Here is a 64,962-nt window from a genome sequence, read left to right on the forward strand (position 1 = left end):
TATCAAAATAATTATCAACCGCCAAGGCTAAACTTAAATCGAAATCAAAACATTCTTTACAATCCAAAAGGACCCGAAAATAACTGGTATAACCAACAAGGTCCGAATAACCAACCAACTCAAAACAACACTTTCAATCAACAAAGACCTAGCTTGTATAAACCACCACAACAACCCGAAGAGAAAAAGCCAAATCTAGAAGAAATGATGGCAAAGCTGATTGAATCTCAAACACAATTCATTACATCTCAAACCCAAACGAACGAGAGGTTTGATCAGTCATTAAGAACTCAACAAGCTTCCATTTTGAATCTAGAAAAACACGTAGGTACTCTTGCTAGCATGATGAGTGAGAGGGAACAAGGAAAGCTACCGAGTAATACTGAAGTAAATCCTCGGAATGAGAATGTTAATATGGTGTCAACGAATTCTGAAAAACCAGCATCAGAAGATGGGAAGGTTTTAGATGAGAGTAACAATGAAGAAGTTACACCACCACCACCCGAGTATGTAAAGCCAGTGGTGGCACCATACAAACCACCCATCCCGTTTCCAAGAAAAGGAGTTGAGTATGAGCAAGTGATAGGTAATAAAGATTGTGATACCTCTGGAAAGAAAAAGAAGAAAAAGAATAAGAAAGTGCAAGAAACAAAAGCCGTAAATATAAACCCGGTGAAGACAGTTCCACCAAAACCTCCACCTAGGGTAGGTGATCCGGGTGAATTTATTGTTCCTTGTCTACTTAGTGATTGTGTCATGTATGATGCACTAGCAGATTTAGGTGCGAGTGTGAGTGTTATGCCTCTTTCCTTATATAAGAGATTAGGTGTAGGTGAGTTAAGTCCAACGGATATGAGTGTTCGACTCTTTGATCAAACCATTAAGCACCCAGTTGGAATTGCTGACAACCTACCCGTTCAAGTAGGCAATTTAACCTTTCTAGTCGAATTTATTGTCATTGACATAGAAGAGGACCCAAACGTTCCTCTAATTTTAGGTCGACCATTCTTTGCGTCCACCGGGGCGTTATTTGATGTAGGAAATGGAAGAATGACACTTAGTAGTGGTGACAAATCGATCACCTTTATGATTCGAAAGTCTAAATCTCCACCAGCCAAAACCGTTGAACCAGTAAAAACAATTGGTAAGAACCATGTGGTTTTACCAACTCCAACGGTAATACTTAGCAATAATGAAACGCCTAAGTGTGGGGAAAATGAAGTAACACCTAATGATGACATGATAACAAAGAACCCCGTTGTTGATACGAAATTAAATGATCCCGTTATTAATAGTTCAATGAAGAAACTTATTAAACGGATTCGCGATGCTAAAACCAAGGGGAACTTTAAGTTATGTAACCGGTTAGTATCCAATCTATCACCTAAAGAAAAGGAGAAACTAGTTGAAATTGTGGATATTACACAGGAATCCGACCAATGGCTTAAAGAAAAAGTCACGGATATGCAAGTTGATTATGGACCAAGAGAAATTAACGATGAAGTTAATCACAATTTCGACACCACAGCTACCTAAGTGTGGGGAGATTCAAATGTTCTAAAAGGAAAATGTTGTCGAGAGTTAGTTGTTCTGTTCTCGTGTAGTTCCGAGAATGGAATCCGATTGGTCTTTTCCGCTAGCAGACACTAAAGAACTAGTTTTCTCCCTCCATTCTGAATCTTTTTATTTAGTAGGTTTTATAAAAAATTAATATGCTTTTTAAATTTATGTTTTGAATGATTTTAAAAACAAAAATTTACTTTATTTCATTAAGTTTAAAAAATGATTTCTAAAATTCGTCGTGAGTTAAAGACTAGGTCGTTGAGACGAAATTACTTTACCCGAGGGCGGGGCGACAAATTTTGTTATCATTATTTTTAATTTTATTGATCTAAAGGATGCCAAAAATATTATATATTATAAATTTTTGAACGTGGGGTTATGTACCAAACTTCAAAAATATGTATATATATGTTTGTATTTTATGTTATGTACACAACAGGGTAAAACAGCGCACTTTCAAAGACTGTCATGAAGTTCAGCAAAAGCTACTGATTTTGACAAGAAAAAAAAAAAAAAAAAAAATCAAATGTGAAATAACAATATGTTTGCAAACTCGGTATTTTTAATCACTTTTCTACGCTAATCACCCTCATGAATTTATAATTGTAGTCTGATTTCATGCAAATGAGGGCATTGCATGATCTCAAGTGTGGGGAAGGGTTATAAATTCTCTCGGGTTTATACTTAGTTTATTTGCCAAATTTTGTGAAAATTTGAAAAATTTTCAATTAAATGAACTCAAAATTATGTTTATACATATTTATGAACGATGAAAACTAGGTGATAATACCGAAATTATCGTTACCTCGAAAAGGACATAAATTGAGAAACACCCTAAAACGCTTGAATTCATTTAAAATGAAATAGAAGAAAATAAAAAGGCAAAGAAAGAAACTAAGTGTGGGAAGAATGTACCAAGTTATTCAATTTAAAACATATATCACATATTTTTGTACAAGATTATTGCAGGTACTTTTGCTTTGGACGATTTTAATCAGTTTTACCCGATTTACTGTAAGAAAGATGGATCTACACGATGAATCAATTCCATCATTAAAAGGAAGTAAAGTCTTCCGAAAAAGAAACGCGCTTCTTGATTTAGGTCATGAAGTTGTCGTCTAGACCAGCTGTAGGTTGACGAAAAATCTAGAAAAGTCATCTCTAAAATCAGCAGGAAATCCACGGACCTCAGCATCAAACAGGGTCGCCATGTGGTCAGATTTATCCTAACCATGAGAAGGATTTATCTCGTACAATGGGGAGGCACCGTGCAAATTAGCTTGATAAGACTAATGAATCAGATCCCCAGAAAGGATAATCTCCTTAAAGATTAAAAATCAGCTTTTAAGACTGATATTACTCAATCCTTGAGATTGACCTTAAAGATTGAGAATTCAAACTCATGGAATTCAATGATATCTAAACTCGAGCTTGAACGAGAAAATATTTTGATCAAAAATACAAACCTATTTGTTTTCTAAAAATCCATTTTCAATGCGTTCATTACCATTGAACGTTAAATCCTAGGAATTCACCTGGAATTCATTAGGCCACCTGAACCAAATCGGGTGTCAACCGTAAGAACGGTGGTTGCATAGCATGGTCGGAGACAGGACCTTGTGCCAGACCGAAAAATCATAGGATGATCTTTACTATCGCTCCTACCAAGGATAGTTCTAGCATCCGACACGTTAAAAGACCATAATCATCTGCATGTCACGGGACATTGCCTTAACAGTTTCTTGTTCATCGCTTTCCTTTACAACCGGACGGTAGTTTACCGAAAGGTAATATACGGAACAAGTAAACTGGATGTGTGCTTTCCGATACCGGGATAGCAGTGGATTACACGAGCCTAAAAGTTTTAGCCAAAATATTGATCCACAAATATATTTTGCAAAACCAATGATGGATCAAATCAGAAAACTTGTCTAGGGTAAAATCTAGCTTGAATTTTTAAAAGATCAAATGTTTTCATAAAGATCCAATTTCCTAAAGGATCTACATTTTTATAGTCATGTGGGACTGTAAACCACCTTTCAAATGTGCACTTTGCTTTGGAAACCGAAAGTAAATCGGCTATTTGATTGCAAGTGTCGTTGTCCTAAACCCAAGGCAACTGTGGATGACACACCCACCTTTAACCATATCGTTACTATCATTGTTTATACCGCTATATCAAAATCACTGATGTACAAAATGTGATGAATAAAAAAGTGATTCATGTATGTTTTTATTTCAAGTTCTGTATTGCTTGAGGACAAGCAACGCTCAAGTGTGGGGATATTTGATAGTGTTCCAAATGAACATATATTTAGTAGCAATATCGTTCCAATATGTAAAGTTTTTAAATGTAATTTCCTTATTTTTAGTTGTAATAGTTAAATAAATAAGTGCGAAGACGAAAGACGCAAATCGCTCGAAAATGAAGATTTAAAGACAAAAACGAAGATTTGAAAGACCAAAACGTCCAAAAAGCTCAAATGTACAAGATACAATTCAAAAGGTTCAAATTATTGATGAAGAACGTCTAAAAATGACAAGAGTACAAGTTACAAAACGCAAAGTACAAGATATAAAATTGTACGAAAGGACGTTCGAAAATCCGAAACCAGGACATGAACCAACTCTCAACGCTCGACGCAACGGTGTAAAAATTACAAGTCAACTATGCACAAGAATAAAATATAATATTTAAATAATTCATAATAAGAATAATATTAAATAATAAAAAGTTGTTAATTGAGCATAGTTCAGGGGTCGTAAATGAAAATTTCAATTCCAATTTACCTATAAAAAGCGACGATATGTTCGATGAAAAGGGAGAGATATTTTCGATCTTTTTTTCTTTCTATCTTTTTTTCTTATTTTTCTATATCAATTATCAATATCTATATTCTATATCTCTATCATAATGTTAATGTAATAAGATATAACAATAATCTTAATTTTAAGTTTAAATTATGATAATAATAAGATTTATGATAGAGATCGTTTGAGTGTGTAAGTCGAAATTCTGTCCGTGTAACGCTACGCTATTTTTAATCATTGTAAGTTATGTTCAACCTTTTTACATTAATGTCTCGTAGCTAAGTCGTTATTATGCTTATTTAAAATGAAGTAATCATGATGTTGGGCTAATTACTAAAATTGGGTAATTGGGCTTTGTACCATAATTGGGGTTTGAACAAAAGAACGACACTTGTGGAAATTGAACTATGGGCTATTAATAGATGGGGGGTATTGTCTAATTGAGTGACAACTCATTGGAGTCTGTCGAACCTATCTTCAAATTAATTAACCTAATAATTAATAATGATTATGGTTGTCCTATTTAGTGATGTTCATATGGAATCTGTTATAATCATTTAATTAATCAATTGGGTTGGGTAATTGATTATTCATTCTGATCAAGTGGATGAATTAATATTCATAAACTAATTAAAACAGGGGTGAATTACATACAGTGATAACTGGTGTAATTGTTGACAGAAGTGATAACTGCGTCACAGTTTAAATCCTTAATCAGTTGGAATATTTGACTTCGGGTATAAGGGTAATTTGACGAGGATACTCGCACTTTATATTTATGACCGATGGACTATTATGGACAAAAACCAGATAAACGTATCAAATAAACCAGGACAAAGGACAATTAACCCATGGTAATAAATTAAAATCAACACGTCAAACATCATGATTACGGAAGTTTAAATAAGCATAATTCTTTTATTATATTTCTCATCGTATCTTTATTTACTGTCATTTTATTACTCGCAATTTTATTTTCTGTCATTTTATTTATCGCAATTTATTTTACGCACTTTAATTTTTGTCATTTATTTTTACGCTTAAAATCGACAAACCGGTCATTAAACGGTAAAACCCCCATTTTATAATAATACTACTACTTATTTATATATATATTTTTACAAATAAACTTAATAATATAGCGTTAACTTCACCAGCTCCCTGTGGAACGAACCGGACTTACTAAAAACTACACTACTCTACGATTAGGTACACTGCCTATAGTGTTGTAGCAAGGTTTAGGTATATCCCATCCGTAAATTAATAAAACTTGTGTCATATTTTGTAGTATTTCCTAGTAAAAATAATAGTATTTCGTACCCTCACGCTACCAAATCAATTATCATATCTTTCATTATAAATATCCGCGATATTTCTGAAGATATTTTCACAACTAATCTTATCTGAAGTCATTTATCTCTTTGCGCTATCAGTGTTACATCATATAAGAAACTATTTGTTTCTATATTCTGTAAACTTTCAAGTTTAAATTATGAATGTTTTGAAGTAGTGTTGGGAACTGAAGCATGAGTTAGTATAATATAATGACACTTGATCAACGTGATTATATTACAGTAAGTCATGCTGAGTTTCTAATGGGACATGACGATTCACAGACCATACCGTCATCATATTCCATGTTACACGACTCTTGTATTCTATTTAATCTCTAAAAATATCAAGAAAATATTTTCTTGATGATTCGGTCTTTTTCAGGGTATTCTAGTAAATTAACAAATCAAGATCGTGCCATTACCATTTCCTTCTTAGAACATTAACTATGTTCATTCTGAAATTCATATCTGCGAATACTGTACCATTACAAAAGTTGCTTAATCGCAAGAAGAATAAACGAAAGGACAAAACTCCGAAATAGAAATTGGAGTATAAATCGCAGCAAATAGAAGGGAGCATTAACTGTGGATGTCAATGATTATAGAAGACAGAAGCAGGGGCTTTGAAATATAAGGGAATATATAAAACCCAACAACCACCCAAAAATTATAAACCGTATATATCGATGTATATAGTAATATAAAGACATGGAAGAACTAAAAACACTATAAAACCGAGAGTATAGTAGAAGTAAATAGATTCTTCTGGAGGCAGATGAAAAAGAAGAACGACAGATATGAAAGTGAGGAGTATATCGAGAATCAGTACTGGATGAAGCATATTGACAAATACTTTAAAATATGAGTTGAGGGAGAAAGAATAGAAGGTGTGAGTTATAAGGAAACGAAGGAGGTGGATTTATAGTGAAATACCCGACAGAGAAATCAAGATGGATTATCGCATTAATTCGAAGAGAATCATAATCTCTTTAATCACCGAAGCATCAAATCCAATATAGATTACAAAGATTTTCTTTAAATTCGAAGATCAATTGTGATGACGTCAAAAGATATGACGAATCACTATAATCTTATTTCCTTCATTTACGATAACTTCCCTCATATGCTTCGAGTAATCGAATTATTTTATCCATACTTCTTAGACATGATAAAACTTTATAAACGTCATAATAACATTCTCATTGTTAGCCATGACGACCTCTATCAAATTTCGGGGATGAAATTTCTTTAACGGGTAGGTACTGTGACGACCCAGAAATTTCCGACTAAATTTAAACTTTATCTTTATATTATTCTGACACGATAAGCAATGTTTGTTAAGTTAAATCTCAATGATTTTAAACTATTTTTATACATTCATTTAAACCTCGACCAAATTCCAATGATTCACGAACCATTAAATGAACATATATGAATATGTATGTATATGAGTATATATTATAAATTGAAAATGTCAACAAAGTATTTAAACGTATAATGCTTTACATGAACGTATTTGTTTCAATATAATTATCGACGAAATTAAAAAAAAATATATATATATATTAAATGATTAATTATCAGAAACATTGAATTATGATTACAAGTCTCTGTTGAGAGGTCCACTATGATTTGAGAAAATCTATTCCTTTTAACGATATTCGGAATAATTTGTAAAGCTTTTTATAAATAAAAACAAAAAGTGTCATTTACGAATGTTAGACAAAAGTTAGTGGAGAATTGGTTTCCATAATATTCTATTAATCTATTTTCAAACGTACAAAAACGTTTTCAGTTTAAAAAGAACTTTATTATTAAAACGTATATAACTTTTATAAATATCTAGAATCACTTTTGACAACTCATTACTTAACCAGTGTAATAAATATAACGATATTTATATTTTATTTCAATAAATATATATAACGATTTAAATTAATTATATATATATTTATACGTGTATTATACATAAATAGTTTTTATACTTTTACTATACTTTAACTTTACCTTTACTTTACTTTTACTTTACTTTAACTTTAATAATTCATACTTTAATAATTCACTTTAATAATTCATACTTTAATAATTCATACTTTAATAATTCACTTTAATAATTCAAAAATCTATTATAAATAGAATTCAATAGGTTTCATTATTTCATAGAAACTTGAAAATATATTTCTCTAAACTCTCTCAATCGATTTATATATATATATATATATATATATATATATATATATATATATATATATATATATTTGCTCTGTATTATTTCAAGATATTATTAGTATACATAAAATATTACGACGGAATGCTGTCCGAGTGATTTCAAAATAGTTTTTTGAATGAGTCGAAGCTAAGGAAATTATGGGTTATAGCAATGGAGGTGATGGGTATGGTTCATGGGTATGCTGGTGAGGTCAATCTAGTATTTATCATCCCCGTTGCGTCTACGTACTTTCCTGCAATATTGAATCTCAATATTGATACGTGAGCACTCATAACTTAACTTTTATATATCAATAGTGTATCCCTGACTAGTGCTCGAGTATATAGGATTATGCATGCTTGTACATTCGATATTGTCCTTAGATAGGTTTGTTGAATCCTGAATTAGATACATATGCTACTGAGATAGGGTATATGATATGCATGTCGTTGGAAAGCTAGCGAAAAATTAAGAACTTTTCATTTAGATATCGAATGGTTTCGATGAACGGATTAGAAGTTATAGTCAACTGAATTTTAGTATTATTGTTAAAATGATTATTATTACTATCGTCGTTATTATTTTAATAGAAATATCATTGTTATTATAAAATATCATTATTACTATTATGTTAGTATTATCATTTTATCATAATAACATTTTTAGTAAATATAAATATTTTTATTTTTTTATAGAATAATAATAATTATTATTACAAAATAATACAACTTTTACTTATTATTATTATGATCAATATTATTTTATCAAATAAATAGGAGATACAAAGATATTTTTCACCACGCGTAATATAATTACATTAATAATACTTACCACTATAGTTTTACGATATTAAGTGAACTTTATAAATTTTACTACTTAAGATATATAAAAGTATATTTTATCATATATAAACGTTAATATAAATTTTTATTAATAAATGACTTTTATTATTATAAAATCTAATAAATATATTTAAATATATAAAACGACTATAGTTAAGTTATATAATAAACACGTATAAATTTTAGAAGTCATTTTGGGTCAAGTTGACTTTTGTTGACTTTTGCATATTAGTCTCGAGCATTAGGATTGTGGTACACTATGACTTGACCAAAAATTGTTAGACAAATATTGACCAACATATAAATATATATAATTAATATAGGTTTGTGAATCCGAGGCCAACCTTGCACTTGTTAAATGACGTTATATGTATTTTTACTACGAAATACAGTATGGTGAGTTTCATTTGCTCCCTTTTATATATATTTTTGGGACTGAGAATACATGCGATGTTTTTATAAATGTTTTACGAAATAGGCACAAGTACTAAAACTAATTCTATGTGGGTTTAAACCAGAAATATACCCTTAGCTTGGTAACATTAAACTACTTGTCTATGTACGGTAGGCGCGAATCCTAAAGATAGATCTATTGGGCCTGACAAACCCCATCCTGACTATGGGATGCTTTAGTACTTCGAGGTTATTTTAAACACACCTGATCTGGTGTACTTCAGAGGGTAAAACATGAACGTTAAGGCTTGTTACCGGATGCCTACAACTTATATAATACTTTTATACACTTGCGAGTGTACATATATTTATAAACGGAAATCTTGTGGTATATTAATATATTGAAATGATTGTTATGATAAACCTATGAACTCACCAACCTTTTGGTTGACACTTTAAAGCATGTTTATTCTCAGGTATTAAAGAAATCTTTCGCTGTGCATTAGCTCATTTTAAGGATATTATTTGGAGTCATTCATGCCATATTTTGAAAGACGTTGCATTCGAGTCATTGAATTCATCAAGATTATTATTATGTCAATTATAGTTGGATGTATTATGAAATGGTGTGCATGCCGTTAACTTTCTTTGTAAAGAAAGTTTGTCTTTTAAAAATGAATGCAGTGTTTGTAAAATGTATCATATAGAGGTCAAATACCTCGCGATGTAATCAACTATTGTGAATCGTTTATAATGTATATGAACGGGTCCTTTCACCAACGGTCTGATCAGCCTCCAATTTTTACCACATGTAGACCATGTGTCTGTTACCAACAACCCAAAATTCAAGTCGATCCAACGGTTAACGAAACCGTTATGAATTTTCTCATGCAGCTACGCATGAACATTCAAATTTTGCTCATTCATTCTTTCGCACGGGATAGCGAAGAACAAGAACCCGACCCGTCACCCGGATCTTACAGAAAAACTCTCCGTAACGAAACCATAGAACCGACCCCTGACCCTGTAAACTTTCGCGAAGAAAAAAACCCACCACCATAATACAATTGCCGCAACCAACTTCATCATGACTTTTAGAACTGTTTCCCGAATCCACGATGTGATCAACTCCCCCAGATACATACATACCCCACGAGTTTCCTGCGACCAACTAAGTCACTTGGTCTCGATACATGTTGCAGAATAAATCCTTAAGCCCGTCATTTAGCAACCCCGACGAAAAAAAAAATAATTCATCAACCATATCGAAAATTCGCCATCGTGCTCGATCTCGTAGCCTATAGCTTTGATACCACTTGCCAGGATTTTAGGACCCAACAAGACATGTGATTTAAACCAATCACCAAACCCACGAACGGCAAACGAACTAGCTAAAGCATAAAACGATAAATAAATGCGTAAACGACACAAGGATTTAACTTGGTTATATCCTAACTCCAAACACGGAGAATGGTTACTCCAAGAGCGCAAACCGGAGAAATTTTCACTAATAATTTGTGCACACAATTACAATGAGGCTAGAAGTCTATCTATAGTGAAACATTAAATCTAGTTCTTTGTTGCACAAGTTAAGTCGATCTTCAAGCCAAATACATTCTAAAAAACAATTACCATTTGTTGAACAAGTTTATTTTGCCTTCAAGTAAATAACTTAGAAATTTGCTCCACAAGTTAAACTTAACTTCCAAGTAAAACTTATCTTTCAAGCAATCTTGATTTTCTTTCTTTGTTTAAAGTTTCCATATCTCAATAGAAATAACAACAATAAACGAAGAATTAAACCCAAATGGAAAAGCTGCGTTAGCATGAAATTGTATCATAATTAACATAACATCATCTTTAAGAAAACTCCACCCTTTTTTGAAAAACTTCATAAAAAAATCACCAGGTCTCGAATTCCTGTTTCCATCAATATTACGAATCACTTCCCACACTTCATTCTTTGTGAAGTGTGAACAACCTTTCCAGATTCTTGTGAAGTGTGAACAACCTTTTCAGAGTATGAACAGCCACGTCCTGCAGCTTCCTGATTTTAACAGCAGCCCAGTTCAGCCCATTCTGCACTTGTTCTTGGGCTGAAAATAAATCGCAATAAAGGCCCAATACATACTGTTTAATCTCCGATGGGTTTTCGATCCATGCATCACCGATGCATTATTTTGTTATTAAATCGTCTTTATAATCTATTTTAATTGTATTATATTAATTATACTGTTTTAATTATTTTACTTTAAATTTTGTTTTACGTTTTATTTTGGCATCCAGTGACTTAAAACTCTGGCTTCGTGCTTGAGATTAAGAGCTAGGTCCGCCACTGAATCGGCACCGACTATGTTTCATGATGTTTTGAATAAACATGTATATTCACATGGCATTAAATAAAACTAGTAATCAAAATATTGATTCTTAATTCTTAATGATACAATAAGAAATTTTAAAGTTGTTGCGTCCACAAAAAAAATTCAAAAATTACAATCATATTGATCAATCAAATTCAATTAATATATCTTTCTCATAACTCCATTCATCTCATTGGCCACATCCTTAAAATGTGTAAGATGCTCCACACAAATTGTTCTCGTACACATTTTGTCGGACACTTACATAGGCACTTTCAAACATGACATAAAAAATCAAAAATATAGTTGTACATTGTTTGTCACATTAAAGATTATCGAGGGTTATTTGTCCAAATAAATGTATTGTTATTTATGTTTAATTGATTAATTAATTAATTTTGCCGTCATCTCGTATTTGCCGTTCGGGTAACGGAAACAATAAGAAATAGAAAACGAACAGGTGCATACATCCAAATTGAAATGGCGCCCAAGCAAACGGCTGAGTATCACTGATGTGGGTCCCAAACGGCGCGTTTAAGGACACGTCATCATTGTTCTCAATGAAATGAAGCCACGTGTGTTTTTCATATCTACTACACACCAACCCCTTTCTCAATCGTTTGGAATATTTTAATAACGTGGATTATGAATTTATGACCATGAAGACTTGTTGACTGTAAAAGCCTTAAAATAGTTGAAACGGCTGGAATTGTGATCGGCTACTCCAAGGTTTTATTACATGTAACGTTAGTCCCTCAACAACAAGTTTCTTGCACTTTTTAGTTTTTCCTACATTTTAGCCTCTTTTTTGTGTTGATATGAATATGAATTAACAAAAAAATTAATTCAACAATTTTTGAAAACATTTATACTTTATTTTTTTTTTTCTTTAGTAATTTATGTGTGTGGAACAAATGGAATCTTAGTTTTTTTTTTTTTTTTTTTCAATTAGTTAAAACGCAATGTCATATAATTTAAGAGCAATTAAAATATCAGTCATAATCAGATTGAGATTGAAGTTATACCGAACTAAATGAAAGATAATTCATAACTTATCTTATACAGTAATCATTAAGAAAAATAATATAATCTTACCTTGATGTACATTCATCATGCGTTATATTAGTGAATTAAGTTAAATCTCGATGATATTAGACATTGTAAATTCAGCATAAATATTAGATAGCATTTCATAATTAACTATATTAATATAATTAACTTACTTTTTATTCAAGATTTAACAAGTTAATTATCTTTTAAAACCATTTCTTTCAAATGAAAATTAAACAGCTCAAATTTTCGTATACATCACCATTAATAATAGCATTAAACCAATATTACGTTTCTATGTGACTCATTCTTTTGACAAACTGGAATTTATGGAGTACAGGCTCTAGTTATTGAGTCGACAGCTAGCGTCGATTTATTGGCGACTTGACTGACTCTAAGAGCCTAAATCAAATTTCAGGCAAGATTTAAAACCCATGGAAATTTGATTTTACCATTTTCATGGTGTCTCAATTTTAATTAAATCTTATTTTTTTTAAAAACTTTTTCCTACTTATTTGCCGGATGTCCACTCGGAAGCATTCTCTCTATCCGTCGAACAGAGAAAGGGATGACTTTCTCTACTTTTGAGAGTGTTTTCACTCTGAGTGGAGAAATGACTTGTCTTTATTCACGGACAGGAGAAAGATTGTCTACATCTCACCTCCTTCATACACCACTTATGTGGTATTGAATTTTGTTGTTGTTGTTGTTGTTGTTGTTGTTGTTGTTGTTGTTGTGGAATTTATGGAGTATAACAATTACAAAAGTCTTTCTATTAATTTTTATTTCCTTTTAAACCAAAAAAACAGAATAAAGTTACAAACTTTTATAAATATAACACCTAAACTCCAATAGTTGAAGGGGCAAAAATGAGTCTATCCCAAAAATCAAAAAATGAAATTGAAAAATAAAACATCTTAAACCCGCCAACATGCACCTTCAACAGGATCCTCCATTTGTCTCACCCCAAGTCTGAGAAAAAGACATAGAAAGAGAGAAAAACCAACATAAATTTCAAAATCTACAAATTAATAAATCATTAAATAGAAAAACAAGAATTAATTAAATGGGTTCATCATCTCCATCAGCAACACCATATTTGAATTTGAATGGTGAAAACAAAGGAGGATGGAAAAGATCACAAATAAGTCCAACAAGTTATGATTACTCTTTCAAGATTTTGGTTATTGGAGATTCAGCTGTTGGCAAAAGTAGTCTTCTTCTCAGTTTTGTTTCAGACTCTCAACAACATCTTCAACATGTTTCTCCTACCATTGGTAATTAAATATCTATATTTATCCATTTTAAACATCTTTTGCAATATGGCTTTTTGGATTTTATCCACTACGTATACATGTATTATTTTATTTTATTTATTCGATTTTCTTAAAAATAGAATTTATAATTTTGTATGTTCAAGTATCATCTTTAATTACAATTTTTGCTTCTAATGGGCTTTTATTCATTACCGGCCTAGTGTTTAATTAGTTCTGTTTTAATTTTCAAGTATGTATATATGGTTTTGTTAAAAAAATATTCTGGAAATTTTTCTTTACTTTTCTGATCTTTCTTGTTGATATATATATATAGGGTTCACTAACACATAAATTTAGTTTTTAATTGTGTGAATATATAAAATATTATATCTAAATCTATCTTAGTTATTTGATAACATAGAAATAAATAAATTTGAAGTCTTGTATTTTTGGCAAGGATATTCATGATCTTCTTTATCCTATTTAAAATGCTCTTCAATCAGTTTTTATTTCTCATCACTCTACTTATATTTAATTTTGTTAATAATTGATAATTCAGTGCCTTCTTATATCTTTGCCCCTTTTTTGTGTTTTTGATACCACTATTTGAATATTTTTGTTGTTTTATACGGAGTAGTATTTTTTTGTCCTTCATTTGTATGCATTGTATTGGCTTCTTGTTCACAACCCTATATGTGTTGATTGATTGATAAAGCCTTTTAAGTATTTAATCGTATTGACAACTCAAGTTTCAAAATTTGTGAATTCATGCCTTTGATCTTATATTTCATCTAATATAATTCATTAAAGAATCTACCTTGCAGTTATATATATATAGCTTGTTTTTTTGTTCTAAAATTATTGAGCGGATAAAGTGAATTCAGAGAAAAAATATGCATCAATTGTGTCCTTTTTTGTCATGTGAATGGAGTCAATGAAGGCTCCACCTTTTTATTATTCAATACTATGAATTTTTGCATGTGGAAACATGTTGCCTTGTCTATTTTTTTTGTATATAACATGAGGTACATCAAAATATTGTCCCCTAGCCTAGACAAGAATTTTCACGAATCATTTTGGCATGTTTTGACATAACATAAATTTATAATATTTATACAGTCGATGCTATTTTGATTCGTCTACATGTTCAACAATATGTCTCAATGGATATGGTTTTAATGATTATTTATCTTGCACATAAATTTAAGGCCATTCAAAGTATGTCAACTAACTAAATCTTGAAACTATAATTTTAAGTAGTTGACTACGAAGTGTTTTTGATCGTTTATGCTGATATTCAGGGGTTGATTTCAAGATGAAAATGCTCACAATTGATGGAAAGCGGCTCAAACTGACGATATGGGATACTGGTAATTATCTGTATATCATTATAACATTTCTTGGACTAATTATCGATTACATAAATTATTAAAATGATTTTTTAATGCAGCTGGACAAGAGAGGTTTGGTACACTAACAAGCTCATACTACCGAGGTGCACATGGGATCATTCTCGGTACGTCCTCAACTTTTTTCGCTTATGAATTATGATGTCACTCGAAGGAATCTTTTACAAATTTATGATTTATTTATGCTTGTGATGCTACTTATTTTTCAGTTTATGATGTCACTCGAAGGGAATCTTTTACAAATTTATCGGAAATATGGGCACGAGAAGTTGATCTTTACTCTACAAACCATGATTGTGTCAAGTTCTTAGTTGGTAATAAGGTTGATAGGGTAAGTTGATAAATAAAGTGGTTTTTATCTCTTAATAAGTACAGTAACTTAATAATCAAAATTAACTAACTTTATGTATATAATTAGGACGTTGAAAGGGCTGTAACGGTTGAAGAAGGAATGGCACTCGCAAAGGAGCATGGTTGTTTATTTTACGAATGTAGTGCTAGAACTAGAGCAAATGTACAACAATGCTTTAAAGATCTTACAATAAAGGTGAACTTATAACTTCATGCTTATGAGTTTGTGTGAATATTGGAGTTGACAAAATGAGTGGGTCGGCGCAGTTTTACTTAATTTTTTTTGTTTATCCTTAAATGAACAATCCGCACATTTTTTATCCAAAACGCCGAAGCCTTTCAATGGTTATTTAGTCTGTCGTATAACAGTGCATTTGGGTGACTTTCGAACCATTTGACGCGAGCCTATAAAGTTATCTTTTTTATAATGCTTGTTTAATTCCTAAGAGAGAAACATTACCCAAAATGACTCACTCTAATGAAAATGGGTTGAAAGTGTCACCTCTAGTGCATATATATTTTCTGCGTTAATTTGTTGTATCTTATCGTTAACGTCTTAAAATTGCGCAGATGCTAGAGAAACCTAGTCTATTGGAGCAGGGGTCAGTATTAGTAAAGAGACAAATCCTGAAGGACAAACAACTTTCGCACAAAAAAAGAAGCGACAACTGCTGCTCTTAAACCGAAACAAGTTGTTGACGGTTACTATTCAAATGGTTTGACCTGAGATGATACAGTGGGTCCAACTTGTTCTTGCATTCTCCATGGTTGATGAAGTTATTCCTTTAATCAAAGCTTGAATTAGAAGTGTGAGTTTTTGTATAATGTTTAGTAGATTAAATCACATAGGTATACGTTGTTCTTTATTTGTTGAATCTTTTGGCCCGATTCCGTATTGTTAGAGTTCATCTTGTAGTTTTGAATGGTTTGAAAATTTAGGTGTCCAAACGGTAACCCTGTTATGGGATCGAAGTAAATAGCATGTGTTGAGCATTGTTTTGTAATACAAGTTCTTGAAAGTATATCTGATATGCTTGCTTAAATTTTATACTAAATATGTACACCCCTGTCTGATTTTAACTGAATATGGTATGATGTATTGTGGTATAATTTTGTTGCTTGTGTGCAGTCAAGAAAGGTTGACCTGTTAGGTCAAAGTTTTGTTTCATTTATAAATAAGTTTGAGTCAATTTTCTTTTAATAGGTTGGTGCCAATGATTCTAATGTATTATCATTTCATTAAAAGTTGTGTGTTTTCTCCTATTCAATCAAGAAAATTCCTAAACTAACAACCATTTTGAAATTAGTTAACCTGTTTGACCTCAAAAGTCAAACTTCAATGATCTTGTAGATGTGGATTTTAGATTTTTAGTTACATGACAACAGTGGGTAGGTAAACTTATTTCACCTTCGTTAAACACATTAGCCATTGTGTAAACACTTTCCGCCAACATTTTCACAAGTTTGAAAATTCGTTTGTACCAAATTGATCTCGACGTTAGTATGCATAAGTGAACTAATTTATATATCCGTGCTTGTAAAGATTTTCAATGTTCGCACGACATCCAATGAAGCATTCAACAATAATCCATGTTTGCCTCAAATAGGATCTTAATGCTTCTGCTCATCATGTAAGTCTATTAAGACTTCAAATACGATTGTCATAGACTTTTAGATAAGAGTGATGCGCATTCTGAATTGAATGTAACTAAAGCGGACAATTAAATTGTCTCAAAACTATTGTAGGATTTATAACAAATTTAAGGTCTGCAACTTTTAGATAAGAGTGATGCGCATTCTGAATTGAATGTAACTAAAGCGGACAATTAAATTGTCTCAAAACTATTGTAGGATTTATAACAAATTTAAGGTCTGCAACTCCAAGGTCTGACATTCTTGATCAATAATTACTATTTTTTTTGTATTAATATGTTAATGTTAATTATATTGTACTCCGTAATATGTTTTAGCTAAAGACTTATGGTTTAATAGAACGATAAATAGCAATCTTGATAACATTAAAAATTGCGTGTCGTAGTGTACAGAGGCGGAACTATGTGTAATGTGAGGAGGGCCATGGCCATCCTAAAGATTTGGCTAATAGTGTAATTATTTTATACCATTGGATAATTATTTGTATGTTGAGATAATTATTTTATATTTACCTTATGTTGGCCCTCTCAAACATTTAGACAAATAATCTTAGAACAGTAGCTTTCTAATCTTCATCTAGATTTCTACACTCTATATTATCTTTTAAAAGTTCCACACTTCTAAATGATATCTTATTACTCGCATTTCTAAATAAGAGTATATTATCTTACTAGTAATATCGTTGTGGGTTTTCAATGTGATTATAATTTTTGGGATAGATATATTCACCATAGCCAAAGAGTTTAATTTATTTAGTGAAGTATTATCATCCATACAAATTTAAGGATTTAATAAGATATGCTACGAAGCAATGTATTATAAAATAAATGTAAATCTCCTTTGTCTACGGCCGTCGGCCCTTCTAAAAATTTGTTCAAGTTCCGCCACTGGTAGTGTAGGTTGGAAAATGGACATGTGTTGCACCCATTGTTAAATATCAGACTGTTTTAGCTAAAGCTTTATTTGACCTACTTAAGTGCACCTTTTGATGTTCATGTTTATAATTATTATACCAACCTTTCGTTTTTCTATCACTCTTACTGCCTTGACAAAAATTGTAGATACAACACAGTTTTATATTACTTACGGTACAAATTTACTTTCGTGAAACAAAAAGTGATCAATGAAAGCGTTGTGAACCACTGGTCTTATATCAACTTATCTCGAACGGTCCCTGATATTACAACTCTAAGCTTTTGCCATCAGCTAAATGTGCCAATAATTTGACATGGTAAGATGATCAGCTCAACCATCAACTTTCAGTAGTACGGAGTACTTTTTTTAAATGATAAAAATTCCGTTGCTGTTGATGAATAGTCTAATTAATCAACTGTGTAATGCACAACAGTAATTCATGTAAAAATGAAGCTCCTAACCACAACCCACTTGTTTTGCCACCTTTATATAAGACCAATTACTCTATATTTACATCCAAGTTAGACTATTTCCAATCAAATTTTAAGGATCTTAATGCTCATTACTTCAAGTTAGGCAAATTTCCAACATTATGGGCCCCTCTTTACTTCATCATCTCATATTCTCATTTACAAATATTGCTATATACTACTATTTTTTATTTATTTGTTAAGTTTGAGATGCACATCACCCTCGTGTTTCTTACATGACGTGATGTGATTATAGGTTGTGAAGTGGATGTGTTTGGGTCTTTCGGAGAGTCAGACATGCGGTCATATTGATCAAACTTTTATGGGTCAAAAGTATGAAATCACTTATTGTTAAAAGAATTTATTGATAAGTAGTTAGCGTCCTGTATACGTGACAAAAACTATAGTATTAGGGATGGCAATGAATGGGACATGGATCGCGTGAGGTCGTATCTAGAGGTGTCTTCAAGGTTGCAAAATTCGCTATTCGGGGATTAATCGGTCGGGACTTTGGAAGGATTAATCGGTAATTCGGGGATTAATCGGAGATTAATCGGATTGTACTGTATACAATTAATTATTAAATTTTAAAAATTATGTGTAACTATAGAAAAAAAACCATAAATATAAAGATAATTTTTAACATAATTGTCTAAAATTGTCCTTGTCAGTTTGTCGTGATTCTACAGCACCAATTACATGTTTCTTTAGCTTCTAAAAACAAGTTTCAGTCCATAACCAAACACTCTCTACTGCTCAAAATAAAACTCTTAAAAGACCCTACAAATAGCGTTGCTTCAATAACCTTGATTTCAGATTCGCCAAATAAGATAATTCAGATTTTTAACCAACAAATTTCCAACCTTGTCCTTTGTTTACTAAAAATAAAAAAATATTTATGTTTTTCAGATGTTAGTAAGAGCCTTTTTTTTCTGTTGGTATGATGCTTGAAGAGGTAGAAATGTATAGTTTTGATGGTAAAATTGAAAAGATAATTATGCAAAGAAATGGGAGTGAGTCAAAGCATCTTAAAATACATAAGAACAAAATGGGGCAAGTAGTACAAACTTTAACTCTTTAATAGTAAGTTTTATACAGCTTATGTCACCTTCATTGTTTGATCCCTGATTTCACTAATTTATACACGTATATAACTTTTGTGCTAAAACTACAAACCAGTATTTACCAAAAGGTTAACATTTGGTTCCAAGTGGTATATGCTTTGGGTTGGATCTAAGTCCTAGTGTATCTTTTACTGAAAATTAGAGGAAGGATATTTTCCTTGCCATCATATTTCCTTTCATTTCGTATTAAGGTCGTGAATTTAATCAAATCAGTATTAAGATGTTGAAGAAGGCCAGTCATTAACAAAATACAATAATTATAGTTCCCTGTAACTATGCTACGTGATGGGTTTAAACCCCTAACATTAACAAGATTACAAATTACAATAACTATACCGTAGAGAAACAATGCTTCTAAAATAATTGGACTCCTATTCTATGAGATACCTAAAATACAATAAGGAGTTAAGGACCTACAAAACAATAACACGACGGTTTTGGGCGCCCTCTGCTGTACTTTGGTTGGGTTTGTTTTGGCAACATCAACAACAATCACCCAACTATTTATGATCTGTATTGTGACGACCCGACAAAATCGCCATTAACGGCGCCGTCAACTTAGGTCCCGTTACGTGGTCATAGTCCCTAAATGAGACGTGTTTGACCGAAATTATGTCGCATTCATTTGAAACGTGTATGACTTGCAAAGTTTTAAGTAAACCAAACGGTTCGACAACAAGTATAAGTTTACAAAAGTTAATAAGTATAACTGAAATAACTTGCGACATAATATAAGTTGAAATTCACGAATGCTATCAATAGCGTATGCATGTAAACATTAAGTTTGAATCCAAAGGTGCTATCACTAGCGTATGCATGTATGCTTGACCCCAAGCAAGTAATCAAAGTGTGCGGAAGCATGTATCAAGTAGCCAATCATAAACCTGAGAAACATATAGAAAACTGTCAACGAAAAACGTTGGTGAAATCATAGGTGTATTTGTAAACGTATGTTTTTGAACCACAAGATTTAGTATGAAGTTGATTATCCAAATCGTTTGCATTCCAAAGATGTTGTTTGTGAGCACCCAATTATGAAGGCTTAACTGAATGGTACCTCTGAATCATAGTGTTAGAACCTACACTATACCCGAAAATATATTTCATCCGCTAACGGTAGCGAACCGTCCGAATGAGAGTTCGTCAAACCCGTATGGCCACACAACATAAGTTCTCGCTTACACCCTACAAGTGTAACTAATGATAATTGGATTTGAGGATTTTTTTTCTAACTCGTACGTGAAATGTTTGTTTTTCGTACTTGTGTTCAAAGTATAAAAGTATAAACCGTATATGTTTCTCATCCCATGATTTAAAGAGTAAAGGTTGTTGAAAAGGTGGGACTATGATCTCGCCTTAGTTGCATGCCAAAGTACTTGTAATTAAACGTTGTGCAATGAAAGTTGCTTAGCCTCGACCTAAACAAATAAGTTGTATCAATTACCGGTTACGACACAAGGTCGGGTGAAATGTGTTCAATTAGTCCTATGGCTCGTTATGATTCGATTATATAGCATGTGAATCAAGTTATCAAGTTTCATGCAAGATATAAGTATAAACGAAAGGTTATAACGATTAACCAAAGGATTGGTTAAGTTTGAATAAAAGTCAACTTTGGTCAAGTCAAAGTCAACGAAAAAATCAACGCGTTCGGGTCGGGTCTCGGACAATTTTTCTGAGTTATATAATCATATATGAGCATGTTAGAACAAGTTACATGTTAATCGGAGGTGCGTAGCATAGTTAGAATTAAACGTGAAAAAGCGAAATTGAACAGCTCACTTTCCAGGCAAGCGCCACGCCGCGCCAAAGGTTGGCCGCACCGCGGCAAAGCACTTGGGCTGATTCCTAGGCTGTTTCAAATGTTCAAGTCTCGAACCAAAGTTCACCAATTCACAAATAATGAACCGCAAACACCCAAAACACGTATCTTATATCGTTGGAAAGGTATTTTGACAAGGAATACAACTAAACACATATCATTAACCAAAAACATCATTTAAAATAACTAATTCCTCGTCAAATGATCGTTAAATGTTCATCATTAAAATTTCAAGTTGATAAAATGCATTTCATGTTTCGGGAACCCAATTTACATATACGATATGCCGTTTCGAAGGTAATTAAACATATATTGCAACTAAACACTTACTAACAACGTTTCATAGCATTCAATGCATCAAAAGTTCGTATTTACGTCTATCAAACCCTAACCAAAAATCACAAAATCATTAATCATGTTAATGAAGTTTTTCCAAGTCCACCTACATACGAAAATGTAGCTAATGATGCTAGTAACATATGTAATACATGAACTTTAACATAACAACAACATTTAATCAACCAAAACTCAAGATTAAACACACCCATTTTCAAGTTCATGCTAGTTACACCAAATAACAAGATCGAGCAAACGAATCACATATTCATGTTAGACTTGAGCCATGGACACTAATTAACACACTTTTAAGTTTAAAGGTCTAATTTATGAAAATTAGAGATTTTGAATAGCTTACCCCAAGCTATGAAATTGGTACCAAAATGATGAGGATGATGCAAGGATCACAAAAGTACAATTTGTTTTGATGCTAGCTTCTTGATTTGGATTTAGATGATGAATCTTTGATGATGGGATTTGAGAGAAAAATGAAAGTATGAAGATAGAAAGAAAAGTGGGAGGTGAATGAATGAGTGGTGGTGGTGAGGTTTGACTAGTTAACCTAGTCGACTAGTTAACCTAGTTAACTAGTTTGCCCACTTGACAACATTAGTCTCTCGAGTTTGAAAGTGGGTGCGTGAATTAACCAAACGAATTATTTAGATACGCTAGAGTAAACGAGAGATGTTATAATTAAATAACGAAAATATTGAAAACGCTAATTAACGGAAGATACGAATTTAGATAACGAAAGGTATTATTTAAAAAAAACGGGCGTTAAAATAAATTAACGAAAAAAGGGGGGTTATTACATGTATACAACAAAAAACAAGAGATTGTTTGAATATTAGCATAAGCACACATCATTGTCCAGTTCACAACAGAATCCATAGTCTGAGTGTAACGAAATGTTGTATATACACATTTGGGAATCGTGTTCACTGAATAAATGTAATCAAAATTACAAGAACAGAAGCCAAAAGACTATAAAAATAAGAAAAAAAATGTAAAACTTGTTAGTACACAAACACATACTTTCCCTAAAACCTTGGTTAGCATCTGCGTATAATAATCAACCAGCTGTGCCCTACTGATGATTCTTGAATCCGGTATTTCTACCTGGACAAGACGGTGTTTCAAACTTGCGGTAGGAAATAATGGACGAAAAATATCATCACTATAATCTTTTTGTACAGAACTGATCAGGCTTAATTGATAACACCTCTAGCAAACCTATTATATAAAAACAAGTATGGAGACAGTATCCATTTTACAACAATCACTTTTAGAAACATTAATCATGTGGCATAAAAATTAAAATTGACATTAGGAAAAGAGTGTACATGCTAGTTTTTGGTAAGTTTGTTCGTTCACATCGCAGCAGAATGCGAATTGCATATCACAAGACACGTTGTATATGCGGCAGCGAGTCTCTTTGTTACTGTACTATTCCAGAAAAAGAAAAAAGAACTTTGAAGTTAACAGAATATAAAACATGGGATTCTCAATTCAAATTTGAAATTTACGAACCCTTGATTCAGAAAATCTTTTCTCTCTGGGGTTTTTCCAAACCTTCAATGTACTGCAACATCATAGCGAACTGGGTTTCTCCTAACGCGTGTGTGAGTGACAAATGAGAGTATTCGATGTCGATATCGCGGTTGAAAAAAAAAAGTACTCATAAACCATAAACACATGATGTACCAATCTACTCTCTTGTCAAGAAATGTCAAAAGTCAATTGGGAATTCGAAAAATCACATAAATTTCATAACTTTTTGCATTTTATAATACAATACACAACTCATTAGCACAAACAAAGTAAATAAATAAAAAATACCCACCTGCCGAGAACCTTTTATAAAATCTTGACAGAATAATTATAATCAATTACATGTGGTCTAGAACCAACAATTGTGGTGGTAGTGGTGGTGGTGGAGCTTTGACCACTACAATCCAATGGCGTTGACTATGTACTTCATCTAGAGATGGAGCAGTAACGGTTAAGTTTGAATTCGTTGCACGTGTTTTTTTTGAATTAAAAGTGCTAACAGGTATATGGGTTTGAGAACTTTATAGTTGAATAATAAAGTGGACGTTGGTGTTTGGAATGAGGGAAATAAATGGAAGATTGATGAATTTTGAGAGGTTGTGCAAAGGAGCGAAGATAGAGCAGGTGCCATTGATGATGATGCCACATAATTTAATTTTATTTATATAACTGAGGAACTTCCACGAAAATAACAAGAACCTTTCAAAACCACCATTGATGACGATGTCGTAGAATTTTATTTTCTTTACCCTTTATTTAATAACTCTAGGTAGGCGTCGAGCTAATCTCATAATCTCTTGTAGGTTTGATACTTTGATTCATCGATCACGAAGGTCTAGGTTTATTCGATTAAGCTTGTTCTAGTATTTTCCGCCTCGAGATCGAGTTATACGTTTGTTCTAAAATCCGTTTTAGTGTCTACAAGTATGAATACTACGAATATGAATTACAAATAAAAATATAGTATGAGTATATAAATAGTGACGAAAAATAAGTGAATATGGAATGTTGGGGTGTTGTCGAGTTTTTTACTTAGCAGTAAAAGATAAACTGACAGGTTCCCCCATCAATCATCATCATTTGTTCTTGATTGAACCACGGAGGATCGAAGAAAACAATGTATTTTGATGCAGTCGAATATTTGTTGTACGTCCATGTGCAAGAATATCCTGAATAATAAAGTTGGCTTCATTCAAAACGCCCTGTTTTAAGCGGTAAATAAACAACTGTTTCCGACAACCGTATGTTATTAATAAGTCGCCTGCATCCTTGTTCCAGTATCCTATAACCTTTATTAAGCCATTAGGAGGAAGAAGCGGTTTTTTATCGAACCTACAATGGAGGACCCAACAGTTTGTTTGATGATTCAGTAACCACACCTCTATGAAGCACTTGCTTAAGGTACCATTATACACAAGTCCGACTTGACCATCTAGATCAACTAAATGCTCCCACCTACCAATCCAATCAGTAAGTGTATTAGGAGGATCTATCAACCCAAATTCCTCTTTCATCATGTCAAAATATATTGCCTTATTTATTAAACTGTAACGACCCGGAAATTTCCGACCAAATTTAAACCCTTATCTCTATAGGTTTCCGACACGATAAGCAAAATATGTAATGTTGAGTCTAGAAAGTTTGGAATCTATATTCGGATAATCAGTTACCCTTTGACTATGCCTGATGATTCACGAACCACTATTTGTAAATGAATACATATATAATTAAATATATATACAAATAATAATTTGAAGTATTATATGATTTAATTGTTGGAAATAATTATAGAAAATAATATAAGATATAATAAAGTTTATTTTTAAAATGAATATATATAATTAATTTAGAATGATGGAAAATTATAGATAGACTTTTATCTGTAACCAATTAACAATGGAGCACGATATATTACTCAGTGAAAACTGTTGGTAGATAAACTACTAAAAGATACAGCTGGATTTATTTAATCAGTTTCCTTATGCATATTTTGTGATTTCAGAGAGTTTAATGTGTTTGTTTGAACCCATCTTACTTTATATATATACTATACATATATTAAAAACATATATGTTTACAATTTATATTCCGTCCTTTAATTAGATACTGGTTCATCTCATATCTCTGTGGATATGTTTGTGTTGTTTTTAAACTAACAATATGCAAATATCCTTAATATGAACATTGAAGGTTAAAAATCCAAACAAAGACAGCTGGATTACTAATTTCGCATGAGATAATTGTCATAATCATAATACTGTTTTTATTTTGACAATCACAATAATATTATATATGCATATGCTTATTTACATCCACACACTAAATATCCACAACAACCATTTTTTTCGTGTTTACTGCAACCTATGTCATCATTTGTTGTGTTCCTTTTGATAATAGAATCACATTGACTTTCTTTATTCCTTTTCTTTTAAAAAAAACCGAATTCACTACAATAGATATTTATATATACATGGCTTATAGATTTACAAACACACACACTCAACTTTCAACGAATTCTTCTTCTAAAAGCATCTTAGTCATCATCTTCTTGAATATGAACCCAATTTAACACCACACAACAAATCCTTACCCACTTGTTGCTGCTACTTGATATCATTTTATTTTTATTTTCTTCTGTTAAACCAAAGACGAAACTACCATATTCGAAGACCACCTTGATACTTTCTGTTTTACTTCTATCCTTCGAACAAGATTACTATTTCTGTGTGGCTACTATTGTTACAATCTTTTGAATAGACCCAACACCATCGAACCACCTTTCATCACCATTAATCACCCTTTGTATTCGAACTATCCACCACCCTTATCATTTGTAAACCACCAAAGTCATTACCTTTAAAATTGATCGAAACCTAACATCAAATAACCATTACTGCAAAACACCCCTTTAAACTCACCTACGACTGCTACTAGTTCCTCCTGTTATTGTTCCTGTTCCTTCTTCGAACGATGCCCCAAGCACCCTCCTGCTTCATGATCAGTTGAAAACAATGAAACTATTACACTACGATTTCAACTTCTGTTGTTATTCGTCTTCTGTCCCAGCTGTACAACCACAGTCCACCGCCACTAGATCCGGCCACCACTTATTTACAATCTCTCATCTCTCTCTCCTTCTTTTCTTCTTCAATGAATAAACACACACAACCACCTTAAACCACCACCACTTTTCTCATTCTTTCTCCTTCTGTTGAGCACAAACAACCACACAACCTATCAAACACGAACAATTACCTTCCTGCTCACTACTCAAGTCGAAACCCATCCATAAAACTGCTTTCGTTTCATGTCACTGTTATGGGATAGGGTTGAAAGAAAGAAAAAAAAACAACAAATCACTCAAACCTGGAATCCATGACTTTTGCCTGTTCCTATATTATTGCGATCCGTTGATAAAGATTGATTGCGTGATTTATGAAAGATGATGATCTGATGATGAGAGATGATGTGATACGGTGATGATGATGAGCCCAAGGACCTACTGTACATCGAATTGTTGCTGGATCGATTGGTCTGTGGAATAATCGAAGATCTACAAGACACTGGTGATTTTGTTTGATCGATTTTATGATTGAGGAATTTGAAGAACCCTGAATCGCCTTGCCCATTCTTCTGCTATCCTCGATCTGTTTTTCTTAGCCGATCCCTTTTCCTTTTTATTAGGTATAAAGAAGTTTTTTTTTATCTTATTTTATTTTATTTATCTATATTATTGTTATATCATTTATTATAAATATAATTAAGTCTTATAATATGTTAGAAAACAGATATAGCTGGAGGGTTAAGGGCATGGGTGCTAACTTAGGGGTCTCGGGTTCAATCCCTACTTGGTGCAATTTCTTTTTAAAAAGGGGTTTTAAGATAGTTATAATTTTAAAATCATTATTAATATTTTTATTAATAAGATTGTTATAATTATTATTAAGTATTAAGTACTAAAATCAAAAAAATTATTTTCACAACCTTTATTATTAAATTATTCAAAACTACTAATATTATCATTTTGGGATTTATAACTAAAACTATCATTAAAATTGTTAGTAACAAAATTACTGACTTTAATATTTATTTAGTAACATTAAGTATTATTATTAACATTTTACCATTACAAATATCGTTTTGGTATTATTATAGTTACTATATTTTAACAAACAAACGATACGTTTATATTCAATACATATAACATACCAAAATTTATATACAAAATAAATATATTAAATATATATATTTTTAATATAAAAATGATATAACTAATAAATTTATATATATTGTTCGATTACAATTATGTGTATTAATAAGGAAACAAATGATATAGGTTCGTGAATCCGAGGCCAACCTTGTACTTGATCAATGATGTTATATGTATTTTTACTACAAAATACAGTATGGTGAGTATATAGTCCCACTTTTAAACTCTAAGTATTTCGGGATGAGAATACATGTATTTTATGTTTTACGTTATGGACACAAGTAACTGAAAAATATATTCTACGTTGAGTTGTACCACTGACATACTTCCATGTAGCTTGGTAACTGTTATTTACAGCGGTATTGTAAACGCGAATCCTGTTGATAGATCTATCGGGCCTGACAACCCCAACCGGACTGGACGACCAGTATTCAACGGTTGCACAGTACTTCGTTTCGTGACTACACTTGGTACGGTGTAGTAAGATTTCTTAATAAAGGGAATATGCGACGTGATTAAATGTTAAGTATGGTTACCAAGTGCTCAACCACTTAGAATATTTTTATTAAAATGTTTACATATGAAATCTTGTGGTCCATAGTTATAACGCTGCTAGCATCAAACCTATATATCTCACCAACTTTATGTTGACATTTTAAAGCATGTTATTCTCAGGTACGAATTAAGTTTTCCGCTGTGCATTTGCTCGTGTTAAGAACATTACTTGGAGTCGATCATCGCAATGGAACCAGATGTTGTTGATTTCGTCCAGGGGGATAAGGACGGGTTACTACAGATGGTATCAGAGCGTTGGTCTTAGCGAACCAGGTCTCCCATTAATGTGTCTAACTGATAGTTGTTAGGATACATTAGTGAGTCTGGACTTTGACCGTGTCTGCCTGTCAAAAGTTTTGCTTATCATTTCTAGTCGGGAATCATCTGCTTATCATCCTTAGGAAATTGCCTGCCTATCATTCTCAAGTCTAGACACGTCCTACTGCATTTAGTGCATCGATAGTGTATGGACGAAATTCATATCTTAGCATATCTGATAATTCATATCTTAGCGCATCCGTAGACTTGCTTGTCATATGCCGTAAGATCCTCTGTAGGCTACAAAATCTCTATTATTATAGATATTCTATGAAGTTAGAATATCATTCTATATTCGAAAATCATTTCACGTTAAAGATTCTTCTCAAATTGTCCTTCTGGTGATGAACCTGAAAGTACTTACCGGCAAACCTGTTCGAGAAACCATTTACCCTCTCATTTCTAGAGTATCCCGTCACGATTATATATTATCCTATATTTCGAATCTTACTCAACCGCTTGTCTCAACCGTCAATCATTCCGTAGTATTAGAAGAAATTAACGAACTACGCACTCGTGTGACAACTTTGGAGAATCTGGTGCGAAGGTTACGAACACTAGCAGCAGCACCAGCAGCATAATCAGTACCACCATCATCGACGTCGACAGTATCCTTATCATCCCTAAACCATAACCGCGTCGTAACTCTCAACATCACAATCCGTACCTCGAATATCAACATTACACGCCTCAATATCACCATCTGTACTTTGAGTATGAACTTCGTTCTACACATCGATCTACGTCGACTATCTTCGCTTTACGTATCATTTTACCCCATTTTTTTTTCCTCGTTCGACATAGTGATTATGTAATTTCTAAAGTTTTAGAAATTATGTAATCTAGTATTAACAATAAATCAGATGAGTTTTTGACTCATTAAATCCATGATTACATCCGATGAAAATATATATGCAAGTATATTTTCATAAAGATTGTAATTAAAAATTCTTTTGTACAAACTGTTAATGATGAAGATATTTTAACGGGTGGGTAGTACCCGCAGAATATTTAGAATTCACATTAATAAGTTACAGTGTACATTCTTCGAATCTGATTCAACGATCATTTACTATCCTACTTACAATTACCGATATACGTATTCGTTCACCACAGAATAACCATTTCAATTCAAATTTCATATTTGAATTTTGACTTATCATAATCCAACAAGTGGCATAACGAAGAAAACATTGGACAAAAATAAAAAGTGTTAGAAACAAACGAATTAATTAATTGGAATTGTGATAGGATTTCACGCTAACTGTTCCGACTAACTGTTCCCAGCTAACTGATTAACATTTAATTTATCGCAATTTACATTCTCGCAATTTTATTTATTATCATTTAATTTCTGTTATTTACTTTTACGCACTATAAATAACGGGACACGTATGCAAGGTTTCGACTTATCATATCGACCCATCTATATATATATTTCGGAACAACCGTAGACACTCTATATGTGAAGGTGGGAGTTGGCTATACAGGGTCGGAGTTGATTCCAAAATATATATATACTTTGAGTTGTGATCGACACCGAGACCGGTACACGGGTCACAATACGTATTATCTAATTCGAATATTATATAATAAATTATATATGAATCATTGAACCATCGGACTATTGGACTGCTAACTTTGGACAATTAAAATGAATTAAATTAAAATATTGATTATAACATATGAAACTAAATAATTCTTCAAGCTTGCCACTTGATTTCATCTTAAACCTCATTTGTATCTCGACAATTACAATGCGTGTTCAAATCTTTCATGATTCTTGAAAACCCCTCAATCGAGAGGATGAACCAACCGCGTTTCATCTACGGAAGAAAAGACTTATGCTCCTGTAAGACTCTCGGAGACTGAGTCAACATTTAACACGCAGCAGTGTTAATTTCTTTAGTGTTATTATTACGCAAAATAACTTTGCAATCCCTTTTCAAATTAGCCAATTTTGTCGCAGCTTCAACAAGTTAACCTCGACTTCTCAGAAAGGTTAGTTTCGATATATATACACGTTATTCTTTCGCTGTCGTTACCGGAGAATCTTTTATATTCCACCATCAGCGTTTAACCATCTAAAAACACAATTCTCCTGAAACCACCTCAGTTTGATAACCGATGACCCAGATCCGTTAACTTTGAGAATGATGACGAAGCAGCGTGTTGTAGATGGTCTTAATAGCCAAAAGTTGATGATAAAGAACGGAGTATTGGAAACACTCAATAGAAAATTTAGTACCGAAAAGCGGATTATGAGAAACTATAAAGTAAGTCGTGGACAAATCACAAAGAATAAGTTTGACTTCAAAGAATTTAAAAGATTCAGTGCCTGCTGAAATCTTTAGTACATACCCTACTCCTTACTCTAAAACCTTTGCTGACACTATTCTTCATCATCATCCTTCGGCATTAGAAGTTCCAAGATATTATCATATCTTTCATTATAAATATCCTCAATGTTTCTGAAGATATTTTTATAACTATTCTTATCGAAAATCATCTATCTTCTCGCGCTATCTGTATCACATCATAAAAGAAACTGTGTTAGTTTCTAAATTCTGAAATCTCCGAATTTAAAATATGAATGTTTTGAAGTAGTGTTAGGAACTGATGCATGAATTAGTATAATATAATGAAACTTGATCAACTTCATTATATTACAGTAAGTCATGTTAAGTTTTTAATGGAATGTGATGATTCACAGTACCGTCATCATGTGCCATGTTACACGGCTCTTACATTCTATTCAATCTCCAAACGTATTAGGAACATATCATCTTGATAGTTCTATTTTTCAGGGTATTTTGGTAATTTAACGAATCAAGATCGTACCAATACCATTTCTTTCTTAGAGCATTAGCTATGTTCATTCTAAATTTCATACCTACGAAATTCGAACTATTAATCGCTTGACTCAAAGACGGGAAGAAGAAACGAAGGGACAAAGTCCCCAAAATAAGAATTGGGGTATAGATCACAGCAAATAGGAGAGAGTATTAACAATGGATGACAATGATTATGGAAAACAGAAGCAGGAGCATCAAAGTATAAGGGAGGATATCAAACTCAACAACCACCCAGGATCTACAAACCGTGTATATCAATACGTATTGCAACGTAAAGACACGGGAGTATTAAAAACATTATAATTCCAAGGAAAGGATAAAAGAGAATAGATTCTTCTGGCGATAGATAAAAGAGAAGAATGAAAGATATCAAAGATAGAAGTATAACAAGAATCAGAATGGGATTGGGCATATGAACAAATGTTTTAAAGTATGAACTGAGGAGAAAGAATAGGATATGAGATATGGAAATAAGGAAACGAAGGGGGTAGATTTATAGTGAAATATCCGACAGAGAAATCGAAACAGATTGCTGCATTAAATCAAAGAAGATTCTGATCGTCGAAAAGCCAAATCTTATTAAGTAAGATTTTCTTTAAATCCCTTAAATTCCGGAAATTAATCATAATTACGTCATCGATTGAAACGAATATATTTATTTACTCATTTCACTTTTTGTGATAACTTCACTTGTACGCTTCACATGATCGAATCATTTTATCTATATCTCTCAATAAAGATAAAACTCCATTATTACCTCATATTCGACATAAAAACATTCTCATTATTATCCATGACGACTTCTATCAAATTTCGGGGACGAAATTTCTTTAACGGGTGGGTACTGTAACGACCCGGAAATTTCTGACCAAATTTAAACCCTTATCTCTATAGGTTTCCGACACGATAAGCAAAATATGTAATGTTGAGTCTAGAAAGTTTGGAATCTATATTCGGATAATCAGTTACCCTTTGACTATGCCTGATGATTCACGAACCACTATTTGTAAATGAATACATATATAATTAAATATATATACAAATAATAATTTGAAGTATTATATGATTTAATTGTTGGAAATAATTATAGAAAATAATATAAGATATAATAAAGTTTATTTTTAAAATGAATATATATAATTAATTTAGAATGATGGAAAATTATAGATAGACTTTTATCTGTAACCAATTAACAATGGAGCACGATATATTACTCAGTGAAAACTGTTGGTAGATAAACTACTAAAAGATACAGCTGGATTTATTTAATCAGTTTCCTTATGCATATTTTGTGATTTCAGAGAGTTTAATGTGTTTGTTTGAACCCATCTTACTTTATATATATACTATACATATATTAAAAACATATATGTTTACAATTTATATTCCGTCCTTTAATTAGATACTGGTTCATCTCATATCTCTGCGGATATGTTTGTGTTGTTTTTAAACTAACAATATGCAAATATCCTTAATATGAACATTGAAGGTTAAAAATCCAAACAAAGACAGCTGGATTACTAATTTCGCATGAGATAATTTTCATAATCATAATACTGTTTTTATTTTGACAATCACAATAATATTATATATGCATATGCTTATTTACATCCACACACTAAATATCCACAACAACCATTTTTTTTCGTGTTTACTGCAACCTATGTCATCATTTGTTGTGTTCCTTTTGATAATAGAATCACATTGACTTTCTTTATTCCTTTTCTTTTAAAAAAAACCGAATTCACTACAATAGATATTTATATATACATAGCTTATAGATTTACAAACACACACACTCAACTTTCAACGAATTCTTCTTCTAAAAGCATCTTAGTCATCATCTTCTTGAATATGAACCCAATTTAACACCACACAACAAATCCTTACCCACTTGTTGCTGCTACTTGATATCATTTTATTTTTATTTTCTTCTGTTAAACCAAAGACGAAACTACCATATTCGAAGACCACCTTGATACTTTCTGTTTTACTTCTATCCTTCGAACAAGATTACTATTTCTGTGTGGCTGCTATTGTTACAATCTTTTGAATAGACCCAACACCATCGAACCACCTTTCACCACCATTAATCACCCTTTGTATTCGAACTATCCACCACCCTTATCATTTGTAAACCACCAAAGTCATTACCTTTAAAATTGATTGAAACCTAACATCAAATAACCATTACTGCAAAACACCCCTTTAAACTCACCTACGACTGCTACTAGTTCCTCCTGTTATTGTTCCTGTTCCTTCTTCGAACGATGCCCCAAGCACCCTCCTGCTTCATGATCAGTTGAAAACAATGAAACTATTACACTACGATTTCAACTTCTGTTGTTATTCGTCTTCTGTCCCAGCTGTACAACCACAGTCCACCGCCACTAGATCCGGCCACCACTTATTTACAATCTCTCATCTCTCTCTCCTTCTTTTCTTCTTCAATGAATAAACACACACAACCACCTTAAACCACCACCACTTTTCTCATTCTTTCTCCTTCTGTTGAGCACAAACAACCACACAACCTATCAAACACGAACAATTACCTTCCTGCTCACTACTCAAGTCGAAACCCATCCATAAAACTGCTTTCGTTTCATGTCACTGTTATGGGATAGGGTTGAAAGAAAGAAAAAAAAAACAACAAATCACTCAAACCTGGAATCCATGACTTTTGCCTGTTCCTATATTATTGCGATCCGTTGATAAAGATTGATTGCGTGATTTATGAAAGATGATGATTTGATGATGAGAGATGATGTGATACGGTGATGATGATGAGCCCAAGGACCTACTGTACATCGAATTGTTGCTGGATCGATTGGTCTGTGGAATAATCGAAGATCTACAAGACACTGGTGATTTTGTTTGATCGATTTTATGATTGAGGAATTTGAAGAACCCTGAATCGCCTTGCCCATTCTTCTGCTATCCTCGATCTGTTTTTCTTAGCCGATCCCTTTTCCTTTTTATTAGGTATAAAGAAGTTTTTTTTTATCTTATTTTATTTTATTTATCTATATTATTGTTATATCATTTATTATAAATATAATTAAGTCTTATAATATGTTAGAAAACAGATATAGCTGGAGGGTTAAGGGCATGGGTGCTAACTTAGGGGTCTCGGGTTCAATCCCTACTTGGTGCAATTTCTTTTTAAAAAGGGGTTTTAAGATAGTTATAATTTTAAAATCATTATTAATATTTTTATTAATAAGATTGTTATAATTATTATTAAGTATTAAGTACTAAAATCAAAAAAATTATTTTCACAACCTTTATTATTAAATTATTCAAAACTACTAATATTATCATTTTGGGATTTATAACTAAAACTATCATTAAAATTGTTAGTAACAAAATTACTGACTTTAATATTTATTTAGTAACATTAAGTATTATTATTAACATTTTACCATTACAAATATCGTTTTGGTATTATTATAGTTACTATATTTTAACAAACAAACGATACGTTTATATTCAATACATATAACATACCAAAATTTATATACAAAATAAATATATTAAATATATATATTTTTAATATAAAAATGATATAACTAATAAATTTATATATATTGTTCGATTACAATTATGTGTATTAATAAGGAAACAAATGATATAGGTTCGTGAATCCGAGGCCAACCTTGTACTTGATCAATGATGTTATATGTATTTTTACTACAAAATACAGTATGGTGAGTATATAGTCCCACTTTTAAACTCTAAGTATTTCGGGATAAGAATACATGTATTTTATGTTTTACGTTATGGACACAAGTAACTGAAAAATATATTCTACGTTGAGTTGTACCACTGGCATACTTCCCTGTAGCTTGGTAACTGTTATTTACAGCGGTATTGTAAACGCGAATCCTGTTGATAGATCTATCGGGCCTGACAACCCCAACCGGACTGGACGACCAGTATTCAACGGTTGCACAGTACTTCGTTTCGTGACTACACTTGGTACGGTGTAGTAAGATTTCTTAATAAAGGGAATATGCGACGTGATTAAATGTTAAGTATGGTTACCAAGTGCTCAACCACTTAGAATATTTTTATTAAAATGTTTACATATGAAATCTTGTGGTCCATAGTTATAACGCTGTTAGCATCAAACCTATATATCTCACCAACTTTATGTTGACATTTTAAAGCATGTTATTCTCAGGTACGAATTAAGTTTTCCGCTGTGCATTTGCTCGTGTTAAGAACATTACTTGGAGTCGATCATCGCAATGGAACCAGATGTTGTTGATTTCGTCCAGGGGGATAAGGACGGGTTACTACATAAACCGCGTGGCCAATATTTAAGACCCCGACTAACCAACCAGTACAAACATCCATTAGCAAATACAGCTTCACCACTTATGGGATACGATGGAACTTGGGGTATCTCCCGCCATGATGATGAGTCCGTGCCCAATACATGTACCATGGTGCATAAATCCTCCTTCACCACATCATCATCATAATCACATGAAATCATATTCTCTTGATTTCAAAGCACAACACACACCATTTTGTAAGTATTGGTAGACTCATCAAAACCAAGCCCGCATGCCTCTCTTTCATGATGTAATGATGTACATGACCAAATTTTGATAGGTGGCAGCTTATAACATTCTTTCTTTAAAGGATTGATCACAAGTAAAACGTTGACGTCGTCGTCAACGTTGTTGTTGTTGTTGTGAGGAGGGTTGAGGTGGTCTTGTGATGAGATCATCAGACCCTTGCAGGAACCCAAAATTATTTCTGCTACGATAAATCTAGAACCCCAATCTTTAGAGCAAAACTCCATATACGGTGGATCCTTTGTTGTGATCACCACCTCATCATGAGTACTGCCTCCTGCTGCTGCATATTCTTCTTCTTCTTTAGTTACCAGCATACTCAGTAATGCATACGGATATTTTCGATACCGGTCTAATTGGACCATGATGAGCATCGTGGGATCTTTCATAGCTCGTTTGGCATGCATGATTTCAAGATACGGATCGTTAATATAGTTGCACCATACCTTGCTTACACATTGAAAACGAGCCAAAGATTTGACAGGCATTCTAGACAAGATGTTGTATATGATGTCAACCGGCAACTCATCACCACTCGCAATTTTTTTCGATATAACACGGGTTGGGTTTTTTTTTTATGACGATGATAAATAGATAACAATTCTGCAATGCAATACGTCAGAATTTATAATTGTTTTTATTTTAACATCCAAAAAAAACTTCACGAATCTATTGAACTCAATACTATAATTCTTACCTGAAGTTTCCATGTTTTTCAGAGGGTTGTGGATGTCAGTATTTTCCATGTGATTGTGGTAAGAAATGATGGAAAACCGTGTGTACTTTCAAATCAAATTAACGCAGCGGAACGATAAAATAAACTTATTATTACAAAACATACACACGATTGACGGTTCCAACAAGATCCAATTACACCACTAATAATTGTCAAAATATATAAATTCACAAAGTGAGTAAACGATATACCTTTCCTGAAGAAACGGATTGTAGGAGAGAAACTTACGATCAAAAGTTTGACCGTCTCTTTGGATAGTCCACACTGCACTTCAAACGGCCGTCAATGGATGCTAGTCCAATACCCAAGTAACGTATTAATATAATCAAATTATATTAATACAACAAATAATACTCCGTATAATATCTTCTTTGTGTTTAAAATGAAACAAAGAAAAATATGTTTCTCTGAATTCGTTTTGGAACCACCGAACCAAAAACCAAGATACAAAGTATATATATTAATTTCTTTGCATGTGCTCTGTATTATCTTACACCTAAAACAGTGAGTTCTTTGTTTTGGGTTTTCTATCCCTTTTATTAGCACAACTTGCAAAGTCAGTAACCACATCTATTTATTAACCAATTTAGCAAATGGTGGAACAATAAAGTAGAATGATTCCTTTTACTTTTCCTTTACAAGTATACTTCCACTACAACCATTGTAAACAATATATTACATAACTTTCGGTTGTAAAGCAATTAAGAAGTTGGTGAAAAGAAACCATATTCAGTTTGTTATTTTTGAACTTGACCAACATTTAAACCACTTGTCATTTATTATTGATTATTAATATAAAATTAAACATTTTAATTTGTTCCGTTACTTGAGTAATATATATACATCATATATATATATATATATATATATATATATATATATATATATATATATATATATATATATATATATATATATATATATATATATATATATATATATATATATATATATATATTTAGTTTGACGTCTGGGTGTATATGTGTGTGACCCCGAAGGCTCAAATGAATTTAGCCATATAATTATATGTTGTACCTTGCACATTAATCCTACAGACTCCCACTTGTGCATGGTACAACACCAAGTAACTATACTAACAATGGATACCGTCTAGCAATAGGCCATTGTCCCTAAATTCACGTGAGGGTAGTTTCTCGGAACTGCTTATGGTAAGTGTTAAATGTCATTCGTCCTTTTGTTTCAGATACTTTAGTTAATCTTGAGATATGGATCATTGGTCATTCTCGTTTCTTTAACAATTTTATTTCTCGATCTTAGAACTGAATTAGATCACCAAATTAATTAAGTATCATCTTAATTACATCTGGGTGCGGCCACACAAATATCTTATTCATTCATCGAGGAGCTCAAAAGTATTTAACTCCAAACATTTTGGAGGAACAAATCCTATATTGCATACACGTGTCTCTCACGAGCTTTACATTATACCCAATAATAGCCTTTATTACCGCCTTATTCAGGACAGCATTTAACCATATCAAAGTACAATATTCCACACATCGAAACCGGCGTGCATCTCAAGTCTAAGGACATAAAGACATAATCACTAAAAGATTCACTACTGACAACGATCCATGTAGTGATATCTCGGTTGGGTCATTCCAATATCCATCATCAATGAATACATATGAATTTGGTCTCTGCAAGTTAACTATTTATCATCAATAAATATAACCAACATTCATATTAATCTTAATTCATGTTATTCCCATAACATGATTGATTATGGAGATTTTGAATAATCAACAGTTACTCATGGATTAAAACATGCTAATATAGAACACAGTGATATAAATGAAAATGATCATACCATCAATATATCAATTCATTATGATAATACTGTTTAATGTTCCAAAAATATCCAAATACTAAATTACAAATTAAAAAGATCAGCAGCATAACGAAGTCCAATACTACTAGCATGATCATCATGCTTGTTGTGTGTCATGGGCTTTGTGAACGGGTCAGCCACATTATCATCTGTATGAACCTTAAGAATACTAATATCATTCCTCTCAACGACTTCTTGAATGTAGTCAAACTTTCGAAGAATGTGTCTGCTACCTTTACGTACACGTGATTCTTTCGCAAGTATAATAGCACTTGAATTATCACAGTACATTTCCATAGGGAATTCAATGCTGGGAACTACTCCGAGTTCAGCAATAAACTTCTTAATCCAGACAGCTTCTTGAGCAGCTTCTGAGGCAGCAATGTATTCTGCTTCCGTTGTAGACTGTGCAACAGTGCTCTGCTTTGAGCTTCTCCAATCAACTGCCCCACCATTCATGACAAAGACATACCCCGATTGGGATCGAGAATCATCTCGATCAGTTTGGAAATTAGCATCTGTATAACATCTAATACTCAACTCTTCTTCCAAACCACCGTATACCAAAAACATATCTTTAGTTCTCCGCAAATACTTAAGAATGCTCTTAACAGCAATCCAATGTTCTTCACCTGGATTCTGTTGATAACGACTCGTCAAACTTAAGGCTAACGAGACATCAGGTCTAGTACATAACATAGCATACATAATGGATACTATAGCCGAAGCATATGGGACACATTTCATTCGTCTTATCTCATCAGGTGTGATGGGACTTTGAGACTTGCTCAAGGTTATGCCCTTTTGCATGGGCAATGCTCCGCGCTTGGAGTTTTGCATGTTAAATCTTCGTAAGATTTTGTCAATGTATGTACTTTGACTCAAACCAATAAGCCTTTTGGATCTATTTCTATAGATCCTGATTCCTATAATATACTTAGCTTCTCCAAGATCTTTCATGGCAAAACATTTTCCAAGCCAAGATTTGACATCTTGCAAAGTTGGAATGTAATTTCCAATAAGTAGTATGTCATCAACATACAAGATCAAGAAGACAACTTTGCTTCCACTAGCTCTAATGTAAACACAGGGCTCATCTTGGTTTTGAGAAAAACCAAACTCTTTGATTTTCTGATCAAACTTAAGATTCCATCTCCTGAATGCTTGCTTTAATCCATAAATGGATTTTAGAAGCTTGCATACTTTATTAGGATGCTTTGGATTTACAAACCCTTCCGGCTGAACCATATATACGTCCTCATTTAGGTCGCCATTTAGGAAAGCGGTTTTCACATCCATTTGCCATATTTCATAATCATGAAAAGCAACTATGGCAATAAGTATCCTAATTGACTTAATGCTCGCGACTGGTGAATAAGTTTCCTCATAATCAATTCCTTGAGTTTGAGTATAACCTTTTGCCACCAATCGAGCCTTAAAAGTGTTTACATTCCCGTCCATGTCAGCCTTCTTCTTGAAGACCCATTTACACCCAACTGTTTTACAATTGGGTGGAAGATCAATCAAGTCCCATACTTGATTTTCTTTCATGGACTGCATCTCTATATTCATAGCATCTCCCCATTTTTCAGATTCTAAACCTGATATGGCCTCACGGTAGCTAGAGGGTTCATCATAATCTCCTAGATGAGATTCATCTGAATTAATCAGAAGATTTAACCTCTCAGGTTGATGAGGAGTTCTACTAGATCTACGAATTACAGGTGCAACACGTTCTGGCTCACCAACAGTGTGTTCAGCTTCAACGTGCGGTTGGCTAGTGCCTTCAGAAGGTATGTTACTTTGTGATTCTTGAATTTCTTCAAGATCTACTTTACTCCCACTGACTTCTTGTAAGAGAAGATCTCTTTCAAAGAATTCAGCAAAACGAGCAGTAAACACTTTGTTTTCAGCTTGGTAGTAAAAGTAGTAACCCATTGTTTCTTTTGGGTATCCCACAAAGTGACATTTGATACCTCTGGGTTCTAACTTGTTTGAAGTGTCACGTTTCACATACGCTTCACAGCCCCAGACTTTCAAATAAGACAACTTAAGACTCTTTCCATGCCATAATTCATATGGTGTCTTTTCTACTTTCTTGGTTAGAACCATATTGAGTATGCGTGCAGCAGACTCTAATGCATAACCCCAAAAAGACATTGGTAGAGTAGTTAGACTCATCATAGATCGAACCATATCAAGTAAAGTTCGATTCCTCCGTTCCGACACACCATTGTGCTGTGGTGTGTAAGATGGAGTGAACTGTGAGACAATCCCACGATTCTTCAGGTGGTCCAAAAACTCTTGACTCATATATTCCCCTCCCCGATCAGAGCGAAGGGCTTTAATGGTCTTTCCAAGTTGATTCTCTACTTCATTTTGGAAGATTTTGAATGTTTCAAAAACTTCATGTTTATGTTTCAGCAAGTAAACATAACCATATCTACTATAATCATCAGTAAATGTAACGAAGTATGATTCACCATTTCTAGACATAGTTCTAAAAGGGCCAGATACATCAGTATGTATTAGTCCTAAAAGATCTTTAGCTCTTTCACCTAAACCGGAGAAAGGAGCCTTTGTCATCTTTCCACATAAACATGACTCGCATACATCAAATGACTCAGAGCCAGTTGATTCCAAAAGCCCATCAGATTGGAGTTTTGAAATGCGTTGTTTGTTTATATGACCAAGACGACAATGCCATAGATAGGTATTATTCAAGTCTTGCTTAACTCGTTTGGCAGTACATGTATATACAGAATTATTATTTGAAATCACACCATGCATATCAATTTCAAAAATACCATCACGTAGAATAGCATTAAAATAAAATACATTATTCTTAGAAACTGAAATACCAAGGTGCGTAAATGTAAGTTCAAAACCAACATCTTTCAAAAGAGAAACTGAAATTACATTGCTCGTAATACTAGGAGCATAATGACATTGTTCCAACAAAATAATAAGACCACTAGGTAGAGTAAGCTCATAGGTGCCAATAGCTTCGACAGCAGCTTGAGCCCCATTGCCCACTCTTAAATCTAGTGTGTTGTTCTTCAGTCTCTTACTTCTTCTCATTCCCTGCATTTACAGATGTGAGTACCACAACCAGTATCAAAAATCCAGGAATTACTAGAAAAAGTATATAACTGTATATGAAATATACCTAATTTGCTGGTCTGACCAGCTTTGCCTTTTCTCAACTCAGATAGGTAGGAAAGACAGTTCCTCCTCCAGTGGCCAACTTTTCCACAGTGGAAACAATCGGCGTCTTTCGCTGGGTTTTCTTTCTTGGGAGGTGGTGGAATCTTTTTCTTAGCAATTGACTTGCCTTTTCCTTTTCCCCAAGTTTTCGGCTTATTCTTTCTCACCTTACCATCCCTAATCATCAGGACACCTGGATTGGAAACCTTATATGGAATATCCTGTTCAACAGTTTTAAGCATCGAGTGCACCTCTGCCAGAGATTTCTCCCAACCTTGCATATTGTAATTCATCACAAATTGGTGATACGATTTTGGTAGTGAAACCAAAACCGTGTTCACAGCCAAGTTAGGCGGCAAGGTAGTTCCAAGTTTTTCCAATCGATCAATGTAGCTTTTCATTTTTAAGACATGAGAGCTCACTGATTGACCCTCCTCCATTTTGAATGTTTGAAGAAGCTTATAAGTTTCATATAACTCTTGACTAGCCTGTTCCTGAAACATATTTTTCAGCTCAGTCATCATATCATATGCTGTACGATCTTTCATTTCCTTTTGGAGGTCAGAAGTCATACTAGCAAGCATGATTAAAGCTATCTTCTCTTGCTCATCAAACAACTTCTGATAAGCATTCTTTTGAGCATCAGTAGCTGTCTCAGGAGGAGCTTCGGGTAAGGGTTCTTCAATTTTGTTCAACTTCTCTTCATATTTGAGAACAATTCTCAGGTTGCGGTACCAATCGAGGAAGTTTGAACCATTGAGTTTCTCCTTCTCCAACAAAGAACGGAGGGTGTTTTGGTTTACGTTTTGATTGTTTGACATCTACAAAAAAACAAGATTCAATTTTAGTATTTTCGATATTGTACTTTAATAAATTAACTACCCAGGTTTTAATATATTTGAAAACAATTAATTTACGAAAGCCTAAGATCCACATAGAGGTTCCATAACTACATCTGTTGATCAGCTAGCAGTTATAGAGTCTATTGGTAGGTAGCGGTTACCAATTGCATCACAAGTGCAACTCTTAGATCTTTATGGGACTCAGTAGTATGTGTAGTTTAACAAACCACTATTATCTACTAGCATGTTTGTCCCATCTTTGCCTCGAACTCAGGTCTCACCGTGAATACGATTAAGTCGTCCAATTTGAAAACTGTGGAAATTCAGCCTAGTCTCACTCGTAACTGAAAATCCACCTCGTGGCTATAATTCGATTAGGTCTCACCGTAACCAAAAAATAACGAGGAGTGTTTGCAAGCTCATTGGATGGCATGACTTAAATTTGACGGGTATTTTTAAAAATGTTTGTGTTAACGAATAATGCATGCACACAAGATTCGCTACACTATTTGTTAAAAATCATTTTAACCAATTTTATATATGTCGATCGTGTTTATGCGTCTAGTTTGTTATTTTATTTTATATATAAAAGTAACAAATACACAAACGTGTATCGTTTTAAAACAATTTTAAAAGATTACGATCATATATATTTTGTGTTTCAAAAAATCATTTAACTTTAAACTCGTTAGAGTTTAACTTTTTAAAATCATCAATTTTAATTATTGAAACTATTACCGGTTTTATTTGATGTTTTCATCAAAAACATTTAGCATATATTCTAATCAACAATTATGTATAATGCAAAAATAAAATACAACCATATCATGCATCACACACACATAGCCTAGCCCAAAAATCCTATGCTCGATCCCATGAGCCGACATGGGATCAAGAGGTCAAACTAAGGGTAATATCGTAGCTCCCACTTGATTCAAGAATCAAGTGAAAAATTTGACAAACGCCATCGTTGTCAACTTGACCTGTTCGCCATCTTCTAAACCAAAAGCATGTTGTATTTTATCTTCAATCTTCATCTTGTTACATTTATTTAAATTTTAAAATACAACTAAACTAATACTTTTACAAATTGAAATAAATTTAAATACAATACTATGAAAATGAGAAATAAATATAATACAACTTTGGCTTCAAAATGGCCTTAATAATACAAATAATAAACATGACATAATATTGCCGTAATCAACAATCACAACAATCATACATAGGTCGGGGCATTATGGGCTATGTGTGCAATCACAATTCTAATAACTACATTATTAAAAAAAAATACATATGGCTTGTCCATGGTTACAATGCATGTGTACAACCATGGAATGAAATAAACAACAATTATTCGAGCCATAATAAATAAATTCAAAATTTATAACAGTGATATTTTTCAGATATTTTTTGTGCGTCATGAGATTTAATTTAAAACAAACATGTTGAAATTATAAAAAAAAGTTTTTACTTTTTACCATCTCACAAAATTAGATCTGAGAAAATCACGTGACAATTAAAATGGTGTAAAAACCTGGCTCGGATACCACTGATGGAAAACCGTGTGTACTTTCAAATCAAATTAACGCAGCGGAACGATAAAATAAACTTATTATTACAAAACATACACACGATTGACGGTTTCAACAAGATCCAATTACACCACTAATAATTGTCAAAATATATAAATTCACAAAGTGAGTAAACGATATACCTTTCCTGAAGAAACGGATTGTAGGAGAGAAACTTACGATCAAAAGTTTGACCGTCTCTTTGGATAGTCCACACTGCACTTCAAACGACCGTCAATGGATGCTAGTCCAATACCCAAGTAACGTATTAATATAATCAAATTATATTAATACAACAAATAATACTCCGTATAATATCTTCTTTGTGTTTAAAATGAAACAAAGAAAAATATGTTTCTCTGAATTCGTTTTGGAACCACCGAACCAAAAACCAAGATACAAAGTATATATATTAATTTCTTTGCGTGTGCTCTGTATTATCTTACACCTAAAACAGTGAGTTCTTTGTTTTGGGTTTTCTATCCCTTTTATTAGCACAACTTGCAAAGTCAGTAACCACATCTATTTATTAACCAATTTAGCAAATGGTGAAACAATAAAGTAGAATGATTCCTTTTAGTTTTCCTTTACAAGTATACTTCCACTACAACCATTGTAAACAATATATTACATAACTTTCGGTTGTAAAGCAATTAAGAAGTTGGTGAAAAGAAACCATATTCAGTTTGTTATTTTTGAACTTGACCAACATTTAAACCACTTGTCATTTATTATTGATTATTAATATAAAATTAAACATTTTAATTTGTTCCGTTACTTGAGTAAACGTCTGGGTGTATATGTGTGTGACCCCGAAGGCTCAAATGAATTTAGTCATATAATTATATGTTGTACCTTGCACATTAATCCTACAAGAAATTGCCTCTTTTCTTTTTCTTCTGTTGTTAATGTTGTTGCAACAACGGAAGATGGGGCTTGCTTGTTCCAGTAACAACTTCATCGACAACTAATTACTAAGCCAATAACAAAAAAAATAGTGCGACTATGATGTTTCATAAACACAAAGTCAATCTACAAATCAAAACATAACAATCAAATCATCAGAAAATTCGAATCCTCAATTAGAAATCACCAATTAAAAATCACCAAAGCATACCAATCAAATCACCAATTGGAAAAAATAGAGTGATCAGTCACCTGCGAATCAAGCTCTGCTAGGTACTTATGAATCGTTCTAGGTTTTAGAATCGAGAGGTGTAACTATTGATTCTGATACGCACTAACGGGAGGTTAAATCATCAGCAACGCCCGCCCAATTGTAATACCAGCCAGGCAGCCAGTCGTGCAGTTAGCCCAAACATCAAACAGGTATTGTGAGTATTGGACCAGCAGAAGCCCAAGTTAAGAGATCCAGTACACGGCCCACTTTAAGTGACTAGTCCAGTAACAATGAGTCAAATAAAGGATATATGGACGTGGGATGGGAACCAACTGCCACATTCCTTGTTTCATGGCTTAATTAATTCATGTTTATCCACTACTTCTTCGATGTTGTTACTGTAGTTTTGGTTTATAACAATTAGAGACCACGTTTGTTTCTATAACTGCTACGTAACTAGTATAAATAAATATGTAGTCTATTAGTATGAAAAAGGTATGAATGAAAAGTTTGGTTAAGTCCAAAAGCTCTCCCCTTTTTTTTTTTTTTTGAACAGCAAAAAGCTCTCTCCTTAATCTATAGTTTTCTTGAGAGATTGATCGTCTCGAATCGGTTTCTACTAGATTCTCACTAATTGTAGTTGTCTTGAACAACTCGATTCCTCTGCAATGGTGATTGCATAATTATTCCGATTTTTTTTTTCCAGTACTACTTCAGCCCTCGTTCGTATTACACCATAGGAACAATGGCGAATCTAGCTTAAAGCCCGTGGGGTTACGGACACCGCTAGTTTAAAAATCTAACGTATAAAATACACTTTAAATTGTATAGGACACCACTAAATTTAACTACACGACCCCATATATTTTTCGAATGTATACTTTTTCCTTTGAATTTTATAATGCACCACTAAATTTAACTACTTGAACAACAAATTTGAAAAATATATGTGGTTCAAGCAGTTAAATTTAGTGGTGTATTATAAAATTCAAAGGAAAAATTATACATTCGAAAAATATATAGGGTCGTCAGTGGCGGTACCAGGATTTTTTTCACCGGGGGTAAAAAAAAAAATTAAAACTGTAGCAATTTTTTGGACAAATTATGGAGGTTTTGGGACAAAAATGGAGGTTTTTAGGCAAATTATGGAGGTTTAGGGACAAAATTTGAAGGTTTCTGGTCAAAATTTGAAGGTTTCTGGTCAAAATTTGAAGGTTTGAGGGTAAAATTTGGAGATTTTTGGGCAAAATTTGAAGGGTTTGGGGCAAAAAATAAATCCACCGGGGGCAAAGTCGAAAAATCCAAAATTTTTACACTGAAAATTGCAAATTCACTGGGGGCGGCTGCCCCCACTTGTCCCTTCATAAAATCGCCCCTGGGGGTCGTGTAGTTAGATTTAGTGGTGTCCTATACAATTTAAAGAGTATTTTATACGTTAAATTTTTAAACTAGCGATGTACGTAACCCCACTGGCTTTTAGCTAGATTCGCCATTGTTCCTATGGTGTAATACGAACGAGGGCTGAAGATCCTGGTACCAATTGGGGAGTCCTAAACCCTGATTGTGTCAAGATCTTAGTTGGTAATAAGGTTGATAGGGTAAGTTTATAAATAAAATGTTTTCTTATCTTTTAATAACTTTCTTAATTTTGTGACAAGAAATTTAATCCTTTGAAGGTTGATGATATGGTTGTTAAGCTGATCATGAACAGTCGGAAAGTTAAAGGTGAAGGTAAGCGGTTGTCAAGTAGTTTTGAGCGATTGGTAATCCTTTGTTTAGTTTCAGGGAACGTTATTGCTTTCGAGCCTTGCTTTGTGTTTGGATCGATTGTATTCTTGTTCGTCTTTTCATCGATTGATGAAAGACTTAGTTATGTGCCAAAAAAAAGGAGCATTGTTGTTTATTTTATGAATGTAGTACTAGAACAAGAGCAGACGTACAGCAATGCTTTAAAGATTTTACAATAAAGGTGAACTTATAACTTGGCGGCTTTTATTCAATTTTTTTTTGTTTATCTGTAAATAAACCGCATTTTTATACAAAATGATTGATGATGTCTTTCAATGATTATTTAGTTTTCGTATAAAATGATTTAGAGGCTTTACGTATTAACAGTACATTTGGGTGACTTTCGAACCATTTGACACGTTCCTATAAAGGCATCTTTTTTATATTGTTTGTTTGATTCCTAAGAGAGAAACATCACCCAAATTAACTCACGTACTCTATTCAATATGGGTTGAAAGTGTCACCTCTAGTGCATATATATATTTCCTGCATTAGTTCGTTGTATCTGATCGTTAACGTCTTAAAACTGCGCAGATACTAGATAAACCTAGTCTATTGGAGCAGGGGTCAGTATTAATTTTTTTTTTTAACGGAGGGGTCAGTATTAATTTTTTTTATTATTATTATTTTTTTTAACGGAGGGGTCAGTATTAGTACAGAGACAAATCTAGAAGGACAAACAGCTTTCGCAGAAAAAAAAGAACCGACAAAAAGAAGCGACAACTGCTCCTCTTAAACCGAAACAAGTTGTTGACGTTTACTATTCAAATGGTTTGACCTGAGATGATCCAGTGGGGTCCAACTTTGTAGAAGAATTAATAAGGATCTTAGAATCGTTTGTGACTCGATCTAATGGCGGAAAACACTAGAATGAGCAATCGAATAACGGGTCATTTCGGGGTCGAATGAATCAAACCTAGGCAATGAACTAGATTAGATCGACTCCTATATGTGTTATACGGTGGGTATTGAGTTGTGGGAACGACTAGAACCAGAGAATACGTCTTAGGGTTAATGGAATGTGTAACCTCACAATAGAGGCACAAACCCGTATATATACTGTCAACAGACACATTCGGTCGACTGTCTATGACAGTCGGTCGACTGTGTGTATTCAGTCGGTCGTCCGTGTTAACTCAGTCGGCGACTGTGTACAGTTTAACTATTGATATAAAACGTTAACGCACACAAATATAAGTTCAATAGTCACAATTACAATATTGATTGTTATTACATGACTGAATGTAAACGTTTTTCAAACTCGGGATTACAAATATGCAATAACAAACTTGTTCTTTCACATAGGTATATGTTGTTCAATATATTTTGAATCTTTTGGCCCGATGCTGTCATGTTAGAGTTCATATTGTAGTTTAGAATGGTTTGAAATTTAGGTGTCCAAACGGTAATACCGTTATGGTATCGAAGTCAATAGTCTGTGTTGGGCATTGTTTTGTAATACAACTTCTTAAGTATATGAAACTTCAAATTGTCTACTAAATGTGACAGTCCTGTACTAGTTAATGATAAGTATATTTTTGTTACTTTTGTATAGTCTAGAAATGTTGACCCGCTAGGTCAAACTTTTATTTTAATCAAAAAATATATTTGCTTCAATTTTCTTTTTTAATACATTGGTGCCAGTGATTTTAATGTATTATCATTTCATTAAAAGTGATACTTTCCCATTCAATCAAGAAAATTCAGAAATTAGCAACCAATTTGAAATCGAAAGTTAGGCTGTTTGACCTCAAGTCAAACTTACAATATATTTGTATGTTCCAATGTTTGCTTGAATAAGTCAACACTTCAATACTCTTCTAGATGTGGCTTTTATTCACATGACAACAGATGACATGGTTTTATAGATTCTTCTTTCTAACATTGTTGTTATAGCATAATAATAACAAAAAACAGTTGGTTCCTTGGTATCAACTAAATTGTTGAAACCAAAGTCAGATCTCTGTTAGCCATTATCTCGAGCTTCTATTCCATCCCCCACTCTTGTTACATAGACCCGCCCATTTTGCTCCCCTGCATTCACAATGGATTCTTGTATGTGGTCCATAATAGCATTTTTTATGATTTTAATTGCTAGAACGAATGCGGCTGTAATCGATCTACAATGGGTTATAGCCACTGATGATACACGTCGACCCACATCCTTTGATCAGTCCGTACGTATACTTATTTCTCATTCGTTAAACACACTAGCCAGATGTAAACAGTTTCTGCCTACATATTTATACGTTTGAGAATTTGGTTGTAAATATTTTTAAAACTCGCACATATAGATTTCATGATTACAATCTGACTAGAAGAACATGCACAAGTTGTATATTTATAATAATGCTTTCATTAGTCTGAATGTCCGATTCATGCTTTGATGATGTTTTTAACAGGTTATAACTATTAACGATATGTTCCCGGGGCCTCTGATAAATGCAACAACCAACGATATTGTCAAAGTTAACGTTTTCAACAATTTAGTTGAACCTCTTCTTTTTACTTGGTATGCTCCAAACGTATTCAATTCCTCTGATCTTTTTTATTTATTTATTTTTATTTAAATGGCTTAAGTTAAAAAGATTGGTTTCAATTGGTTTACAGGAATGGTATCCAGCAAAGGCTTAACTCGTGGCAAGATGGAGTTTCAGGGACGAATTGTGCGATTCAACCAGGAACCAATCGGACTTATGCATTTGTAGCAAAAGACCAGATCGGTACTTTTAGTTACTTTCCATCTATAAACTATCAAAAGCTTGCAGGAGGGTTTGGACCTATTCGAGTTAACAATCGTATTGTTATTAACGTTCCATTCCCTAAACCCGAAGCTGAGTTTGATCTTCTCATTGGTGACTGGTATTTTAAGGATTATAAGGTACAAAAACTTTACTTGTATACAATTAATATTAAGAGTAGTAAAAATTTCAAATTATAGTAACTTCACTCAATGGTTACTTAGCAATTAGCATGTGTATATTAAACTTGAACTCGTTTTAACATGTTACTGGAATTGGTTGACCCGCCCAGTTTGTCTCGATCACTTTGCGATCGCATTTATGTTTGGACATCTAATTTTTTCAAATTTTCTTGAAACTTGAAAGGTCATTAGGTCAAGCCTTGGAGCATCGAGAGACGTTCCTGATATGATGTTAATAAATGGTCAACCGCCTCACGGGTATAACACCTCGAGGTTCTACGAGGTTTTCAAGGTCAATAAAGGTTTGTAAGATTGAGTTTTAAAATATATCTAACCTCTTTAATAAGTTATTGGGTCAGTGTATTAGTTTGAGAATGGGCTGGTCAAAATTTTCAGGTAAGACGTACCGATTCAGGGTATCAAACATTGGTAGCACATTGAGTTTCAATTTCAGGATTCAGAACCACAAGATGGTTATAGTTGAAACAGAAGGCTCATACACTAACCAGATCACATTGGACTCACTTGACGTGCACGTTGGGCAGTCATATTCGGTTTTAGTAACTGCAGATCTAGACGACTCATCCGATTACTACATTGTTGCGAGTCCTAAACTATTGAACACCTCAGATGATAGCCTGCTAGTAGGTAAAGCAGTGTTGAGTTACAGTATTTCGGGTGCACCCGTTAGTGGTCCTATCCCCGACGGTCCTGACCCATGGGACATTGAATTTTCGGTGAACCAAGCAAGATCAATAAGGTATATAAAGCTTATACCTGGCAAACGGGTCAAGTTGGGTCGGTTTTGGTAAGGGGTCAAAAAGGTTTTGGGTTGAAATGGGTCATGCGTCAAACGGGTCAGATTTTAAACGGGTCCAAATGGGTCAGGTTGGGTAACGGGTCATGGGTCAAATGGTTCGGGTTGCGTTTGACTATTCGGTTTCGCATTTCAAATTCTCTTTTGAGATACAGTTTCAATTTTTTGTTTTCAGCTTCGCGTTTTAGTTTTCCGTTTCGCAAAGCTAAAAACTGAAACTAGAATCTGAAAACTCAAAACTGAAAAATTAGATTGGGAAATTGGAAATAAACCTGGAGCTCGAAACTAGAAACAGAAACGCAAATTTGGGAAACTGAGAATTGAAACGTGAAACTGAAAAAAAAGAATTGAAACGCGAAACTAAAAATTGAACTATGGAACTGAAAACTGAAACTGAAAATTGAAATGCGAAACTAAACACGAAACCGAAGACTGAAATGCAAACTGCTGAAAACAGAAACGCGAAACTTAAAATTAAAACACGAAACTAAAAAATGAAAACTTCACATCTCGACGGGACCCATAAACAAAGCTTGCGAAACTGCTTTAATAAAGCTCTTGACATGTTTTTCTTTTGCCTTTTTGGGTTGAATGAATTGGATTGACCAAAAACATGTAGGCCAACATGAAAAACCAAAAGTTTAAATAGTACTCCATACAAAACTATATATATGCAACAGTATGAACATAAGATTTGTGTTATACTAACATTGTTTTGTTTCATTTGTTAAATCAGATGGAATTTGACAGCAGGGGCTGCACGGCCTAACCCGCAAGGTACCTTTAACGTATCAAACGTGACCTTATCAGCAACTTACATTCTGCATGGATCAAAAGCCAACATTGGTCCTTGGTTCCGCCACGTGGTCAACAACGTGTCTTACGCCACTCCTGCGACACCACTAAAACTTGCTGATTATTACGTCAATGGGTCTGGTGTGTATCGGCTAGGTGACTTCCCGACCCATTCTGTCAAAGACATTGCCAAGTTTGGTGTTTCGGTTGTGGGTGCCATACACAAAGGGTGGCACGAACTCGTCTTTCAAAATGATCTTTCCGTTATGGATTCTTGGCATTTAGATGGCTACGGATTTTACATTGTCGGGTAAGTTAATTTGGCCTTACAAAAAGAAACACGAGGTTTGACCATGCACGACTCCGAGCAACTCGTAAAACGAGTTTTAGCCTTGATATTAGTCGGCTCGCATAGCGAGTTGTATCGCTCTGGAGCAGTGGCAGAACTTGAACCCGAATACAGACGGGGCGGGTGTGAAAATTTAATAAATTTTTCATTGTCAGCAGAGCTAAACACTAAAAAAAACCTTATTTATTGGTAAAATGATTTTAGTGTACATTTTTTTCCCGTTAAATCCAGGTGAATCGGATACCCCCTTAGGTGCTCAGGAATCATGTTTATATTGTAGTAATCACTTTCTTTTATTTAAAATGTGCGAAACTAATGCTGAAATCTTCTTTCAGATTTGGAAAAGGAGAATGGACTTCGGGGTCACGAAGTACATATAACCTGTATGACCCCGTGGTCCGTTCCACCGTTCAGGTTTACCCGGGATGGTGGACAGCGGTCTATGTGTTTCTTGACAACCCTGGAATGTGGAACCTGAGGTCACAACATTTGAAACATTGGTATTTGGGACAAGAGCTCTATGTTAGGGTTCATGATGACGATCCCAACCCGGCTAAAGAGTATCCTCCACCCGAAAACCTCCTTTTATGCGGTGAGTGAATCATGCCTACTGCACCATGCCCCAATATTGATTATTTATTCTATTGTTATTACTAGATTATGAAATAATAATTCGATTTTTGTTGGATGTGTATGAAGGTATGTTCGGTGAGATAGCGCCAGGTGGTGCACCTGAGCCTCAACCCGGAGGGTGATAAGACTGATGGTGGCAACGAACATAGCATGGTCCTAATTTCTCTTGTTGACATTGTAATAATAAGTAAGCTTTACTTTGTGTTGTATAAGATTAAAATGACATTGAATATTTTGACGCCCTAGTGCATTGATAAATATATGTTGACGAATGACAAGTAGCATCATGTATGCTTAGGATTGCAAAAGTTAAGGATTGATACATGTAGAACATAATTAACCATGATTTTCAGTTGAACTATTTATGCGCTTAGGTGGTGTATTTGTACACTAGTGTTGGTGTAGGATCCTCACTTATGTGAACCGCCATTGCCATTGCCATTGCCATCATTAGCCTCTCCTCTTTATCATCGAGACTTTGGGTGTTTGAATTATTCTATAATACTTTATGAATGAAGTTGATGACTTATATCACATTTAACTTGTTTAAAACATGAGGGTGACAGTCGAGTGTCGATTCTAACTTTCTCACTAATTAGAAACTAGAAAGAAAGGTCTAAGAGTTTGAATTCACGGAGGATCAAAAAATCCTTCATGGCCAATTAGGTTCACAATGCACGCCTCCTAGCAGATTGCAAAGCGGATTGTCCCTCGAGATTAGTTTGGTCACAAAGCGAGTCGGAAATTCAAGACTGAAAAAGAACAAAAAAGAATATTAAACTTGTTTAGACCATAGTCAACCATCACTCGCTATATTATTTCATTTACTTCGTATTATTTAACTTCATCAAAATTTCATGGGTTGTCCCCGTGGTTTGTAGTGAATTACCTTCTCATGGTCCCTGTGTTTTTTTCATCAAGAATGGTCCTTGTAGTTTGCACTTGAATCACTGATGGTCTTTATAACTAACAATCCTTAACTTTTTCCGTTAAAAGTAGACACATGCTTTGAACATGAGGGTATTTATGTCCTTTAACTTATCTTCTTATGTTTAAATCTGAAAGGTGCAACTTCACCATCAAACACCCAAATTAGATTTCATAACAATTATCAGTGACAAAAAAATTGATATGTTCTTTGCACATGGATCAACCTTGACGAAAAAAATCACGCGAACCATGAATGTAATCCTATACAAACCACCAGAACCATCCATGAATTTTTGTCTTTAACTTGATCAAAGTACAAATAATAATACAAACTGTACAAGTATTAATTACATGTACTTGAAAACTGTGGTTCCCATTTACTTCCTCACTACGCGCAACCCATAACAAAATGTGAGAACATCGTGAATAAATGTTCCGTAAAATTGGAGTTTTCAAGAGGAAGTGTGAGGAAACACTCTGGAAAGAGAAATTTTTTTTTTTTTTTTTTTTTTTTTTTGAAATAGTAATATTTAGTCACATGTTTAGACCACTCCCAACGGGCTCCGCCCTCAAGCATTCATGAAGCCCGCCCTCGAGGGCGCCGTTGGCATTCCACCCGCCCTCGGCCGCCCTCAATTCTCTTTCATGCTTCCGTGCTGGTGTCTGTCATGGGCATAATATTTCGAGGACGTACAAATTAAATGAATGTAGCCGTTGCCCAGCATTTTTTATCCGTTGCATACTTCAACGGCTTTTTTTTTCTCCTATATAAATACACTCCAATCTTCCATATCTCAACACCATTCTTCCATATATCAAATTACTCCAAAATCAAACAATCTTCAAACAATCACTCAAAATGACACCCACTCTCGTCCCAATTTATGTTTACTTCAACGGTGAGTTTTCGGATGATTGGAAATGGTGTACACTTGGCGAAAGAAAAACGTTTGAAAACGTTGACGTTAGTGAAATGGATTTTTCGAAGTTGTTGAAGTTTGTCAAAGAAAAAGTGGAGACACACGGACTTCGTGTATTACAATGACGATGAGAAAATATACAAGTTTCTTGATACGGATGAAGATTGGGATGCCGTTAAAAATAAAGCAATTACGGCAAATGAACCCATAAACGTGCATCTTCTTTTCATTGATTACGATTATCGTCCACCAAGAGAGAGTAGCGATGAGGAAGTGTTGTTTAAAAAAAAAAAATGTAATCGTATTTTTGTTTATCAATAAAAGTGTTGTTTAAAAATTTTGTATTAATAATAATAATAATAATAATAGTAGTAGTAGTAGTAGTAATAAATATTAATAAAATATGTGGGGCCATGTGATGGGGAGGGAGGATGTCATGGTTGGTAGTGGTGTGTGATGGTGAGGAAGTGAAAAATAAATGGAGAGAGAAAGCTGGTGTGGCGCTGATGTGGCGGTGTGTCCTGGGAAGGAAGTACGTCATGGTTGGGAATGGTATTACAAAACTAGAAATATAGAAAATAAATTTACAGAACTAATATAACCGGAGTTTCAAACTCCGATTTAGTCCAAACCATTATTTCAAATTTGTGTCCACTTTGTCCCCTCAAATATAAGGAATCTTGCGAAATTAAGCAAGTCTTTACTTTTCTATGTTTTCTTTTGAAGAAGAGTATATGATGCGCATGAAGTTTGAGGAATGACACCTCCTTTTCACATAACCTCCTCCATTTAGTTATTTACCAACTTAGTTCTGTTATCACTTTTATGACATAAATACCAAGTTATTTACCAACTTAGGTTTATTTTATGTATATAGTCTTCGCGGTTCGCAAAAGTTGTTAAGATAGTCCTCGATAATCGTTAAAAATTCCGTTAACTCTAGTCACATGCTATGCATGTGAGGGCATTTTAGGTACTTACCTTAAATCTGTCATTTAGTTAAGTTTCTTCTTCAACAAAACATCCAATCAAAATGCAGCTGCACAAACAAAAACCCTAACTAAAATCACTCCAAACCACATCATGTCACCTTATACCTAAACATTCAGCAAATTCAGGAACTAACCTTACAAAACGAAATTTGAATCAGGAACTAACCTCGTCGGAATTGGGTAACCGGAAAACACACGCCCGCTAATTACTGAGATAGATCGAGAACCACCGCTAACGACCACCCCTTCGTTTCTCTGTCTTTATTCAGATCTTATCCTCTTCCGATACTACCACTGCTAACATCCGACGAACGTTGCTATGCTACAGACCATTCTCGCCGGATTAAATAATGGCTGTAAGTATTTTGTAACTAAACTTTAACTTACATTAGCCTCTGTTTTCAATTTGAGATGTAATGTAATGTATACGTACGTGTATGACTCGCGATTTACAGGATTCGTTTAAAACATAGGTTTCAAATTTCTTATTTTTTTATATTGATTTAGGTAAAGTTAATTTAGTTATAATTATTGATTTTGATCCGTAGTTGGTTTGATTTTGATCCGAGTTTGTTTGAACAATTTTATAAAACTAGAGTGTATAGTTTTGAAAAGATAAAAATAATTGGGTTAAAATAATATTTTTATATTAATAAAATAATAAAAACTTGCAACCCACTTGGTTGCTTCTTCCGTGAGCAAAGAATGCCCAAACAATGCCCCCATTCCATGCATTGATACATCAATTTTTGGTGTTGGTTGCTTGCCACATAAGATAGACCACGCCCCCCAAACATACTGATACAACCGGTCTAAAAAACTTTTTAAGTACTAAAATTGTAATTAGTAAACCTTCTGAATTGAAAATAGTATGAATCCCTTTTTTAAATATTTTGATGGATATGGATAACCACTTTTAATTATCATACAAATTAAGGGTGGGAGAGAACCCATAAAATTCACAGATTAAGCTTAATCTGCACACAAATTGAGCTCAATCTTCACAAATATTGGCTCAATATGCACACAAATTGAATTTATGTCCTTTGCTTCTCTTTTTTTCTTATTTTTTTTCTTAATCAAATTTAGCTAACGTTTTTCCGCTACAGCCAGTGTTGTAAATCTCCTTATTTCTCCACGAGATCTCGTTTTTAGATGGCAACCGAGACAAGATGTCCATCTCCCCAGGTTTCCCAGTCTACGGGGTCATACTTGGTCAAAGCCACGATTTCTCGGATTTTCTTGCTCATTTCTCGGATTTTCTCGTAAAATCACGTAATTTCTCGAATATTCTCACTCATTTCTTGCATTTTATTGTAAAATATCGTAAAAATGTATATAAATATAGATATATTTATTTATATATATAAATTTATACTAAAAAAACTAAAAAGTCAACGTAAGTCAACGTCCGAGATCTTTCCAAAATTTTTCTGAGATGCCGAGATCTCTTCAAAAATGTTTAAACGAGATATCCCCGAGATCCGAGTTCTCCAACCTTGACTACAGCGCTGTGATGGCCCGTCCTAATCCATCTGGACGAATACATTACATTTGGTTACATCGCGAGGTACTTGACCTCTAAATGATACATTTTACAAACATTGCATTCGTTTTTAAAATACAAACTTTCTTTACATCGAAAGTTGACGGCATGCATACCATTTCATAATATATCCAACTATAATTGACTTAATAATAATCTTGATGAACTCGACGACTCGAATGCAACGTCTTTTGAAATATGTCATGAATAACTCCAAGTAATATCTCAAAAATGAGTAAATGCACAGCGGAAGATTTCTTTCATACCTGAGAATAAACATGCTTTAAAGTGTCAACCAAAAGGTTGGTGAGTTCATTAGTTTATCATAATCGATCATTTCCATAATTTTAATAAACCACAAGATTTCATATATTTAATTGTACACGTAACCCGAGTACAAAATAACGCGCGTAACCCGCGAATTAAAAATCATTCATATGGTGAACGCTTGATAACCGACTTAACTTTAATGCATAGAATATCCCCAAACAGAACATCTCGTCTGTATAATAATAATAATCTCGAAGTACTAAAGCATCCGTACCCCAGATGGGACTTGTCGAGGTCCATAGATCTATCTTTAGGATTCGCGTCAATTAGGGGCCATACCCGTTTCCTAATTATTAGGTTACCAAGCTAAAAAGGGGTGATATTCAATATTCATAATCCAGCCATAGAATGTAGTTTTTGATCACTTGTGTCTATTTCGTAAAACATTAGTAAAATCAGCGCATGTATTCTCAGTCCCAAAAATATATATAAAAAATGGAGTAATGAAACTCACAATCCAATATTTTGTAGTAAAAATATTCATACGATGAAATTGAACAATGCAGGGTTGACCTCGGATTCACGAACCTATATCAAGTATGTATATTAACAAATATTCAAATAAATAATTATTTTTATATTAATAAGATACTTGTGATATTAAATTTAATATTAATAACTACTTAAATATTTTTATTCTATATATTTTATTAAATTGTCCTAATAATATATTATATACTTTATTAATATATTTTGAATAAATACTTAGTATTAATATTTTTAAATACTCATAATTTTTAATATGATAGTATTTTTAATAAATTCGAGTTATATTAAAAGGTAAATGAACAAAAAATATTTTATTAATAAAAGTAGTATACTTATTATATATACTTCTATATATTTAATGTTATATCTAATGTTTGTATCTAACTTATAATATCTATCTTTTTAGTTTAAAAATCATTAAAAATATAGTTATATTCTATATACAAAATACATTTAAACTAAAGTTATAGTTAGTAATATTAATAATAATAATAATAATAATAATAATAATAATAATAATAATAATAATAATAATAATAATAATAATAATGATGATGATATTAGTAATAAAAATAATGATGATAATGATAATAATATTGATGTTAGTAATAATAATACTTATAATAATAATAATAATAATAATAATAATAATAATAATAATAATAGTAATAATAGTAATAATAATAAAATAATAGGAATAATAAGTATACTACCTTAAAGAAATAGCTTCAAAAAAATAATGTCGCTGCCCGAGCTCGAACCCAAGACCTCCCGCTTAAACATCCACACCCTTAACCACTCCTCCGCTTAATACTTTATGAGATAACTAGTATCCTAAATCATTTTAACCCAATAGATTATGACCCAACTTGGAACATGGCAGCCCAATACGAATAGCAGCCCAAGAAATCAATCACAACCCAGACCGCTTCCCTAGATAATTAAAAAAATATTGTAGTGGCATGGGTTCGAACCCAGGACCTCTCGTTAACTCATCACCACACCAAACCAACTGATCTATCTTGACTTTCTGTTTAAATTCGCAGCTCAATTCTATATAACCATTACATCATATCCCCCTGTTTTCTTCTTCTTCCTAACTTAAATAGATATTATATACTCTCCTTCATCACCTTCATCATCATGCGTATATCATCCCTCTTAATACATCATCATCATAACTTTACGGCTACTTATTAACACCGCATAACACCATCATCTAATTTTGATCATACTTATCATCTAATTATTATCATACTTATAATCTAATTAGTATAATACGCATATAATAACATAATTATACCATCATAACATAATCACGATTATCTTCACTGTTATCATCGACCCATCATTATCAAAGAATCACGATCATATCATCACCAAGCTTGTCACAGTCACTCGTTATCATCATCAATCGGTTTGCAATAGAAAGCCTTAACAATGAATGTTACTGTAGCGAAGAAGAAAGATAAAATAAAACAAAACACCGGTGATTTGCAGCAGTCCTTCACGAGTTCTTGATGATTTTCAAGCAATCAAATGTGGGTTTGGGGTTATTTTCACAGCGGACTGCAGTAGTAGTTTGTGGTGTGTGACGGTCATTAGCCCGTCAAAGAACTGAAGGGGCTGCAGTTATGGGGTGGCGGTTGGGCTGTCATCGAGGGATAAAAGGGTGGCGAGATGGTGGTCTAGTGGTGGTTGTCATGATCGCAAGAGGTTTGAGAGATGGTGAAGTGGTAACAGGAAATAATCGAAGTAAAAAGGGTGGTGTTAATTTGATATGATTTGAGGAAGGTTTCAGTTATGTTTAATGATCACGGTGATGGTGATTCATGGTAGTGGTGGTGTTGTAGGGTGGTGGAAGGAGGATGGTTGATGGTTGCCAGTGGTGAAGGAGAAGGTGTGAGCCAAGGTGGTAGAAGTGGCGGTTGCATATGGTGGAAAAGGGTGATGAAAGGTTGTGGTGGCTCTCGGTAATTGATTGTGAACGGTTTTGGTTGTAGTCGAACACCGAGTACAAACATGAGAAAAAGGTCGATTAAAATGGATGCTGTGTTGATGGAAATGGTGGAATATATTTCTATATACATATATAAGTATATGTATATATAAATCAAAGAATAGAAAGATGGTGGAAGCTAGAACCAAAAACAGTGCATAAAGTAATAATAATCTAACATATACTGTGCTCAATAGTAAAGCCATCGAAGTTTTGTAATTATATACCGACAGTTTTCACGGAGCGTGTCCATTGCTAAACAGTTAACGTATAAAAGTGTTCCTAAAAATCCCAAAATTTTAAAGTAATCATCTTTTTTTATTTTGGTCATTATGGTATCAAATTTGGTTATTAATTACTAAATAAAAATTACAATAATTATTCACTCCCAACCCCAAGTAAAATATAAAAAGTTTTAAAATTTAATAAGTAGCTCCTAAATACATTTTTATTAAGCCTGTAATTTATAAAACCCATTTTCGGATCACCGTTTATTTTAAAATTACATAAGTTTCTTTTTAACTCGTTTATTATCAATCAATATGACAACTGAACGTTACCGTTGTTTACTAAATAACTTCGAATTCACAAAATATATATTTAATATACTTTTTATATATATATATATAGATTTATTTTAATAATAAATTTTATTATCTCTTATATCATTTTATAATTTAAATCATATATTATATCAAACTATATTTCAAAGTAATATATATATATATATATATATATATATATATATATATATATATATATATATATACACACACACACACATACACACATATATATATATATATATATATATATATATATATATATATATATATATGTGTATGTGTGTGTGTGTGTATATATTTCAAGGGAAAAGATAGGACTATCAAGAAAATATGTTCTTGATGTGTTTATAGATTAAATAGAATGCACGAGTCGTGTAACATGGTACATGATGACGGTAGGGTCTGTGAATCATCACTTTCCATTAGAAACTCAGCATGACTTACTGTAATATAATCACGTTGATCAAGTGTCATTATATTATACTAGCTCATGCATCAATTTCCAACACTACTTCAAAACATTCATATTTTAAATTCGAATCTTTCAGAATTTAGGAACTAAAACAGTTTCCTTTCTGATGTAATACTGATATCGCGAGAAGATAATTGATTTCGGATAAGAATAGTTATGAAATTATCTTCAGAAATATCGAGGATATTTATAATAGATGACACGATAATATCTTAGAATTTTAGAATCAAATTGTGATGAAGAAATTCATTCACGATGATTTAGAGCGATTAAGGAGCAAGGTATTCGCTAAAGATTTCATCAGAATCAGAATCATCAAGATTCTTTATGTACAAGTTTAGTCCTTGTGATTTGTCCACAGCCTCCTTCATAATTTCGCATAATCCGCTTTTTGGTACTAAATTTTCTATTGAGCGTTTCCAACACTCCGTTCTTTATCATCATACTTTCGACGGTTAAGGTCGTTTATGGTTGTCTCCGTTTCTGCTAGAGATGGCAAAATGACCCGTACCCGATGGGGAAACTCGAAACCCGTTATAATTGGGCCGGATCTGACCCGAGTCCATCGGGTCATGGGCCGGATATGGGGATGGTTACAAAAAAATTTCCGGGTTCGGGTTCGGGTATGGTTTTGGATACAAACCCGATTACCCGACCCGTATACCCGACTCACATACCCGTATACCCGTTCCGAGGAATTTTAATAATAACTTTTATGTAAAATTTTAGTATTAGTATTATATTGTTAATGTATGAAAGATTTCTCTTATATGTTTTGAAAATGAGTATAATTTTATTCAATATAATTATATGCAACAAGTTTTCGAGATGTGATATTTTATATACTTTGTGTATTTGAGTATTTTAGAAACTTTTCAATCAACTTTTTGTATGTGATATTTTATAATACTTTAAACATGAAGTAGTTAAGTTATATTTCGATATTTTGATTTGGTAACTTATTAAAAAATAGATACATAATGACTATTTGGGTATACCCGTTTACCCGTGGGGAAACCCGAAACCCGATAGTATGTAAGTAAATGGGGACCCGACGGGTTTCGGGCCGGGTTTGGGGTGGTGTTTCTTAATCTGGTTCGGGTCCGGGATTACCTAAACCCTACCCAAACCCGACCCAATGCCATCCCTAGTTTCTGCTGCTTCATTCCGCTTTTTCAAACTTTGGGGTATTGATTCGTAGACTGGGTGCTTTTCAGAGTTTCAGAATGGAAGATCATAATCCTAAGAGACAAATGTTATATGTATATATATAACTGTTGATGTAGACATGCTGCGAGGTTTCAAAATACTGATTGCTAATTTCCGGTAGTTGGTATGACCATTCTCGTTACAAGGTGCGGATAAGTATATGATAGGGTTTTAATGAACAAATATAATTATAGTGATTTTTCGGAGAGATTTAGGCCGAAGAGTGACGAAGTTGCTGGTAAGTTTACTGCTAATGTGGTGGAATATAAACGGTTCCCCGGTAATGATGACGAAAAGGGCATCATATATATCAAGGTTATAGTAAGGCTAATCCGAATGAAAAGTCGAAGTGGTCTTGCTGAAGCTGTGACAAAATTGGCTACTTTGAAAAGGAATTGCAAAGTTATTTTCAGTAATAACAACGCCAAAGGAGTTAGCACAGATACGTGTTAAACGTTTACTCAGGTTCTGAGTGTTTTCAGGTGCATAACTATATGCATCAATCTTTTCTTCCGTAGATGAAGTGTGGTTGGTTCATCCTCTCGATTGAGGTGTTTTCAAGAATCATGAAAGGTTTGAACGCAGATTGTAATCGTCAAGATACAAATGAGGTTTAAGATGAAATCAAGTGGTAAACTTGAAGAATTGTTTAGTTTCATATGTTATAATCAATATTTTAATTCATTTTTAATTGTCCAATGTTGGCAGTCCACAGTTAGCAGTCCACAATTAGTAATTCAATAATTCATATATAGTTTAATATATAATATTCGGATTAATCAATGCGTATCGTGACCCGTATACATGTCTCAGACTCGATCACAACTCAAAGTATATATATTATTTAAGAATCAACCTCAACCCTGTATAGCGAACTCGAGCATTACAGCATATAGAGTGTCTATGGTTATTCCAAATAATATATATAGATGCGTCGATATGATATGTCAAAACCTTGTATACGTGTCCCGATATTTAAAATGCGTAAATAACAGTATTTAAATGACGATAAATAAAGTGCGTAAAATAAATAACAGAAATAAAATGACGATAAATAAAATTGCGAGAATTAAAATTGCGATAAATAAATTGCGATAAATAAAATGTAATACGGAATTAACAGTTAGCTAGGAACAGTTAGCTAGGATTTTGTTAGCGTGGATTCTTAACACAATTTCTCATAGTTAATTTGTTTGTTTCTAACAAATTTTATTTTGTCAAATGTTTTCTTCATTATGCCACTTGTTGGATTCTGATAGGTCAAAATCCAAATATGAAATTGAATGAAAATGGTTATTCTGCGGTGAACGGATACGTATATCGGTGGTTGTAAGTAGGATAGTAAATGACTGTTGAATCAGCTTCGAAGAATGTACAGTGTAACTTATTAATGTGAAATCTAAATATTTCTCGAGTATTACCTACCCGTTAAAATATTTTCACGATTAACAGTTTGTACAAAAGAATTTTTAATTACAATCTTTATGAAAATATACTTACATATATATTTTCTTCAGATGTAACCATGGGTTTAATGAGTCAATAAAATATTAATCTCATTTGATTTACTGTTAGAACAAGAATATATAATCTCCAAAACATTAGAGATTACATAATCGCCATGTAGAACGAAGATAAATGATGTAGAACGTTATATAGAATGATGATTATACTCGAGGTACAGAATGTGATGTTGGGGCGTGTGATGCGGATGTTGTTGTTGGTGGTACTGGTGTTGATGATGGTGGTGCTGCTGAAGCTGGTAAGTTTTGCACCATATTCTCCAAATTGATTACTCGAGCACGAAGCTCGTTGACTTCTTCCATTATTCCGGGATGATTTTCGGTCGGAACGAGCGGATGAATAAGATCTAGAATTTGGTATAGTATATAATCGTGACGAGATACTCTGGAAATGAGAGAGAAAATGGTGTTTCGGACAGGTTCACCGGTAAGTGCTTCAGGTTCTTCATCAAGAAGGCAATGCGGTGGATGGAAGGGATCACCTTCTTCTTGTCTCCAATAATTGAGGAGGCTACGAACCCATCAGATGAATTGGTTGATTCATTCTGGTGACACTGCTTTAGGAGCTTTAGTAAAACTCCATATCGAAATAGCTGTCAGAATTCGAGGAATTCGAACTGGTTGAGGGATTCATCTCGTACGATCAGATGAAGGATTTTTGATAAGAAATAAATTATAGGATGTAGATTAGTACCCTGCAATACATAATTTACATATGCATATATAATACTAAAATCCCAGAGAGGAATCTACGGAAGCTGTCAGGCACAGGTAACAATAACAGATACGCTAAGATATGAATTTATCTATACACTGTCTATGCAATAGAGGCAGTAAGACGTGTCTAAACTTTAAGGATGATAAGTAAATAATTTTTGACACTAAATGATAAGCAAAACTTTTGACATGCAGACACGGTCGAAGTCCAGACTCATTAATGCATCCTAACAACTACTAGTTAGACACACTAATGCAAGACCTGGTTCACTCAGACCACCGCTCTGATACCACATGTGAAGACCCGTCCTAATTCATTTGGACGAATACATTACATTTGGTTACATTGCGAGGTACTTGACCTCTATATGATACATTTTACAAACATTGCATTCGTTTTTAAAAGACAAACTTTCTTTACATCGAAAGTTGACGGCATGCATACCATTTCATAATATATCCAACTATAATTGACTTAATAATAATCTTGATGAAATCGACGACTCGAATGCAACGTCTTTTGAAATATGTCATGAATAACTCCAAGTAATATCTCAAAAATGAGCAAATGCACAGCGGAAGATTTCTTTCATACCTGAGAATAAACATGCTTTAAAGTGTCAACCAAAAGGTTGGTGAGTTCATTAGTTTATCATA

The 64,962-nt window shown here is 33.3% G+C and overlaps 3 protein-coding genes and 1 pseudogene across 4 annotated transcripts; 2 read left to right on the forward strand and 2 right to left on the reverse strand.

Annotated features, from left to right (window-relative positions):
• Window positions 1–8,075: 8,075 nt before the first annotated feature.
• On the forward strand, window positions 8,076–16,598 carry LOC139893677 (ras-related protein RABC2a-like). Of its 2 annotated transcripts, XM_071876851.1 has the most exons (7): window positions 8,076–8,101; window positions 13,721–13,839; window positions 15,120–15,188; window positions 15,269–15,334; window positions 15,437–15,558; window positions 15,646–15,774; window positions 16,149–16,598. In XM_071876851.1, exons 1-7 carry the CDS (start codon window positions 8,076–8,078, stop codon window positions 16,257–16,259), a joined length of 642 nt encoding a protein of 213 aa, XP_071732952.1. In that variant the 3' UTR covers window positions 16,260–16,598. The 2 variants fall into 2 exon arrangements, with proteins under 2 accessions (XP_071732952.1, XP_071732951.1); XM_071876850.1 differs by lacking the exon at window positions 8,076–8,101 and having other exon boundaries at window positions 13,629–13,839.
• A 6,147-nt stretch (window positions 16,599–22,745) lies between these two features.
• On the reverse strand, window positions 22,746–24,966 carry LOC139890116 (organelle RRM domain-containing protein 1, chloroplastic-like; annotated as a pseudogene).
• Window positions 24,967–26,363: 1,397 nt separating this feature from the next.
• LOC139890117 (uncharacterized) lies at window positions 26,364–36,464 on the reverse strand. Its single transcript, XM_071873017.1, has 4 exons — window positions 35,922–36,464; window positions 35,734–35,855; window positions 33,606–33,674; window positions 26,364–26,436 (listed from the first exon to the last, which is right to left on the reverse strand). Exons 1-4 carry the CDS (start codon window positions 36,462–36,464, stop codon window positions 26,364–26,366), a joined length of 807 nt encoding a protein of 268 aa, XP_071729118.1.
• A 12,676-nt stretch (window positions 36,465–49,140) lies between these two features.
• Window positions 49,141–52,793, forward strand: LOC139890118 (monocopper oxidase-like protein SKU5). Its single transcript, XM_071873018.1, has 8 exons — window positions 49,141–49,272; window positions 49,498–49,607; window positions 49,706–49,976; window positions 50,203–50,320; window positions 50,415–50,778; window positions 51,572–51,940; window positions 52,315–52,571; window positions 52,679–52,793. The coding sequence occupies exons 1-8, from the start codon at window positions 49,141–49,143 to the stop codon at window positions 52,732–52,734; spliced, it is 1,677 nt and encodes a 558-aa protein (XP_071729119.1). The 3' UTR covers window positions 52,735–52,793.
• The last annotated feature ends 12,169 nt before the right edge of the window (window positions 52,794–64,962 follow it).

Source organism: Rutidosis leptorrhynchoides, chromosome 2, assembly GCF_046630445.1.
Source record: "Rutidosis leptorrhynchoides isolate AG116_Rl617_1_P2 chromosome 2, CSIRO_AGI_Rlap_v1, whole genome shotgun sequence".
Taxonomy (NCBI): Eukaryota; Viridiplantae; Streptophyta; class Magnoliopsida; order Asterales; family Asteraceae; genus Rutidosis; species Rutidosis leptorrhynchoides.

Excerpts from the sequence above, each read along its gene's own strand:
- LOC139890118 (XM_071873018.1), top strand. The coding sequence starts at position 49,141 with ATGGATTCTTGTATGTGGTCCATAATAGCATTTTTTATGATTTTAATT. Across the intron at positions 49,608-49,705 it reads GAACCTCTTCTTTTTACTTG|GAATGGTATCCAGCAAAGGC; the intron begins GTATGCTCCAAA and ends ATTGGTTTACAG. Across the intron at positions 50,321-50,414 it reads GGTTTTCAAGGTCAATAAAG|GTAAGACGTACCGATTCAGG; the intron begins GTTTGTAAGATT and ends CAAAATTTTCAG.
- LOC139893677 (XM_071876850.1), top strand. The coding sequence starts at position 13,629 with ATGGGTTCATCATCTCCATCAGCAACACCATATTTGAATTTGAATGGT. Across the intron at positions 15,335-15,436 it reads TGCACATGGGATCATTCTCG|TTTATGATGTCACTCGAAGG; the intron begins GTACGTCCTCAA and ends CTTATTTTTCAG. Across the intron at positions 15,775-16,148 it reads TTAAAGATCTTACAATAAAG|ATGCTAGAGAAACCTAGTCT; the intron begins GTGAACTTATAA and ends AAAATTGCGCAG.
- LOC139890117 (XM_071873017.1), bottom strand. The coding sequence starts at position 36,464 with ATGCCTGTCAAATCTTTGGCTCGTTTTCAATGTGTAAGCAAGGTATGG. Across the intron at positions 33,675-35,733 it reads GCTAATGGATGTTTGTACTG|GAGGGTGCTTGGGGCATCGT; the intron begins GTTGGTTAGTCG and ends ATCATGAAGCAG. Across the intron at positions 26,437-33,605 it reads GGAACTAGTAGCAGTCGTAG|GAGGGTGCTTGGGGCATCGT; the intron begins GTGAGTTTAAAG and ends ATCATGAAGCAG.